Below are 59639 nucleotides of genomic sequence, written 5' to 3' on the forward strand. Positions count from 1 at the left end.
ACTGCACTATGACATTTTTGAACCACATATCATACATGACAATTTTAGGCAACATCCTATCATTTTGCGCTTTTTGAACCACATAATAATCTATGGGGTTTTTTTGCCGACACGCTACACTATGAACTACAGGCCATACTATGTTATTCTTGAGTAAAGGATACTATACTTTGACATTTTCTGAACTACATCCTATACTATGGCGTTATACACAGAGTGCTTTGGTTACATGTTGATTTATAATCTAGATTTTATTCTGTTTTGTTTTTTGACAGGATTACCACAGACCTGACCGTGAACACCGTTGACACCCACCTCTGGGAGACGCTGCCTAAGATCTCAAGGCTGCTTGGTTGTGGTCTTTCTGGACGTACTCTTCCAAGATGAGCCGGGAAGTTTAACACTGATGGAATGACACCAGGTCTAAGCCGACAAACTTCCACTTCCTCCTCAACCCATAGTCTCTGGGAAACCTACATGGAGTAAGAAAAGTAAACAGAGAAGTAAGTAAGTCTGTACACAACATATAAAAAAAGAAATCATGCTAATAAATTAAGTACAAATAACCGAATTCGCCAATATACTGGAGACCAGAGCTATTTAATTTGATAAGTATAACCTTGTTTAGTAACATTTCAATTATTTGAGAGCAGTCCTGAAGAACTGCCTGTAATCCCAATCATAAAATGGGTTTGGAGGAAGAACATAGATGGTAATCTGGATATATGAGTTAGGCTTTATAACTACTATTGGTAGTATTGGTGGTAGTAATAGTAATGCACTAAATACACTAACTACTGCTGCTGATACTGGCACTGCTACTACAAATTGTAATATTATTACAAATTCTGATACTACTTCTATGACTCTAACAGCTATTTTATACTACTACTGCCTGTACTTTTAGTATTACTACTACTGCTTGTACAACTATACTACAGCTACTATTAATCGTCTGGTATTTGGTTGTCAAGCTGCTAGCTCGCCTTAGCGTTTTGCTAGTGGCTAACTAGTTAGCTCTCATAGACTGGAAGCTCTCAACAAGATTTCATGATGAAAAAAGAGCCAAAAACTATTCTTACCTATGAAAAGTCATTCCAAGTTTCCTTGTCTCAATCGTATGACGTAGTGTGTAATTGTATGCAGCACAGTGAGCCGGCATACTTGTTTCCGTTTTCACACCGTCTACATCAACGGAATGTACTGAAACTTTGTCCCCACTAGCTTAGCCTCGCTGTAGCACGCAGCTCAAAGGGGCGTGTCCTATCTACTCATTCATATCTATGAGAACAACGATGGCTGCACATAAGGACGCCTGTCAATGACGTTGATTAGCTGCGTAAATACCATTATATACAGTCTATGGTAAATACGTATGTGAATCGCATCATTGGCTGCAGCAGCCAGTCACCGGTCACTCACTGACTCGCACTGAAAAATAGCACAATGAATTGTTACGTGTTTATTTTATTTTGAATTTAGGTTGGATTTTTTTTTGCGTGTGCGCAGCGCAGATTTTCTGTGCACGGAGAGCGTGTTAGCATTGCGCAATTGTTAACGTTTTTGTCACATTTTGGACGACATACTAAAGTATGACGTTTTTGTTAAATTTTGGACGACATACTAAACTATGACATTTTTGTCACATTTTGGACAACATACTAACCTATGACGTTTTTGTCACATTTTGGACGACATACTAAACTATGACATTTTTGTCACATTTTGGACAACATACTAACCTATGACGTTTTTGTGAAATTTTTGACGACATACTAGACTATGAAGTCTTGTTGAAATTTTGCACGACATGGTAAACTGACGTCTTGGTGACATTTTGGACGTCTTACTAAACTATGGCGTTTTGTCTGTCATTTCAACATACTGCAATATAATCTTCATAATGGTCTTCATAACCAAGAACAATCCCACAGCACTGTTAGAATAATATCTCCTTTTTCTTGTCGTTGTGGTGCAGACATGTGAAGTTAGTATGATGGTGACCATCCAGGGATCCGCTGCAGGGAATTGTCTCTTCCTTCCTTACAATAACTTGAGGTAGGTACACACACGTAAGTTATGAAATCATATTTTATTGTATTTAACAATCTGTTTGTCTTTCCCAGGTGCCGCATTGTCACCAGTAATCAGCTTAAAAGACCTTTGGTACAAACTTGTTTTCTGACAAATTAAACTGTAATATCTGGTGGTTTGGAAGCAGCTGTAACAGTGTTTGTTGTTGCTGTGCAGGTGGCACCTCTGGAAGAGCTGCTGAACAACAGAGCGTCCGACTTCCTGGAAGGTAACCAGCAGCATGATGAGCTTCCTTCTAACAGTCTGATCAAACATCTTTAACTGGTTTCTTTTGTTATGTTGGTTCAGTGACGGAGTTGAGCTTCCTCTACCTCATGGACTGATCTTCACTGATCCCTTGCTCCAGTATCAGGACGTGAGTCTCCACATCCCATCATCTAGCGCCCCCCAGTAGCCCTGTGTAGTTGTGGTCACTGACATGCTTGTTATCACGTTTTGAGTAATTTTGAGTGTAATCAAGTCATTAATGAGAATATTTTGCTATTTTGGGCCACTTTGAGTGCTCCATTACCACAGCTCCATCACAGTGTAGAACTGTCCCTTTGGTGTATGAAGAAATAGTTCTTTAGTCCTTAATGCAGATTGAAGCTCCTCAGCATACTGGGCCTGTACTGGTACCAGGAGTCCGTCCCAGTAACTGCAATGGGTCATAAACTGGTATTTGCTGTGTGCAGGGCTTCGTGGTGGTTGGAGGGAACCTGAACCTGACTCCCGCTGGGAGGCAGAGGGTGTTGAATGGAGATAATGCCGGCAGATAAGCGTTCTTCACGTCTGGAACCAGAGTTTAAACAGAAACAAAGCTTCAGAACAGTTTCATGTTTGTCTGCAATAAAAGCCTCAGCATCAGATTCTGGTCGTTTTACTCACTGATTCTATGATTCTGTAAAATCCAACTGGTCATCGTCAGGAACATCTTCATCTGCAGGAACCTCCACACTGGAGAACTCATTCACCTGGAGAACACACAGCTATGTCAGCTTTACTTCATCAGCTACGCCTTTATCAACTACACCATCATATTACAGTTTTTCTCAGTCGCTTTGGTACATTTCTCGAATCATCCTTGACATTTGCAAAACAGTAAGTGCATTTCTCAAAATAATTTGTACAAATAGCAAAACACCATGGATTACCTGCAAAAGCCAGTCTCTTGCTCAAAATCCTTAGTTCATCTCTCAAAAGTAAATATCTGTGTCAATGAACATGTCAGTGGCATCAGAATAAGTCCTTGTGTCATTGTGTGTAGATAAGAGTCAAATTGTTTAGTCATGTTGTCGTTATAACAGTGTTCTCTGGAGGGATGTTCTGATGTAAACTATGGCTAAAATTTTGATGACAATTATTGTTTGATTTATGTCAATGTAGACTGACATTGGACAGATTTCACAGATTGGATATCTGATAGTTGGACAAAAATAATAAAATTAAATTCTGACATGTCATAGCCTAACAATTACTGAGAAAAAAAACACTAATCATTAAATAACAGGTCTTAGTTTGTCACACAATATCAGAATCGGAATATCTGTTATTATCAGACCAAAATGCTGTTTATGCACATTTCCCTTCATAGAGAAAGTCAAGATTCACCTGGGAGCAATTTACCAATTCAGGGCAGATTTAGAAAAAAGTCTAATGGCAATGCATAGAAATATCCTTGACATATTATGACAACTTGTTCAACCATTTTGCATGTAAAGACTTATGCGATGAACTAATGCCTAAATGTTGTGGAGGGTGAGACTATTCAACAGAGACCCATTACAATATATTTTGATCAACATGACATAAGCAGCTGATAATGTAGGAAACAGCAGAGAATTGTACACAATCATTTGCATGGATGTACCAAAGCATTTGCAACTTGTTCAAAGAAATGAGAAACTGCTTTTTTGATGTGCACAAGTGACACAATGATGTAAAGATTGAACAAGTAGTTTTGAGAATTTTAATTCTGATCTGAGAAATGTACCAAAGCGACTGAGAGAAACTGTAATGGTGTGTATTCACCTAAATTTAAATATTAATGATTAAATCTGTAAAGATGTTCCATAAACACACCTTTAGCTGACTATAATGAATCCTGAGGCTCAGAGTGTCTGTATGTAGATTCACCATGTAATGAGACGGTGAGCTGAGGAGAGAGATTACCTGCAGGATTCCTTCAGTGTCATCAGGTAAGAGCTGATCCGAGGTCTGCTTCACCTCCACCATCACCTCCCTGTTACCTGCAGAGAGAAGTCAGTATCATCAGACAGGTGTGTCATCAGACAGATGTATCATCAGAGAGGTGCATCATCAGACAGGTGTACCGAGGAGGATGAGCAGCACTGGGGTGAAGGCCTGAACCAGAGCTTTCTCTCTGACCAACCTGTGCAGCCTACAGCGCCTCTGCAGGACAACATCTGCACCTGCAGACACAGAGATGAAGTTCACATTTCTGTTAGAAATCACAAGAACATCCAGAGGAACCAGTTAAAGATCCCTCTGACCTCCGCAGAATCATCTCATTCTTTATCTCCAGTATCCTCATCAATGATCAAAGTTTTCCCTTCATACTATGAATATTTCCAGAGTTTCAGGCCCTTGAAGTTTATAGAAGTGGGTCCAGATTTATCACTTAAAAAAACTGAAGGTCAAACTTTGGATGGCTTCATTAAATAAAGTTACTTACTGATACAGGAATTACACAAACAAACCCAGCAGAGACCCGCTGACAGTGAGCCAAGATCGGTAATAAAGTGAGAACATCATAGACAGAACAACCAGTTCAACTACAATAACTGATGATAATAAATTAACAGCCTGTACAGAGGCTGATGCTCTTTTCACCCATTAACACATTTATCTTGAAAATAAGCTACAAAATGACACCATTTATGAACTAGGAACTGTTAAAGCGCATAATAATGCCTGATTTCCAACTTTCTGACAGTCCTTGAACACATAATGTGTAACATACAGTTCTTTCAGAAACATTTACTAAATCTGAGCCTAAAATTGTGATAAAATTCATTTTATTCTACATCTCTCATGTAAATTCTCTAAAAATAAAATGTTTGCAGCAGATTCTGTAAAACCTGAACCTTCTTCCTAGTTCTGATTCTCCAGGACTGACTCAGCTGTGAAACACTCAGAGTTTTCAGGTGAACAGCAGGCAGAGTTTCCACAGAGAGGAAATCAAAGCTACTGGATCAGTAAAATAAATGCAGCATGGCTCACAAACAGTGAACAGAGGAACACATTGTTGGACTATTTTCTTGCCTGATAGTCAGCCACATTGCCAATTAATAATCAGTTAATCATTTCTCCATCTGCTGATGTAGATAACTATTATAATGAAACATTAGTTGGAGGTCATTAACCTCCACATTAGTCTTTGTCACGGTGCCCGAGGCAAGCTAGACTTCCTCAATGCTTTTTGCTTGCAAACATGAGCTGTAGTCTGAGTGATGCCTCATCTGGTCTCTACAGTATTAAATAGTAAAAGGCTCCACCTGGTGGAACAACCTGGTACTACAGCTGATCTATGATACATTCACTGACATGACCTTCATCCGCTGCATCATTTATTCATGTTTTTTAATTTGCTGAATAATTAACAGGAATTAATCAATTAATCATTAACATCTCTGCCCAGAGAACAGAAAACATCACTCCACAAGCGCAAAGACAGATTCAGCTGAAATAACAATCAGATTCCAAATATGGCAACAAAAGACATCCTGACTGATCACATATAGTGTTACCTGTGCAGGTGAAGGTGTCTTCCAGCACTGCAGCTCCCCTGCTGCTCCTCAGGTGTCGGGGGAAGCAGAGTTGTAGCAGACAGCCCATCCTCAGGCTCCTGACTCTGCCCCCTTCACCTTCACCTTCTTCTTCTTCATCTGTGAGCTCCTTCAACTGAGGACACACACACACACACACACACACACAATGAGGTCACCCGAACACACCTCAGCCAGCCAACCAACCAATCTCAGGTGTGTTTCTCACCGTGATGATCTCAGAGGTCCAGCCGTTGAATCCCAGGCAGTGATTGGCCAGTTCCAGGCAGTGGGCATGGCTTAGAGGTCTGCTGATGCCAGACATGAAGGCAGGAGTTTGTTTGGAGCTGAGCCTCACCTACACAGACACACAACACACACACACACACACACACACACACACACACACACACACACACACACACAGTGTACAGCTGCTCTCCTTACAGTTAACAGGGTTAACACACCACTGCAGCGTTCAGTGTGTAAAAGCAGCAGCTCCGTTTGGATCCTGCAGATATTAAAGTACCTCAGAGACATCAGTTCAGACCAACTTCAGCTCCTCTTAACATGCAGTAATAATACTCTGATTACTTCAGTGTAGGTGAGGATCAATAATATTCAGTTTTCATCACAGTAATGATTTATAATTGTCAACATTTAATTTTACTGCCTGACAGATTAGAAACTGTAGAGCAAAGTGAGTGAAAAAGGTGTTTTGTGTGCATGATGTTTTTGATGACTACTGGAGATGAAATGCGGAAAAATCCTTAAATGACTACACACAGCTCAAAGTTCTGCTGCTTGTTTCAGTTGATGTGATTTAATATGTGTTCGCCTCTTCTTTCCTCTTTAACCTCACCCCGACTGGTTGAAGCAGATGTCTGCCTCCCTGAAGCCACGTGTCCACTAGATGTGATTTTCCCGCACGGCAACGCACCGCATCTGAAAATTGCACGGATGGCAGGCGGTCACTAGCGGACCATAACATGGTCACGTGCCGGACTGTCCAGCTGAAAGCTCGGTCACGTGACCACATAGTGGCCCACTGTTGCTCGAGCGCTGTCATGTGACCATGGTGTGGTCCGCTAGTGACCGCCCACCATTCATGCAATTTTCAGATGTGGTGCGTTGCCGTGCGGGAAAATCGCATCTAGTGGATACGCACCTTGAGCGTGGTCTTCCACAATTGCTTTTCAAAGAAAACTTTGGTTTTGTTGTTTCTCTGTATAATTTTGTAATGTGAAATAAGATTATATATGTGATAATTTGGTGCTTAATTAATAAGACTGAACTGAAGAAGTCCATGCTGACCTTCAGCTGAGAACTCTGGAACAGCGTTTTTCCGTCAGTGAGCCGTTGAGCCTCAGCAGCCTGAACTGCAGAGTAGAACTTGATGAGAGCGTAGAACCCTGGAGGGTGGAGCGGAGCGTTGGGATTCACCTTCACCAGGTACAGAGGACCAAAGGCCGAGAACACCGACAGCAGCTGGGCCTGCCAGCAACAACAACGACAACAACTTGTAAACAATGACAACAACATGCAAACATAATCTTCAACAATAACAAAAATGGGGTAAACATCAACATCAACATGCAAACACAATCATCAACAGCAATAACAATGGCAACAACATGCAGAAAACAACGGCAACAACATGTAAACATCATCAACAACTTACAACCATGTAAATATCATCATGCAAACAAGAGCATGTAAACCTCCCCAACATGTAAACATCATCGGCAACAATAATATTTAAACAAAGAGCAAAAACATGAACAAGAACAAAATCGACAACATTTAAACATGAACAACAAGTAAACATTGGTATCAACAACACATAAACATCAAAGAAAACATGTAAACAACATACAAACATCAACAATAACATTTAACCATCTCTATCAACATGTAAACACGATCAACAATAAAATGTAAATGTAAACAAGAACATGTAAACATCAACTGGCAATAATATGTAAACAACAACATCAACAACATATAATCATGTAAATATCATCATGCAAACAACAGCATGCAAACCTCATGAACATGTGAACATCATCGACAACAATAGTGTTTAAACAAAGAACCACAACATGAACAAGAACAACATCGACAACATTTAAACATAAATACCAACAAGTAAGCATTGGTATCAACAACAAGTAAACATCAAAGACAACATGTAAACAACATAGAAACATCAAGAATAACATGTAACCATCTCTATCAACACGTAAACACAATCAACAATAATATCTAAATGTCAACAACAACAACATGTAAACATTGGTATCAACAACACATAAACATCAAAGACAACGTGAAACAACAACATGTAAATATCAACAATAACATGCAAGCATCTATATCAACATGTAAACACAATCAATAATATGTAAATGTCAACAACATAAAAACATCTACAACAGCAACAACATGTAAACCACAACATGTAAACATCATCAACAACATACAACCATGTAAATATCAACCTGCACACAAGCGCATATAAACCTCATCAACATGTAACCATAATCGACAACAATAATGTTTAAACAAAGAACCACAACATGAACAAGAACAACATCGACAACAACATTCAAACATAAAAAAACAATATGTAAACATCAACAAAAACAACTGGTATTCAGTGTTATACAAGGTATACAATGTGGGTCATTACATATCATTTCATCAAGTGGTCCCCACCTGACCCTCTCAGATTTTTCTAAATTTTTACATACTTATAGAACATTATATATGATGGAAAAATCCAAAATTGCGAGGCTTAATTGTAAAGAGTTCCAAAATTATGACCATTTCAGACCATTTGAAGTAACTTTGGAACTCTTTACAATTAAGCCTTGCAATTTTGGATTTTTCCATCATATATAATGTTCTATAAGTATGTAAAAATTTAGAAAAATCTGAGGGAGTCAGGTGGGAAATTTTCTTAAAATCTGTTGATTTCATATGGAATGACCCATGTATTTTTATGGAACCAATCAACTGTAAGTTTTTAATGTTTTTTTAAGGATTTGTTTAGTATTTTTGATGTGACTGTACAAAGAGAAACTGCACTTGAAGACCTAAGAGTGATTCTTAATGCAATATTTCACAAATGCATGGGGTGTGCAAAAGCTTTTTTCCACCACTGTACTTTTGCAAGGCACTGTAAACATCAATATCAACCACAACATATAAACAGCAACAACAGCATGTAGACATCAACAACAATAACAAGTAAACAACAGCTGTAAACACTGCTGTAATCATCTCAATCGATTATTCGGTTTGAGTAACTTTGAATGAATCTGAATATATCTGTGATTTCAGCTTCTTCTCCGTGAATATTTTCTGGTTTCTTCCCTCTATGACAGTAAACTGAAGATCTTTGGACTAAACAACACATTTGAGGAAACTCTGATCCACATTTTAAACATGGTTTAACACTGTCGTAAACAACAGCTGACAGATTCCTTCATAAAATAAAATAAAAACATGAGGTGCAGCAGGATAAACACATAGACAGACTCACATGGATCTGGGCCTCAGTGAGACTCGGTTCGATGTTCCACACAAACAGCGTCTTGTTGTTCTCCACAGGAACCACGAACTCCAGAACCTCCATCAGAAGCAGCAGGAATCAGACGGATTGCATTGAGAAAACCTCGAATTCTAACTTTGTTTGGTGTCAGCTGAGACTAACTCGAAGCAAAACCGAACCCGTTTCAGAAGAACCACTCAGGAGTTCGGCTTCACTAGCGACCCGAGCTGATTATTTCACATTCTGGAGCTGATTTACCGTACCGGAACTGCAAGAAGAGAGAATGGCGTCTACTAAAGCGAACTTCTGTGTGCTTTCTTACAGAAACTTGAGCTGCTGCTGTGCAACTACAAAACGAACTACAGCTACTGGAACCTTAACGGAAACTAAACCTGCCTCTCCACTGGTTTTCCGCTTCATCTGTTCGGTACGAGCCGGCAGTTTGTCCGGTAAGCCCGTTAAACTCAACTTTACTCACCAACCAAACAAACGACATCTGCCGCGCTTCCGCTAAGAGGGGCGGAGCCTACATTGTCATCCAATCAGAGTGCGAGTCAGGCGGGCTGCAGCCAATGAGGCTTGGAATGACGACACCTTCAATGGGCCAATCAGCGCGTCCACTCAGATACACGTTCAGTTTGTAGGATTTTATTTATTTATTTATTTATTTATTTATTTATGAATTAAACATAAATCAACGAATGATAATTAATAATCAAATAACAATAACAGATTATAAACCTTTAAACGGCTTCACAGATTTTTATTTAAGGTTGAAAATGGACAAACGGAATGGAAAATCAAGTTTATAAAGCATTTAATCTGACAGAAAACTGAAACTGTCAATAGCTTCGATTACTATGATTATCACTATTAATAAAATTATCACATATTTTCAATTAAATAATTTGAATTAAATATTTACTATTAATATCTATCTATCTATCTATCTATCTATCTATCTATCTATCTATCTATCTATCTATCTATCTATCTATCTATCTATCTATCTATCTATCTATCTATCGATCGATCGATCGATCGATCTATCATTATTATTATTATTATTATTATTATTATTATTATTATTATTATTATTATTATTATTATTATTATTATTATTATTATTATTATTATGCAGCAGGACTTTCTTTGTGTGCAATCAGAAGTGTGTTGTGTGCATATTAGATAATACTGTTTCATCTGGGTTATTTTTATTCCTCATGTTCATTAACTGAATAAATAGCGAAACACTGATTATATTTTTGATTTTCGATCAGCAGTACCATCGGTTACATCCCGCAGCCTTACATCATTGCTGAGAGTTTCCTTGAGGATCAGAAAGTGAAAATGGGGCTGACGTCACTATAAGCCATGAGCCAAAAATGTGCCTTCAAAATAAAAGCGCGCCATGTGTAACATAAGGCGGAATCTTATGCTGATTGTGTGAAGGTGTTGATTTATTCTGACAAAACCTTATGAACACAAACACAACAATCATCACATACAATACACACTCATTTTCACACACAAACACTGATTGACGAGCACAAAAGAAGAAACAAAACAGTTGCAGCAGCTGTATTTTGAAGCTCAGATTTCACTTTCTGTTGCTCGTGAAAAATGAAACTGCTGCTATTATGCTGTTCAAACTATGATACATCCTATAATATTCATATTCACAGTTAGTTATAGAAACATGTACTATAAACTAGATTTAGTATTTAGACTGTGACACCTGGACTGATGTAAAACTGATCTGGCATCAGTTTTTACCAGAACTCAAATGTGTTTTTCATCCTAAACTGTCATGTGTCAGAAATGATTCAAAAAGTCAATTAAAAAGTGTTAAATCTGGACCCCCCACTACATACCTCAGTGGCCTGAAGCTCTGGAAATATTCATAGTATGAAGGTAACACTTTGATCATTAAATAAAGTTGCTATTGATACAGAACCAGCTGGTTGAGGAGGTTCTAGAGGGAACTTTCCAGATTTGAAAAGATCTGGTTTTGCGACCCTGCAAAATACCTGAGTACTGTGGTACTTTTCTTGCCATATACCTGAGTACTGTGGTACTTTTCCTGCAATATAACTGAGCAAAAGGAAAGGGAGAATAGAAACACTGTGGGACTTTCACTCTTTCACTCTGCCCTGTTTAAAAGTCTGAATCCGACCAGCAGCATGTCGGAAGCACAGCAGCGTCGTCACTGTGAACACCTTCAACACCTTCATCATCTTCATCATCATCTTCATCATGTTCTGCCAGCTCGTCGTTTTCTGCAGCGTCCTGACCTCTGTTCTCTGCTGTGATTGGCTCACACACTACAACCTGAGGAACCAATCACTCAGGCTCGTCGAGCTCATGGTGAGTTAAGTTCTGACACCAGATTCCAGGGTCCTTGAACGTATGAAAAAAATCACTGAGAGGCTTCAGGTGACTCTTCAAGACATTCCATGTATTTACTTATCAGATATGTATGAAATACAACCTGTACATGTAAATGTGGGTCCGTCTGAGTCAGCAGCAGTGTTGCTCCACAAAGTCAGATTTATTTCAGGGTTTACTTATTAATGAATTATTTGTTTGTTTGTTTTTACAACCAAAACCTAATTTCTGCTGAAAATAAATACATTTAAAAACTTAATTAGTTAATTTTGGGAATGCCATATGTTTTCAAACCTGAAAGTTTGGTATTTTCACCCCTTAAAAAAATCAATGAAGACATTTTAATGGAAAAGTGGAACATTTTCAATCCATGCTAGTATGGTTTCCCCAGAAAGTCTTTGGTTGACATTACACCACCTTTAACATCTGTGGAAATTAGACCAGTGATACCAATATGTAGACCAGTGGGACCAGCAAGTAGACCAGTGTGACCAGCATGTCAACCAATGGGACCAGAGTGTCAACCAATGGGATCAGCATGTAGACCAGTGGGATCAGCATGTTGACCAGTGGGACCAGCATGTAGACCAGTAAAACCAGTATGTAGACCAATGGGACAACATGCAGACAAATGGGACAACATGCAGACAAATGGAATCAACATGCAGACCAGTAAAACCAGTTTGTAGCTTGTTGTAAAGTGAAATGTGTTGGTGTTTCAGGGTGGTCAGCTGGATGAACAAGACAGTCCGCGTTTCTTATCGTACAACATCTACAGGTGCATCGAGACATCAGAGGTATTCACATTTTTACACATTTACATGCAGTCATGTCAGCCAATCGGAGAGCTACAGCTCATACCTGTCTCTGTGTCCAGGTGGAGTCTCAGCTGGTTTTCATCAGAGACAGTCTGAGGTTGATTTCCCGCCTCTATCAACATGACAACGTGTCGTCAGCTGCCTGGAGCGCCGACAAGACCGAAACCTTCCGGATAAACATCCACCGACAGACCGAGGAGCTCAGCCACTGTGTGAGTACATTAAAGTACTTTTACACCAAACGTCTGCCGTCACTTCAGCCGATATTGAAGTATTTTTGCTGTAAATGTCTCACCTCAGCCAGTAATTGAAGTATTTTTGCTTGCCCCTTAACATCCAGTTGTGTTTTTTTTATAGATTCCCCATTAAAACACAGAAATGGCCGTTTCTTTATTTGGATAGATGTTTTAATTACAGGACTCAGTCTGATTTGCAGGAACTTTTTCTGTTATTCTACAGACATATTTAGTGAAAACTTCTCAGACGTCTGCTGTTGCTTCAGCTGCTTTCTCAGCTTCCACTTCTCAAACTGCTTCATCTGCTGTTTCATGTTCAGCTTCAGGTAATAAAAAAGGAAAGACAGTCTGACGAGTTTTTGTCTTTAGGTGTCGAAGCAGCAGCTGGCGAACAGCAAAGCCAGGAGGTGCTACCGGAGGCTGGAGAGAACTCTGTATCGTGCTGTGAGTACTAAAAGTACTGCTGTAGTACTGTTGTAGTACTGTTGTAGTACTGACTGTGGTTACTGGCTGTAGTACTGCCTGTGGGAGTGACTGTAGTACTCACTGTAATTGAGACTGTAGTACTGACTGTTTCGACTGACTGTAGTACTGACTGTCATACTGATTGCAGTACAGACTGTAGTACTGACTGTAGTATTGACTTTCATACTGATTGTAGTACAGACCGAAGTATTGACTGTAGTATTGACTTTCATACTGATTGTAGTACAGACTGTAGTACTGAGTGTAGTACTGACTTTCATACTGATTGTAGTACAGACTGTAGTACTGACTGTAGTATTGACTGTCATACTGATTGTAGTACAGACTGTAGTACTGACTGTAGTATTGACTTTCATACTGATTGTAGTACAGGCTGCAGTACTGACTGTAGTACTGACTTTCATACTGATTGTAGTACAGACTGTAGTACTGACTTTCATACTGATTGTAGTACAGACTGCAGTACTGACTGTAGTACTGACTTTCATACTGATTGTAGTACAGACTGTAGTACTGACTTTCATACTGATTGTAGTACAGACTGCAGTACTGACTGTACTACTGACTGTAGTATTGACTGTCATACTGATTGTAGTACAGACTGTAGTACTGACTGTAGTACTGACTTTCATACTGGTTGTAGTACAGACTGTAGTACTGACTGTAGTACTGACTTTCATACTGATTGTAGTACAGACTGTAGTACTGACTGTAGTATTGACTGTCATACTGATTGTAGTACAGACTGTAGTACTGACTGTACTACTGACTGTAGTATTGACTGTCATACTGATTGTAGTACAGACTGTAGTACTGACTGTAGTATTGACTTTCATACTGATTGTAGTACAGACTGCAGTACTGACTGTAGTACTGACTTTCATACTGATTGTAGTACAGACTGTAGTACTGGCTGTACTACTGACTGTAGTATTGACTGTCATACTGATTGTAGTACAGACTGTAGTACTGACTGTAGTATTGACTGTCATACTGATTGTAGTACAGACTGTAGTACTGACTGTAGTACTGACTTTCATACTGGTTGTAGTACAGACTGTAGTACTGACTGTAGTACTGACTTTCATACTGATTGTAGTACAGACTGTAGTACTGACTGTAGTACTGACTTTCATACTGATTGTAGTACAGACTGCAGTACTGACTGTACTACTGACTGTAGTATTGACTGTCATACTGATTGTAGTACAGACTGTAGTACTGACTGTAGTACTGACTTTCATACTGGTTGTAGTACAGACTGTAGTACTGACTGTAGTACTGACTTTCATACTGATTGTAGTACAGACTGCAGTACTGACTGTACTACTGACTGTAGTATTGACTGTCATACTGATTGTAGTACAGACTGTAGTACTGACTGTAGTACTGACTTTCATACTGGTTGTAGTACAGACTGTAGTACTGACTGTAGTACTGTGTCCACAGGTTGGCACTGCATCCTGGGAGGTGCTCAGGGCTGAAACCAAAGTTCACCTGGAGCAGGTGGAGCTGCTGGCAGCCTCCATCAACCATGCAGCCTCCACCACCAAGGGGCGCTCTACAGCCTCCACCGGCAGGGGGCGCTCTGCCGCAGCTCAACAGCAGCACTAAAACAACATGTTTCTATTTATTCATTTCCTTGTTTATTTATTTATTTATGTATTTATTTATTTAAACTCGGTGCTTGATATTTTTAATTGTAAGCTTGTAGCTGGAAATACTTTGGGAAAAGTAACTGAGAACTTTCACTGGAGCAGAGTTTTGTTTTACTGCTGGTTTACTTCAGGGTTTCACTGTAAACCTCTTGCAGCTGAAACAGAATTCTCTGTCTGGATTTGACTCATTTTACTGATGTGACTGAAACATTTGACATTTGGGACTAGCATGTAAACCAATGGGACCAACATGTAGACTAAACATTTGAGTCTCAGCGTTTTGTTAATCAGTTTCACATTTGTCAGATTCTACTTGATCGTTTATCCAGTGATTGATCAACAGAAGAACTTTTATCGAAATGATGTTGATGTGTTCTACGCTGATGATCGTTTTTGTTCTAAAGAACTTCTGTTTATTTCTGATGTTTCTTTCTGGAAGTAAATGCTCATATTGGTTGTATTTATTGACTTTATGAACTTTGTATTTATCTTTTTTAAAAAATAAAACTGCAGTAAAAACACTTATGATTGCATGATTATCAGTAGTAGAAGTATCTGTACAATTATTATTATTGAAAGTAGCAGTAGTAGAAGTATCTGTATAATTATATTAAGGAAAGTAGTAGTAGCAAAACTGTCTGTATAATTACTATTATTAAAAGTAGTAATGGTAGAAGAATCTGTATAACTGCTATTAGTAAAAGTAGCAGTAGTAAAAGTATCTGTATAATTACTATTAGTGAAAGTATCAGTAGTAGAAGTATCTGTATAATTACTATTTTTGAAAGAATCAGTAGTAGAAGTATCTGTATAATTACATTAATGAAAGTAGGAGTAGCAAAACTATCTGCATAATTACTATTATTAAAAGTAGTAATGGTAGACGAATCAGTATAATTACTAATAATGAAAGCAGTCGTAGTAGAAGCATCTGTATGTTACTATTAGTGAAAGTAGTAATGGTAGAATAATCTGTATAATTACTATTAGTGAAAATAGTAGAAGTAGAAATATCTGTATAATTCTTGCTAGTAAAAGTAGTAGTAGTAGAAGTATCTGCATAATTACTATTATTAAAAGTAGTAATGGTAGAAGAATCTGTATAATTACAATTATTGAAAGTAGTAGTAGTAGAAGTATCTACTGAAAGTAGTAGTAGAAGAAGAATCTGTATATTTACTACTATTAAAAGTTGCAGGAGAAGAATATGTATAATTACTATGATTGAAAGCAGCAGTAGTAGTAGTAAAAGTATAGAATTATTATTATTAAAAGTAATAATGGTAGAAGAATCTGTATAATTACTCATAGTGAAAGTAGTTGTAATAGAAGAATCTGTATAATTACTACAATTGAAAGTAGCAGTAGTAGAAGTATCTGCATGTTACTATTAGTGAAAGTAGTAATGGTACAAGAATCTGTATAATTACTATTATTGAAAGTAGTAGTAGTAGAAGTATCTATTGAAAGTAGTAGTAGTAAAAGTATCTGTATATTTACTATTATTAAAGGTTGCAGGAGAAGAATCTGTATAATTGCTATTAGTGAAAATAGTAGTAGTAGAAGAATTTCTACAATTACTATTATTGAAAGCAGTAGCAGTAGAAATATCTATTGAAAGTAGTAGCAGTAGAAGTATCTGTATATTTACTATTATTAAAGGTTGCATAAGAAGAATCTGTATAGTTATTAGTGAAAGTAGTAGTAGTAGACTTATCAGTATGATTACTATTATTGAAAGCAGCAGCAGTAGTCGTAGAAATATTTGTATAATTAGTATTAGTGAAAATAGCAGTAGTGGAAGTATCTGTAGATTAATTGTTATTGAGAGTAGTAGAAGTAGGAGCATCTGTATAATTATAGTACTAATAGTAGTATCTGTATAATTGTATTACTACTACTAGTAGTGTTGGTACTGTTGTGAATCTGTGCTGTGATGCTGGATCAGGATCAGGATCAGTATAAGAAACAGGATCAGGATCAGTATAAGGATCAGGATCAGGATCAGAACTATTCTACTGATCTTTGGGGTAAATTGCTTAAATTGCTGCTTTACTTGCAGATCATCAGAAGCTGCAGCGGCTGAACAATCATTTTCCTTTAAAGTGGAAACTCTCAATAACTTTCACGTTTCTCTACAAGCTGCCGCTCAGTCATTCAGGCATGAAATCCTCAAGCTTCCTTCCTGGTTTCTGTTCGAACGCTCTGTCTGGTTCTCCGTAAATGTAAACCGAAGCCTTCGAGGTTAAACCACTTCCTGACTGTGACGACGCAGACGAGGTTTATTTTGACTAAGCAAAACACTAAATGGAACCTGAAGCGCTGAGGCCAAAAGTCTGTGGACGGCCGATCCTCACTTCAGCTGGAAAAACGATAGTTCAATGTTTCCTAGCAGTTTATTTTTAAGATGATTCAGAACATGACGTCAGACAGTCAGAGATCAAAAATGAAGAGTAGAACTGAATCTTTTGCTTTCTACTGATGCGTCGTGTTACATTGTGTGTTGTGTTGTGTAGTGTTGTGTTGTGTAGTGTAGTGTAGTATTGTGCTGTGTTGTGTAGTGTTATGTTGTGTTGCGTAGTGTGTTGTGTTGTGCAATGTTGTGTGTAGTGTTGTGTAGTGTTGCGTGTTGTGCAGTGTAGTGTTGTGTAATGTTGTGTAGCTGTAATGATTACTGAACAGCATGGTCCATCCTGTTTAAGGGGTTTTTGCAGATTAAACCTTCTGTCTGTGCTCCTCAAGGACACAACCATAGTTACCACGTCCTGCTAGTCTTAGGGAGTTATTGTTTTGAGATAAGGATGATATCTCACAACCTCAGCCCACAAAGTTATGCACTAATGAACACCTGCTAGTCCTCAACCAAACCCTCCTTTACCTCAGTCCTTCTTTCATTCTTTAAAGGTTCTGTGCATTTTCGTCTCCTCATCACCTGCCTTCTGCAGACGCAGATGCTCTGTTGAACTTCCTTGAAATAAACCATTAATGGACAAACTCTGCTGTTGAAGACAATCTTTATTACTTCAGAAGTTAGCGCTCTGCTGAGCCAGGGACTAGATAATTTCCAACACATAGTGCAGTGTAATGCTGTGTAGTCTTTTTCAGTTTACTTTTATTTATATAGCGCCAATTACAATTCACACTGTCTCAAGACGCTTTAAAGAACCCATACGCCTGAACGCCACAGCAAGTCCTAAAGCAAGAAAAACCTCCTTTTTAACGGGAAAAAACATTGAGCAGAACCCGGCTCACATTCAGTGTTTTCTATTTTTCCCTACATGTCTTCAACTTTTAAAAGTGTTGTGAAGTGTGTTGAGTTGTGTAGTGTTGTGTGTTTTGCTGTGTTGTGTATTTTTGTGTAGTGTTGTGTAGTGTTGTGTTTTGTGTTTCTGTGTGGTGTAGTGTTGTGTTGTGTGTTTTTGTGTTGTGTCATGTAGTGTAATGTAATGTAGTGCTGTGTTGTGTGTTTTTGTGTAGTGTTGTGTGTTTCTGTGTAGTGCTGTGTTGTGTGTTTTTGTGTAGTGTTGTGTGTTTCTGTGTAGTGTCGTGTAGTGTTGTGCGTTTTTGTGTTGTGTAATGTAGTGTAGTGCTGTGTAGTGTGGTTTTGTGTAGTGTAGCATAGTGATGTTTTTATTGTTTTTATCTCTATGTACAGCAATTTCACTGAAAGCGTTTTATAAATAAATTTTATTATTATTATTATTATTATTATTATTATTATTATTATTATTATTATTATTACTATTACTATTATTATTATTATTATTATTATTATTATTATTATTATTATTATCATTATCATTATCATTATTATTATTATTATTATTATTATTATTATTATTATTATTATTATTATTATTATTATTATTATTATTATTATTGTGTTTTTGTGTTATGTATTGTAGTGTAGTGTTGAGGTGTGTGGTGTGTTGTTGTGAATTGCTGTGTCAGCGCTGGGGGAAGCCGGTACTATGAGGCATGAAAAGGGAAATTTCCAAACTTCATTCATTCATCTTTTTGCTTTGAAGACATCAGAGTTTCATTTTCCAGCTTCTGCAGGATGAAGCTGTATTTAAACCTCAAGATGCCCCAATGTTCATCAGAACCACAACCAGCACACAGAAGGAGCACCAGAACCTCCAGAACCAGCAGAATCTCCAGAACCAACAGAACCTCCATAGCCTCCAGAACCTCCAGAACCAGCAGAACCTCCAAACCCAGCAGAACCTCCACAACCTCCACAACCTCCTTGACTGTGAGTTTTTGCATCTTCTGTCCACTCTGTTTTTGAAGGAGCTTAGAATAAGGAGTTCTGGTGACACTTTAATATCAAATTTAAACTTTCTGCAGAAAAAAGAATTTAAATCTTTCAAATCAAAACTAACTCTGAGATTTTTGAATTTTAAACAGAAAAATAAACTTCATCCCACACTGATTGTTATCATCATTATTATTGATTCTCGATCAGTTTGAGCTTCACAGTTTCAGCTCCTATTCTAAAACCCTCACATTTAGTGATAAACTTTATTGTTCCAAAATCACGTAGAAAACTACATCTCAGACAAATTAGATGTTTTTGAAATTATTTTTAGGCTTTTAAACAGATTTTTAAAAATTTCAGCCCAGAACCAAAAAAGTTAAATTTCACATTTTAGTTCTTTAAAATTCAGATTTCACTTCTGTTTTCATCCAGAATTCATTTAACAGAAAACACCAGGTTTGAAGTTGAGTCTGTCGGGGGCTACAACCAGTTTCCACACCAGCAGAAGCAGAATCACAGAGTTTGGGTGATGTTTAAGTTTCATTTCAGCTTAAAGACTTTAATCGGTGACTCACTGACGCGTCTCATCTCAGCCGTCTACGTCTTGGTCATGAAAACCTGAACTCGGTTTTCGAACTTCAGCTAATGGCGTTCGATGAAACTGAGCGTGCTGACAAATGTTTCCATCTCCGTCACCGTGGAAACCTGATGCATGGAAAGACTGTCGCATTATTACGATGAGCGTCCGAACACGTCACCTCGCCGTAGTACAAATATTCACGCCGACCGAAGAGTCGAGAATCAGTTTGACGTCCCGACGACGACCCGCAGGTCAGAGTTCTCTTTAGTTTCATTAATAACTGGATCAATAATCATTTTTTACCTCTGATGTCACTTTCTATTTCAGGCATCTGTGTTTATTTTACTCCTGAAATGACTCGTTTAATTTCTGTCTTTTGTTCTGTTATATCATCGGGGACCAGATGCTGTTGTTCTGGTGAATTCTAACTAATATGAAGCTCAAAGCGCGTCCACATAGTTTTGAACAGATAGTGTCGAGATGGATAAAGATACACTGTATGTCCAGAAATATGTGGACAACCAGACATTGAAAATAATAGCACTAACATGGATTTGTACCCAAACTTTGTCCACATAGTTTTGGCTGCTCAGGTAATCTTAAGTGAATTCTCATAAAGCAAAAAATGTTCTTCAGCAAAAATATGTGGACAGACATCAACCCAACTCGATATTTGATCAAACAGGTGTAATTTTCACTTGTCCACATACTTCTGGACATTAAACAATACATAAACAGATTAATATACATCTATTGATACATGTTGATTTATTGAAGTTTCAGCTGAATTTTGCAGAAATCAGAATAAATTCCAGTGAATCAGATTGTCTCTGACAGCCGAAGGTGACTCACCTGGCGGCGGATTCTGCTGCTGTGGTTTGTATCAGACTCTGTCTGATGACTCACTCTCAGGTAGACGGCCTCCGATTGGCTGATTGGTCCTGACATTCAGCCAATCTGCTGCTCTGCATTCCAGGTTATCTGAGCTCACCTGAGGCTGCCGGCTCACACAGACGCACCTGAGAATCCAGGATCGGCTCACCAGTAGAACCAGAACCATGACACCATCTCCGGTCCTCCTCGTAGTCCTGCAGCTCTGCAGCCTCCAGCTGATGGCGGTCGCCATGCCGAGGTGTTGGTTGCCAGGAAAGGTGGTCCAGGGCGCCCACAACCTGCTCAGAGACATGGTAAGACCCGAACCCTCGAATGCTGCGATGCTCCGCCCACCGCAACCTCCATGTTTTAACCTTCTGTTTGTCCTCCAGGGGCCGCGGTTTCCTGTCCAATGCCTGGTCTACAATGCCAACATCTCCTTTCCAGACTCCGCCCTCCCCTCTTCCCCAGCCAATCGCACTCAGGTAAACCTCTGACCAGAAACTCTCAGCCAATCACACTGCTGCATTCTCCATGTTCAGTTTGTTTGCAAAACCCTGACTTCTGATTGGTTCCCTTCAGTGTCGCCAGGTATCGTGGGTAGTGTACGAGTCACTGCGGGAGGCGGGACTATTGTTCGAGGAGTATGACTTACCTGTGGGAGAGGGCGGAGTCAACTGGGATGAGCAGAAGTTCGACAACTTCCTGAATCTGCAGGACCGGCTGGTGGAGCAAGATGGCCGCTGTGTGAGTACCAGAACCACTCATTCATTCACTAAAACATTCATTCATTCATTCATTCATTCATTCATTCATTCATTCATTCATTCATTCATTCATTCATTCATTAAATTCTTCATTCATTCACTAAATAATTTATTCATTCATTCACTAAATCATTCATTCATTCATTCACTCTGTGTCTCTGCAGCTGTCCCGTGTGAACTCTTCAGCTGATTTGTCTTCGTACTTCAGTAATGTGACAGCCGTCATCCAGCAGCCGGTAAACAAACAAACAAACAAACAAGCAAACAAGTAAACATGTCAACAGTAACAACGTAAGCTCAATGAACAAGATGTGAACACTGATGAAACATTGTAAACACATGCCGTCTAGTGATTGGACCTGTAGTGTGTCAGTCATAGTGTGGGCTAATACGAGCTAAGGGTCTTTCTGGTTGTGTCACAGGACAGCGCAGCCTGTGGTTGGATGGCTCTGAGAAGAGATCTGCTCTGGGTCCTGAAGTCCGCGCTGCAGAGACATCACAACTGCTTCGGGTGGAGCCATGCCCACTGACACCTGGCTACTCCCACTGATGACACCGACCAAGAGACACGCCCTTTGATGAATTAGACCACGCCCAGTGACCACGCAACCTACAGTTTTTATAAATCTATTTATTTATTTAAAACATTTTTCTATTTATTTGTTACATTCCATTTTTCTATTTATTTATAAATATTTATTACTATTTATTATTATTTTTGTTGAAATGTTTTTGTCAGAATAAAGCATCATGAAAAAACTCAATCTGAACTTTATTTTAACACCTACAATGACACCTAGAACTCTAAACATTCTATGAAGGGATCATTGAAACACTTGAATCTTTGTCACTAAAAACAATCCTATATTTTAGTTCTTTCATAGATTTATTTAAGGTCTTCTGGAAATATGACAAAATATGCTGGATCAATAATATACATACAGAAATGGTAATATTTGGTTACATTTGTCCATTTCCACTTCAGTTTGGTTCTTTTGGTTTCTGTCTACAAGCTTCTGGTTTATCTTTGACTCCTCTGGACAGAATTGGTGCAGTTCAACTAACTTTGTTGTCTTTCTGAATCAGACTTGCTTCTTCAAGTTCTTGATAGGTTTAAGTCAGGACTTTGTGGAGTCTAGTCTAGAACCTTCATTCTAGCCTGATTGAACCATTTCTTTACCACTTTTGTTTGTGTTTGGCCTCATTGTCTTGTTGAAACATCCAACTGTGTCCAAGATGAACCTTCTTCTGACGATTCTAGGTTTTCCTGAAGAATATGATGGTAATCCTCCTTCTTCATTATTCCATTTAATTTGTGTAAAGATCCAGTTACGCAGACCATGATACTGCCACCACCATGCTGGATTTGGTTTGGTTAAAGGCCTCACCTTCTCTCCTCCAAACATATTTCTGCTCAGTTTTTGTTCCATCTGACCACAGAACTTTCCTCCAGAAGACCTTTTCTTTGCCCATGAGATCAGCAGCAAACTTGAGTGGAGCTTTAAGGTTCTGATTCTAGAGGAAGAACTTCCTTCTTCATGGAGCCTCTCAGCTCATGTTGATATAAAACACTGTGGACATTGACAGCTGTGTTCCAGCAGCTAATCATTCATTCAGACCTGCTTTTTGCTGATTCCTGGTTGACTCTTGACCATCATCCCGACCAATCATCTCTCAGCAGCAGGGGATAGTTTGTGTTTTCTTACTGATTTGCTCTGACAGTGAATGCTGTTAAAATTAAAATAAAAAACTGCCGAACTTGTCCTTTTTCCTTTATCCGAATCTCCTAAACAGTCAGATGTCTTTTCTGTCATCTGATGCAGAATTAAACTTGTTGTGGGAAAGTCTGACTGTAGAAATCATCTGTCCAGACATTTGTGGCAGCACTTCAACATTTAACATCAGAGAATCTCTGGTTCAGAAACAACTCTCAGATTCTCCACATCATATTTCTTCTTCTACCTTCAAATGTTTCTCATCAAAGACATTCACTCTGTAAATATCTGCAGCTGAACTCTAACTGCTTGTAATTCAAGTTTTGAATATCTACAGTTTAATTCTCACTCCTCATAATTCCAGTTCCAGGTATCTTTAATTGAGTTTAACAGATTTCCACTCTCCTCTCTAGATTGTTAAATGAAGTTTGAACTGGTCTACCTCTTTGATATCTTTGAGACTTTTTAAAAACATCTATTTTGATTTCTTTTAAGTTTTAGCTAATCTTTTTGTAATGTTTCCGGGGCATTTTATGACTCTTTTTATTCTGTCAAGCCTTGGCAAAGTTATTGGTTTGTCTGTCTGTCAGTCTGTTAGCAAGATTACTCAAAAATGGACCAGCGGATTTGGATTAAATTTTCAGGGAAGGTCAGAAATGACACAAGGACCAATTGATTAGATCTGGGCAGTGATGGGGCTTATAGTCTGGATACACACATTTTTGAAAGATTTCATCCATCGGAAATGACACAACGACTGAGCAGCCTTGGTGGAGTACTGCGCTCCCTGAGTGCTTTTCTAGTTTGTAAATTTTCCACTTAGTTTTTTTGACCAGTCGTGATTATTTTTCAGATTTTTAAAAATATGCTACTTTAAAAAAATGTTCAGTTTCATGCAGCACTTTAAAAAATTATATTAATGCAACATTTATTTATATAACATTAACAGCATTGTTGGGACATTACTGGTTATTACTGATTACTGGTAATATTATGAGGCTTTTAGGACTTTGCTCTAATGTTGTTCGGGCATTTTATGAATATTTTCTGATATATAGATAGTTGTCTTGTTTTTATTCTTAAAAACATTGGAGGGAACAACCAGGAGCCAGAAGTGTGCTGATAACCAGTACTTCAGTAAATAACACTGATAGGTTTTAGGTTAATTTACTGTGTTCTGAAATTTGGATTTGTTACTAATATTTGTACAAAATTTTATTGATGTTTTTCTGCAAATTTAGATTTCTTTTGAAACCAGATATTTCAATCACATTTGACAATGATCCTTGAAAAAATAATTCTGTGAACGCCTTTTAAATGTTGGAAGTTAATTTGGGAAAACATTAATTCTTTTGTTGTTCACAAATTAATAACTGATAATAGTCAGAGTGAACCTGCTGCCTGATTTTACTGCAGCTGCTTACAATAAAACCATGAAAGTGTTTTCACTGATGCTGCAGTTTAGTGATCAGAGACTTAAGGATGTAATAATGTAAAACATCATTTTGTGACAGTTATGTGAGTTCTGCTGTGAAACATCTTCGTTAATAAAACACTGGCAAACTGATGTGGATCGATTAATTAATCTATTAATTATTAATAAAGCATTTGATCAGCACAGAAACTGTTTTAAATCCTGATTATTAAGGTCAAACCAGATCAGAGTTTTAGTTTCACTTTGCTCCCTATTCAGACTGTAAACATTGACTCAGCTGTGATTCATGCGATGCTTTGAGTTCTTAACTTGTAGTTTTAGTGTAACAGGCAGCAATTAATGCATAATTAATCCATCAGCAGCACTGAACTAAATCTGTCCGTCATCCACTCACACATTCATCCTTTCTGCTGTGAATCAGACTGCCGCAGGACTGAACATGTCAGAGAAAACAGAAAAAACTTTACTTCAGCTTCATCCTGAAAAATGCAACAGTTTAAATTCTCCAAACTCGGCGAGGACAGTTTGAATTTACTGGAAAGTAAACTCAACTGCAAACTGTGAAGTGAAACACTGAATAACTGAACATTTAGACAGGTTTGTCTTTTGATGTCAAACAACAACACAGATGATAACCACCAAAATTCAAAGATGAAATATTAAAAACATGGGAAATAATCATTTAAGTGTGTGATTGATCCTGAAACACAGGAACAGCATACAGTTGCAATTACTCTCCATCTCAGTGCAGGAATTTTCAGTTTAATTCATTACTTCCTGCACTACTTGTAGACCCCAAGAACCTATCATCACACCTAAACTTCTCCTGACTAGATCCTTGCTTGTGTTGCATCTACTCTCAGATGTACATCGCTTTGGATAAAAATGTCTGCTAAATGTAACTGTAGAATAGTAGAAGAAAGAGACAAAACACACAATGAACAAAGACAAACTGAATTTCACTGAGAGCATTTTAAAATATTCTCCATCATGAAACCTTTAGGCTACAATAATCCGATACGATGACAGTCTAAATCTGCGATTAAGGTGTGTTTGTTCAGACTCCTGCAGTTTAAGATGAGATAAACCCTTTATAGCGAGTGCAGATTTCTGCTTCAGTCTTTCTGACTGTCGACGCATTTAATAAAGTTTTCACAAACAAGCAGACAGTAAATATTTGTTTATTATCAGACAAACACACAGTCAGTTTCTCTGTTCACACACACTAAGACTAAAGGATAAAAAACAGAACAGCACCATTGAACCCAAACACCTTAAAGTGATGATGATCAGTGTCGCAGCCAATCAGAATCCAGTATGTGACATGAAGAACTCAGTCAGAAATGGAAAATGTTTGCTTTGCTCACATGACTTCGATGTACGTAAAAACTCAAAATGCGGTTTATTGACTGACAAGCATGAGCCACATTGTGAGGGAGATTTATTGCTCCAACAGGTGGCGCTGTAGCTCTATGTTAATATGTTTTTAGAGCTTCTTCTGAGAAACGTTCTGAAAAACACTGAACAGATCAACGTGTTGGAAAACAAACAGTTCTTTAATCTTAACAAGTAAATGAAACAAGATGGCGTCTCATTTTTTATTCCGCACATCTGGAACAAACCTGATCTTGTAGCCAGTGCAGTTAGCTGATTAGCCACACTTTAATGTACACTACCAGTCACAGTTACACTACCAGTCAAAAGTTTACACACCTTCTTCAGTGGCTTTTATTTATTTATTTTCTACATTGTAGAATTCATGTATCCATACCAAAGACATCAAAACTATAAAAGAATACATATGGAATTATATTGTAAATAGAAAAGTGTGAATCTTCAGTAATAATGTACAATGTAGAAAATAATACAAATAAATAAAAAGCATTGAATGAGAAGGTGAGTCCAAACTTTTGACTCGTAGTGTAGAAGTTATGCTAAAGTTAGCTAGAGAACTAATGATTGACAGGTGATGATCCAAAACATTTTGCTAAAGGCTAGCATTAGCTAACCAGCTAGCCACACTTCATTGCTAACAAGCTAATATTTGGCAGCAAGCAAGACTGTGCTGCTAACAAGTTAGCATTGTTCGTACAAAATGGCTTCTGTTGTAGGTTTTCTCTAAAAAATGGAATGGTATTTTAAAGTTGGTGTTCTGGACTGTGATTGGCTGCTTACTGAGTGGACACGATCCTTGGTGGACGGTCATCAGACTGTAACATCATGTTGTTTTTTAAAATTTCTGTTCTTTTAACATTAACGTGTATCGAGTCTTTGAACACATCACAACAACGTTAATTGAAAATAACCATCAAACGAAAACTACCCAGAATGCAACACTGTGTAAGCCCCGCCTCCACACCTGGTGATGTGCAAGGTTCTACTCATCAGTGGGCAGAGCCTCCACAGGTTCCTGTTGGTTTGGGTCGACGTATTCCTGGTTGAAGGTAACAGAGTCGGATCCCAGTTTGAATCTGTAGACGGCCAGCAGGGACTGGATGGCCTGCAGAAACACCGACACATGTCAGAAGGAACATTAAAAGTGTTAGCATGTGAGAGAAAACATGTGAAGAGAGTTAGCATGTCAGACAGAACAAATGAGGGCCGTCAGAAAGAACATGTAAACAGAGTTAACGTATCATTGAGAACACATGGAGTGTTAACATGTCAGAAAGAACACACGAAGAGTGCAACCACATTCAGAAGGACAAATGAAGATTGTTAGCATGTGAGAGAAAGCATGTGAAGAGAGTTAGCATGCCAGACAGAACACGTAAAGAGTTAGTATGTCAGACAGAAGACATGAGGGGCCTTACCATGTCAGAAAGAACATGTAAAGAGAGTTAACGTATCATTCAGAACACATGGAGTGTAACATGTCAGAAAGAACATGTAAAGAGAGTTAACATGTCACAAAGAACGCATGGAGTGTTAACATGTCAGAAAGAACACATGAAGAGTGCGTCCACATTCAGAAGGACACATGAAAACTGCTAGTATGTCAGAGGGAACACGTGAAGAGAGTTAGCATGTCAGACAGAACATGTAAAGCGAGTTAACATATCATTCAGAACACATAGAGTGTTAACGTGTCAGAAAGAACACATGAAGAATGCATCCACTTTCAGAAGGACACATGAAGGTTGCTAGCATGTCAGACAAACAGCGTAAACTTGTCAGAAAGAACACGTAAAGAGAGTTAGCATGTGAGAGAGAAGACATGAGGGGCGCTACCATGTCAGAAACAACACGTGAAGAGAGTTAACATGTCATTCAGAACACATGGAGTGTTAACCTGTTAGAAAGAACACATGAAGAGTGCATCCACATTCAGAACTACATATGAAGATTGTTAGCATGTCAGAGAGAACATGTGGAGAGAGTCAGCCTGTCAGAGAGAACATGTAAAGCGAGTTAACATATCATTCAGAACACGTGGAGTGTGAACATGCCAGAAAGAACACATGAAGAGTGCAGCAACATTCAGAAAGAACACGTGAAGAGAGTTACCATGTCAAACAGAACATGTGAAGAGTGTTAGCCTGTCACAAACACTTGAACAGTGTTTTTTTTTTTTTTTTTACCTTCTCAGTATTTTCAAAGCTGCCACCATGTTTGCTGTATGCAGTTACCGTGGTTACAGTTGTTTACTTGTTGACAATGACCATGTGATTCTGCTGTAAAATGAAAGACTGACTATGTGTGGCTCTGCTCACCTAGCATTAGCATTAGCTGAGGGGCTAGAATCCTTTCATGTGTGTGTTTATGGGGAAGCTGAACTGTAGGAAATCATGAAAACGGGGGTTAACATGTTTATGTAACATGACACATACATGTTGCATAGGCATGATGAGTGCAGGGACATCAGAGAGCCAGCAGAGGGCAGCTCTCCAGGAATTCTTTAAGCACCACACACCTCAACTGCTTACACATTTAATCTTCATGTTACATCATTACATTCACACGATGACATCATGTCAGATGTCATAGCATCACTGCAACAGGAACACACATCACATAGTTCATGAATCTGCAGAGGAAAACAGCATCATTCTGTTACCATGGTCATAGAAAAGCACTTTGGATGACAGGCAGTCTAGGCGGCCAATCAGAGTCCAAACTAAGCTGATGAAGAAACCGGAAGAACAAAAACACTGGTCTCTGATTGGCTGAAGGAGACAGGTGAAGTTAGGTATGTTTGTTTCAGGCGAGAGGAGGGATGAAGAGTTTGTTGTATTCTTCTTCAAAGGAGACTCTCTTCAGACGCTCCAACGACAGCAAAGTGAGGCCTCCCTGCATGCAACATATCACAACACATACATGATCACAACATATCACAATATACCACAACATACCACAATATACCACAATATATCAAAGTATATCACAACATATTATAATATATCACAATATGTCATAATATACCACAATATACCACAACATATCACAATTATCACAACACATACCTGATCACATATAACAATCTATAACAATATACCACAATATATCACAATAAATCAGAACATATCATAATACACCACAATGTACTACAATGTATCACAGTATACCACAACATATTACAAAATACCATATCTCACAATTTACTATAACGTATCACAATATTATACAATATACAACAATATACCACAATATATCACAATATATCACAACATATCATAATATACCACAATATATCATGACATATCACAACATGTCATACACACATCCAACATATCCAAACATATCGCACAACATAACACAACATATCCCAACATATCCCAACATCTCACAATATATCCCAACTTATCACACAACATATAACATTGCAACACATGAACACTATATCACACAACACATAACATATCACTCAACATATCACAACACATCACACAACACATCATACACATACACAATATAACACAACATTGATAACATACCACAATATAGCTTAACATGTAACACTACATTTCACACAGCACATCGCAAAAAATCACACACACACACACATACAACATACCCATGCACACCTCATTGTGTTATGTGTGACATGTCAAATTTAACATGTCAAATATAATATGTGACATGCATCATGATATATGTGACATGTTTTATTATGACCTGTAAGATATAAGACGCCCTTTGTGGTATTCTGTTAGTTAGACTCGCACCTCAATTAAAGCTCCCATGAGACATCCACACCTGAATCACCAACATGAGTGATTCATAGGGCAGCAGGTGAAGCAGAGCGTCAGGCTGCAGGTGAGCAGGTACGTACCCAGGTAAAGATGGAGAAGAAGGAGAAGACGATGGCGGCCCTGGCAGCATCCGCTCCTTCCTTCAGAGGGTTGTCTTCTTCTTTGGAAACCTGCCACTGATTGGCCAGAAAGCAGAAGCCCACGAACCAGACGAGAGACCACAGAGCTGCAGAGAACAGAGGGGACCCGTGTGGTGACCTGTGTGGTTATTAACACACAAGCAGGTAAATGACATCACAGCAGAGGGGGCGGAGTCTGACCTGACACCCCGATGTCGGCCATGACGGCTTTCTTGCGGTCCTTCACGCCACTGATCTGGGGGAAATAAACGTCCAGCGCCAAGAAAGCGGCGCTGCAGAGGAAGCACAGTGTTCCCATGGCGACACCGTAGTTGCAGGCATTCTGGTTGCGGTTGAAGATGCAATACTCCTCGACCTCCTCAGGTCGGTTAACGTAGCCCTCGTTAGCAATGCAGCCCAGGATCACGATGGAGAAAAGCTGGAGGAGACAGGTAGCTCAATGCTAATGGACGCAGCATCTAGCATTTGGTACTGAGAATGAATCACTGCTAGAACATTTAAAGTATGTCTTCTAGATTTTTCATTTGGTGGAGCAGTTTGTATAAACACATTAACATGGTGCTAGTTATTGTGACACTGCAACACTTGCCCCTCTATAAACAACATAAATATTCTGTTAAGTCACAAATAAAGTTATTAAATCTGTCAGTGGAGGAAACAAAACTAACGAAAATCTGTCAGAACAGAACCAATCTGACTTGAAAATCAGTAAAAACTCCATATTTCCGTCTTCTAAAGCCTCTAAACCAGTGTCAAACTCGTTTTAGTTCAGGGGCCACATTCAACCCAATATGATCTCAAGTGGGCTGCACCAGTAAAATCATAGCATAGTAGAGAAACAAAATGACCAAAAAATGAGACAAACGACACGAAACCAAACAAAAAAGTTAAAAAAATGGACAAAAAAGACAAAAAATCACACAAATGATGCAAACGAGGCAAAAATGACAAAAAGGAAACAAAACAACAAAAACATGAGAGAAAAACAAAAAACACAAAAAGAAGACAAAACATTACAAAAATAAGGCACAAAACAACATCAAGAAAGAAAATCACAAAAAATGAGAAAAATGACAGATAAAAACAAAAAAGAGACAAAAAATTTCATTAAAAACTTGGAAAGCAACAAAAAAGTGAACAACAACAAGACAAAAAATGACAGGAACGAGACAAAAATGACAAATAAAGAAAAAAAATGACAAAAAATAGTCAAACTACACAAGCAAGACAAAAAACACCAAACTTCAAGAATGACACAAAACAACAAAATAAAGCAAAACACAAAATGAAAAAAAAACAACAAAAAACACAAGCGAGACAAAAAGAAAACGCAAAACAACAAAACAAGAATCAAAACGACAAAAACCTGAGACAAACGACAAAAGTCAGACTAAAAAAGAATAAAAAAACAAGACAAAATATTACAAAAATGAGACAAAAGAACAATGAACAATCAGGTATTTTACTTTATGATCAAAACAACTTGTCATGGACGAGAAATTATTTTAAATTTACAATTTTCCATATTTAGACATTGCAGTGAATGTCTTCTCTGTAATTTTTACGCTTTACAAAGTCGTCCCGCGGGCCGGATTGGATCCTCTGGCAGGCCGCTTTTGGCCCGCGGGCCGCCTGTTTCACACCCCTGCTCTAAACCTTTGTCTCTCTACTCTGCACATGAGCTCTCTAAAGATGCTTCACCATGCTGAATGTATCTTCAAACAACTTCCTCTGTGCAGCGTCCAATCAGAGCAGCAGCAGTGTGGAACAGTGAGGTTTTGTTCCTGAGTCTTGTGTTGAACCTCAGGAATGTTAACTCCAGTCCCATGACTGAGTCACAAGACTGAACCATCTGTAACTGAACTGAACCAGAAACTGACCCAAATCCAGAGTAACCAGAACAACACCGAAACCAGAAAACTTAACTAACCTGGAAGCAGGACAAACAGATTAATTTCAACTTGATTTTATTCTGTGTGGATGCTGATGCCTACAGAACCAGAGTTCATGTAAAATATGTTCACTTTTCGATTTGATGTTCAGTTCTCGTTTAACTGCTTGTGATAAAATCTCATCTGTAAACAACATAATAATGTGCAAATCAAACATGCGTTCAGCACTAAAATACAAACATTTGATGTGACAGGTTGGTGGTTCTGTTCTAGGTTCGACCCAATGACAGGAATGTTTTACTGAACAAATAAACAGAAACTGATGTTGACTAATAATGCAGTTAGCACATTAGCACCTATTTTGCTATGTTAGCATGTCGACACTTATTTTGTTGTATTTACCTGATAGTAGTTGTTGGAATGCTAACTGTTATTTTGTTATGTCAGCATGGTGGTAGTTATTTTTGCTATGTTAGAATGTCAGCAGTTATTAATGTGTGTTAACGGGCTAAGCAGGAGTTATGTGTTTTCAGTTGTTATGTTATGTTAGCATATTAGCAGTTATTAGTCTATGTTAACATATTAGTGGTTGCTAGATAGTGTTAGTATGTGAGTAATTATTAGTTTATGTTAGCATGTTAGCAATTATTAGTCTATGTTACCATATTAGCAGTTGTTAGGTAGTTAGTATGTTAGTAGTTATTAGTTTATGTTACCATGTTAGCAATTAATAGTTTATGTTAGCATATTAGCAGTTATTTTGCTATTTTGGCATGTTAGCAGTTACTAGTTTAGGTTAATATGTTAGCAGTTATTAGCTTATTTTAGCATAATAGCAGTTATTTTACTATGTTTGCGTGTTAGCAGTTACTAGTTTAGGTTAGTATGTTAGCAATTATTATATTAGTTTATTTTAACATATTAGCAGGTATTAAGTGGTGTTAGCATGTTAGCAGTCAGTCATAAGGGTTAATGTCACTGACTCACCTGAGAGGTCAACCCTGTGTGACCTCTCAGGTGATTCCAGGATCATCTCACCTGGTGTGTTTAGTTTGAATGCTGAAATATGTCACCAGTAAACTGTGACATCATCGCTACATCATCAGACTCACCCAGCAGAGGATCCTGACCACCGTCTGCGGCTGCCTGATGAAGGTCAGAGGGTCGAAAGCTCCGCCTGCCTTCCCCGCCCCGTACGCCTGGAAACCATCCATCCAGACCGCGTCCTGTCCCCAGACCAATTCGGACCGGTTCAGTCCACTTTAACCTTCCTCCACTACCAGAACCACCAACACCACCAGTGGTACCGCCCAGCTCTGTCCAGGTAGACCCTATCAGACAAACGGGGCCCAGTTCACTGCATCTGGCCCAATTTAGTGCAGGTAGGTCCAGTTAGTCCAGTTTGGTCCAGTTGGTCCAGTTTGATCCAGTTAGTCCAGTTTGGTCTAGTTTGTCCAGTTTGGTCCAGTTAGTCCAGTTAGTGTGTGTGTCTGTGTGTGTGTGTGCTCTCTTCTTCTTGTCTGCTGCTATAAACTGCTCTAATCTGCTTTAATCCTTTTGACACTACTGCAAGGTTTCACTCCCTGAGCTCCGTCTCGCAGGCTTTGGACCGCCCCCAGCCATCTCCACCAATCACATGCTGACATTCACCTTGGCAGAAGTTAGTCAGCCATTCAAAGCGAAGGAGGCGGGGTTTCACAGGCTGAGGGAAGGCCCTGCCTGAGAGGCGACACTCTGGGTTAAAACATCACCAGTTTCTCAGCTGACTAAAACCAATCACTTATATCAGTTGTGTTTGTTTGTTTGTTTGTTTGTCTCTGAGTTCTTAGTTGTGTCTGTCAGGCTGTGTTTGTTTGTTTGTTTGTGTGATAATCGGATTACTGTGAGTTCCGTCTGTCGGTTTCACATCCTCTGTTTTCTGTTTATTTACCCTTGTTTTTTATTTTTATTTGTTTCAGTTTGATTTGTTTGTTACTCCTTTTTACCTTTAGTTTTATTTACTCTCTTTTACTTTTACTTTTGCACTTAAGTTTTCTTTGGTTACTTTAGATTTGTTCCATTTTGTTTGTTTACTTTTTGTTTCTGTTGTTTTGTTTGTATCTCTTCTTTACCTTTACTTCTTTAAACTTTTTGTTTGTTTACTTTTTGATTTCTTTGCCTGCTTTTGTTTAATTAATATGCTTTGTTTGTTTTGTTTGCCTACTCTAGCTTTTTTTGTCCTGCTTACTTAGTTTTTTGGTTAAGCTTTGTTTGTTTGTTTTTCTGTTTATGTTTGTCCTCCCTGGTAAAGGAGAGGGGTTTTTTTGGTTCTTTGCTGCTTTTAAAGGGAATCTGAAGGAAACTTTGGATTGTTGTCTTCGTTGTTTATAATTTGTAAAGTCTTTACAATGTGAAGTTATGAGATGACGTGAACTGGTGCTAAATAAATAAAACTGAATTAAATTTTTTTTTGCTGTTCATCATCATCACCATCAGTAGTGAAGGGGCGAGTTCGCCTGAAGAAACCCACCTAAACACACACGCACGCACACACACACACACGCACGCACACACACACACACACACACACACACACACACACACACACACACACACACACACACACACACACACACACACACACACACACACACAGAAATCTTCCAATAAATTGTCACCTGTGTGTTTTTACCTGTGTGTTGTCACCTGTGTGTGTTTTTGACTGTGTTGTCACCTGTGTGTTGTCACCCGTGTGTGTTTTTGACTGTGTTGTCACCTGTGTGTTGTCACCCGTGTGTGTTTTTGACTGTGTGTTTTTACCTGTGTGTTGTCACCTGTGTGTGTTTTTGACTGTGTGTTTTTACCTGTGTGTTGTCACCCGTGTGTGTTTTTATCTGTGTGTGTTGTCTAGGGTTGCCACCCGTTCCTTAAAATACGGAATCGTCCTTTATTTGACAATTAATTGTTGCGTCCTGTATTGAATCAATACGGGACGCAGATTGTTCCGTATTTTCATAAACGCCCCGTACACGTCTGTCAGACACCCATCAAAACTGCATAAGGAACAAATAAAACACAGGAAATACTAAGGGCAGCCAATTTAAACTTCGTAGGACCCACGCAGCGAGGACCCGATGCGAGGTTCAGCAGATCACGCTGCAGCCGCGTGTTTAAAAATGTTTACACCCGAAACTCCACCACGTCCACTGAAGCAAAGACGTTTGCAAATGTACAGACGTGAGTGGGAAGAGAGAAACCCCTGGCAGCGGGTTAAAGACAAACTGTGTTCTGTGTTGCTCATGGAATGGCTGAAGTAAAGCAGCATCAGGAGACCAACATGTAAGAAACACGGGAACAGAGAGAATCCAACCAGTAGGTCACAGTTTATCATCATCTAATCATCTCCTGAAGCTGATATGGTGAGAGACATCAGTATATGGTTGTTAATTTACCAGAGGATGCTTAGAATCATGCTGATGTGGTCATAGACTCTACAGTATTTTAGTGACTCAATAAATGCTTAAGTTGTTTAGTATTTTAATGCCTTTTAGTTTTTAATAAACATTTATATAATAGCCAATATGTAATCAATAAATGGCCTTTGCCTATCTAAAGAAAAACTCAGAACTCTGATATGCTAACAACACTAAAATCAATAAATACATGCATACACATAAATAAGTTAATACATTAACTGTGTTAAGATAAGATTTAGATGGGAAAAAATGTCTGTAGAGAATTTCTTTGTCCAGTTCTCTGCATTCAGTTGTTTATGTTTTTGCAGAATCCAGTATTGCTCACTGGTTGCTCATTACATTTTATTAGTTTGATTTCACTGTTTAAAATGATGCCACCTCTTTTCAGACAGAACCTGTGATAATAAAACAATACAAAATTCTTAGTTCCGTGTTAATAAAGCACTTAAAGCTTTAAGTATGGCTAAATGCTTTTTTCAAAATTAAATATATCACTCCTTGGGTGGTAGTGGCCCCAAGTTCAGTAAAGTTGGAAAGATATTCACAGATTCAGACTTCCAGCATCAATAACTCATTAGATATAGGTTGTCAAAACATAAACGGTGCCTCTTTCCCATCGTTGTAAGGCAGACAATGTGCTACAAGCCCAGTTTTATCAAAAGTAGCTGTCTTTCAAGCTGCAGAAATAACATTGATTTCTATGTGCAGCCGGCTGTGTGACGAATGCACAGGAACTGTCTGCAAAACTGCTGCAACAGCAAAGAGAGACACAAATAATCAATAACTTCAATCTTGTACTCTGTAGGTACACAATGTGCTACAAGCCCAGTTTTATCAAGTAGCACATTGTGTACCTTATAATGATGGAAAAGAGGCATCATTTATGTTTTCACAACATATATCTAATGAGTTATTGATGCTGGAAGTCTGAATCTGTGAATATCTTTCCAACTTTACTGAACTGTGGCCCCAAGGAGCCGTGGTGGGTGTCCTTTATTTTCATTTCTGAAAGGTGGCAACCCTGGTGTTGTCATATGTGTGTGTCACCTCTGTGTGTTTTAACCTGTGTGTGTTTTTTAACCTGTGTGTGTTTTTAACCTGTGTGTGTTTTTAACCTGTGTGTGCGTTTACCTGTGTGTGCCATGACATCATACACAAACCTGAGGCACCTCATGTTACTGCTGCTGCAGTTCTACACACATCCACGTATAAATGACTGATTAGTGATATCGAGCTAATACTGATCAGGTGACACGTGTGTAACTGCAGTAAATCAAGTTTTACCACATGGACAGTTTGTCTACGTGAGTTTGTCTCCTCCTGGTGGACTAACGGAGAAACTGCAGCCACACTGGAGGAGTCACTGAGCAGCAGCAGACTGACAGAGACACACTGGACTGGTTTCTATATTCTATACTGGTCCCACTGGATCTCATTGGTTTCCAAATTTGTTCTACTGGATCTCACTGGCTTCTAGACTTGTGCTACTGGATCTGACTGGTTCCTGTACTGATCCTGATGGATCTCGCTGGTTTCTATACTGGTCCTGATGGATCTCATGGTTTCTATACTGGTCCTGATGGATCTCATGGTTTCTATACTGGTCCTGATGGATCTCACTGGTTTCTATACTGGTCCTGATGGATCTCGCTGGTTTCTATACTGGTCCTGATGGATCTCGCTGGTTTCTATACTGGTCCTGATGGATCTCATGGTTTCTATACTGGTACCACTGGTTCTCAGTGCCATATTTGATACAGTTAATTCCAGCATCTTGTTACAGAGACTGGAACATGTCATTGAGACTAAAAGAACTAAACTGGTTTAAATCATATTTATTAAACAGATTCCAGTTTGTTCAAGTTAATGATGTTCCACAGGGTTCTGTGTTGGCCTCCAGTTCTACTGTGAAGAACCTTGGAGTTATTTTTGATCAGGATATGTCATTCAACATACATATAAAGCACGTTTGAAGGACAGCTTTCTTTCATCTATATAATATTGTAAAAATCAGGAACATCCTGTCTCAGAGTGACGCTGAGAAACTATTCCATGCATTTAGAACTTTTAGGCTGGACTATTGTAATTGTTTATTATCAGGATGTCCCAATAGTTCTCTTAAAAACCTCCAGCTAATACAAAATGCTGCAGCCAGAGTTCTGACAGGAACCAGTAACAGAGATCATATTTCTCCCTGAATGACTGTGAGGCTGAAGCAGCATCAGTTATAAAGTGTGTGTGTGTGTGTGTGTGTGCGTGTGTGTGTGTGCGTGTGCGTGCGTGTGTCATTGTGTGTGTGCTAACAGAACCACTGAGCTGCTGTTTCCTGTGAACAGGAAGTAAAGCTGATGTCTGTTGTTTGTGGTGAGTTCAGGGACTCAGTCTTATACTGTTTACTGTTACTAAAGTTCTACCACACAGAACACTGTGCATTTTTACCCAACGTTAATGTTTAAAGCATTGCTCATATAATACAGGAATGACTGTACGAATTATACAACTTACAAAACTCATGTAACAGTCCACATAAAGCTAACAATGACATGTGAGTGTAAAAAGAGAGAAAAATATGATGTTGTGTTGTACAAACCAATAAAACCATCTAGTTGAATTAAATAATAATGTGCTGACTGAGCTCCAGTTTCAGCATCTTAAACCTTTTAACTGTTTATTCTGGCAACAGCTTATCAGAGCTGCGACTCTTTAAGAACTTTCTGGATCAATCAATCAGCTGTTTGGCTTCTAAAATGTCAGAAAATGTTAAAACTGTGGATCAGAGTTTCCTCAAATGCCTTGTTTAGTCCAAAGATCTTGAGTTTACTGTCATAGAGGAAAGAAATATTTAGACTGAAGAAGGTGAAATCACAGAACTTAGACAGTTCATATAAAGAATTACTCAGACTGATTCATGGATTATCAGAGTAGTTGGATATTAATTTATTAGTTGACAATCAGTTAATTAAATGTCTGCAGCTACTGTTGTTATTAATATTGATGATTACATGTTGTTGTTGACAGGACGGACTGTTCTCTACCTGCTGAGGCCACAACTATACCATCATTTCAGAAAACATTTTCAAGGTCCAGTAAATAAAAATGTGTCCTCTGCTGGATCTATTCAGTCATTCTGATCTGATGAAACTATCCTGTCTGTTGTCACCACATTTCATGGTTGTTTTATTTTCGCAGGAAGCCTGAACATTGTTTCATAGATTTTTATTTTAACGGAGAAAATACAAAAATTCTCAGGTTTTAAACGGGTTGTAGTGTTGAGCCCCAAGTAAGTAAACAGTGAAGAGAATCTGAGATGGATGAATTAAATATTTACAGAAACATGAGCAGGAGAGAAACTACTGACAAAGCGTCTAAATGTGGAGAACGAACATGAAAATGATCTTGTGACAGATGTTCTCTTTCAACACTAATCTGATCAGTTTTAGATCTCCATCACTGAAGCGAAACTGCAGATACACAAACACACAAAGCAACTCTACACACAGACACACAAACTGTGCAATCTGCTGTTTGACACAAACTGAGAGTTTTGTGTGTGAAGTTCAGTCGGTTCAGAAGGTCTGAGCTGCTTAAAAGATGATGAAATTAAAAACAGAAGCCCGCATTTAGAATTTCTGTGAATGTAAACTCAATAAATGATCAGAAAAAGCTCCGTATAGACGTTTATGATGATAGGGTACAATGAGTCTTTACAAAAATATAGCAGGCCAGAGCCCTCACCGAGACGTTCCAGTCAGAACCAAAGGAACATCAACAGAACAAACAAACAACACAACTATTTTAAACCAGTTTGATGAACTGAGCTTCATTTTGCTCACAAAAACAGACATATTTGTGCTTCAGTTGTTCAGAAATAACAGAAAAATGCAGAGAAACTATAATAATAATAATTCAAAAATATAATAAGGCCTTACAGTTGTGTCACAGAGACATGTGAGTGTGAATGTGTGTGTCTGTTGTGTGTGTTATTGCAGGTGTGACAGCGCCACCTGCTGCTGCTTCTCACTGAGCACGTGCAGCCGTTTCAGCTCCGCCCACCAGTCTCCGGGGCGATGCCATCGCGGCCGCAGCAGCAGGTCGTTCAGCAGAGCGGCGAGACACGCCCCCAAGCCAGGCCCCGCCCAGAACACCTGGTGAGAAGCAGCCAATCAGAGCTCAGTGTGTTGCCGTGGGTTACAGTTTGTGCGTGTTGTGTGTCAGTGTGTGTTCTGACCCAGTGGTCGGTGAAGTCCAGTGCGATCACGGCCGGACCGAAGGATCGAGCTGGATTCATCCCACAACCTGTCGAGCTCACCTGAGACACAAAGTCTGAGTCACATGATGCAGGTTTGAACACACAGATCTGTTCATCAGAAGTTAAATAGCTGCTGTGTGATTAAAAGTTTTGAAGTTCAAAAATGTGGAAAAAATATATTTTCACAGTGAAACTTCTGATGTCCACATTTTCAACATTTTTGGGAAATTTTTGAAAATTTTTGGGTGGAAAAAAAGAAATGTTAAAAAAGTGTTTCTTAAGAACATTCACAAAAAAATCAACCAAAATCCAGCGAATTTCGCTTCGATTTTTTTTGGTGAATGTTCTTACAGAAAATATTAGAAGTTTTACTGATGTGTATGTAATCACTTTAGATATATTTAGGATTTGGAAGATTTTTATTTATTTTTTGAAAATATTTACAAGAATTTTCTTGCCAAATTTGGAGGATTTTTTTTAAATAAAACTTTTAAGGGACAATTTTAAGGAATTACTGGAATTTTCTTCCTGAAGGTTTTGCAAATTTTCAGAAATTTGGGGAATTTTTTGCAGAAGTTTTGGATTTTTTTTTCACAAAAGGAAACAATATTTTTTGTTGCCCGTAAATTAAAACAACAGGTTGTTGAATGTAGAGCTGTTAATCATGTAAAGATATTTATTTTACTGATCGATGCCGCTGATTATTTCTACTTAATATGATCAATGTCATAATCAGCTGCAGAACCAGCAGGGAAAATAGACAAAAACATAAAAACAGATTCATGTGATTTCTAAGCTGCTAATGTGACTTCGTAGTTCAGCGTTCTGCTTTCTGAGTTACATTCGTCGTGTTAAACACGGAACAACACAACAACTACAACAAAAGCAACAACAACAGCTACTAGTACTACAACTACAGCAGCTATAACAAGTATAAAAACAGCTACTACAACTACAAACACAAGAATAACAACAAAAAACAACAGCAAATACACCTACAATTACAATGACAACAATTACAACAACTAAAAATGGCAACTGTAGCTGCAACAGTAGCACCAGCAGCAGTACTTTTATTAGTAGTAGTAGTAGTACTAGCAGTAGTTGGACAGGTACAAACATTAGGGTTTTAAAGCACAGGTGGTGGGCGGGACTTACAGCCACCAGGTGACCCAGACTGACAGCCAGACCGACCAACAGAGGAGGCACCACAGCTGGCAGGGGGACGTCGGTGGTCGCCATGACAACCAGGACTAGCTGGAGGGTCACCAGCATTTCCACAACGACCGCCTGGTGGAGCCAGACACCGGCAGACACCTGAACACAAACACGTGAGTCATGGAAAATCCTGCTCTCTGATTGGCTGCCAGGGCTCCAAGGCGGAGCTAAACTCACCTGGTTGAGAGCAGGTGTCACGTCTCCAGTCAGAACCAGCATCAGCGCCGCAGAGGCGACGCCCCCCAGCAGCTGACCAATCACATACAGGACTGCTCTCCACAGGTGGAGCCTAAGGGTCAGGGCCATCGCTATGGTAACTGCTGGGTTCAGGTGAACGCCCCCGCCCACACAGACTGCTGCCATGGCAACTGACAGACCGAAGACCAGCACCACCTGCAGGGGGCACTCAGGTAAGACGGGTACTAGTCCAGACTGAGCTGCAAACGGGGCGCTCTGATTGGTCGGTTGATCCAGCCCAGCAGCCGGCAGCATCAGGACACCTGATAGGCTGGCCGACAGGAAGAGGGCGGTGCCTAAGAACTCCAGCAGGAGGTGATGTAAGCAGGATGGGGTGATGATGTCAGTCAGGATGAGATGCAGGCAGCGAGAGATGAGCATCATGGGAGCCGGAGTCCAAAACCTGCAGCAGACGCGGGTGTGACAGGTGAGTTCAGGTGTTCATGTTCAAAACCAGTGTCAAATAATTAAACTCAACTGGACCGTGTCTGATGATTTTGTTAATATTTTTAAACACTTGAACACACCTGAATACACCAAATACAGTCAACTACAAACAGCACTTTGACCAGCAGGACTTACCTGGTCTGGGTCACAGGTGAGCTGATCAGGATTGATGATGAAGAGACATCCAGGTGTGTCTACCTGCCTGCCTCTGCCAGTGTGAGTCGTGTCTCTTATAAAGCTCAGGTGTGTCCAGGTGGGTGGTCTCAGCACACAGGCTCTCTCTGTGCAGGTGAAGTCCACGTGAAACTGGATCTTTGAATGTTTCAGGAGTGAAGTAGGAAAAGAGGTTGGAGAAGTGATGAAGCTCTGAGAGGAGAAGAAGCTGAACCATTCTCATTAAACACACTGAGTTTAGTTCAGTTTTCTTCAGTTCAGACTGCCAGTGTCACATCTGTTGGTTCTTAAAAAGAACCCTTCATATGTTCTTAGCCCACCTGAAGATTGAGCATGAAATGTTCCCTACAACTTCTAATAATGTTTTAGAGAAAATATTTTAATCTGTTTGTATTTTTGATGGTATTTCTCATTTTCAAGGTGTTTGGTTATTGCTAGGGTTCTCAAGCTAACATTCTAAAAATGTTTTCCAAATGTTATCAGAGTTGTAGTCCAGTACTGGGATCTATTGTTTTAGAAACACCTTATAGAATGCTCTTCTATAAAATGTGTTACATGATTATTTGTGGTACATTTCTGTCACCTTTTGTTCTTTTTAATCATATTTTTGTTGTTTTATTTCTTTCTGTGGTTCTTTCATTTAATTCTGATACTTTTGTGTTAATTTTTTTTTTTTGTTTTGTGTCACATTTTGGTGTTTCACATCTGTCTGTGTTTGGTTTGTTTGCAGGTGCGTTGTTGTGACAGTATGTCTTTGTGTAGTTTTCCAGAGGCACAGCGTGAATGTTTCATGAAACAGACGCGTGCAGAGTTCCATCCATCCATCCATCCATCCATCCATCCATCCATCCATCCATCCATCCATCCAACGTCTATACACCACTTAATCCTCAATAGGGTCGAGTCTATCCCAGCAGACTTAGAGTGAAGGCAGGGGACACACTGGACCAATGTTCCCTGTAATTTTTCCTGAGTTTGAGCAAACACACAAACTCCCTGAGCGTCCCTTGGACCACTGTGAGCAACATCAGACGTGTGCACTGTGGTCACACCAGCATCACATCCATTCAAGTTACATGGTTCATTAAAAGAATCAAATTACAGCATTTACATTTCTGTTAAAACACTTTGTCAACAGGAGCCAGTTGAAGGCTGCAGTGATTTTAGTGACACTACAATGTATAAGAGTGAAGTTATTGAATATTTGTCTCTCTTTACTGTTGCAGTGGTTTTGCAAATTGCAGACGGACCCTGTTCACTCCATAGACACTAATGTTATTCCTGTAGCTTGAAAGACAGCTACTTTTGATAAAACTGGGCTTGTAGCACATTGTCTGCCTTGCAACAATGGGAAAGAGGCACCGTTTATGTTTTGACAACCTATATCTAATGAGTTATTGATGCTGGAAGTCCGAATCTGTGAATATCTTTCCAACTTTACTGAACTTGGGGCCACTACCACCTAAGGAGTGATATATTTAATTTTGAAAAAAGCATTTAGCCATACTTAAAGCTTTAAGTGCTTTATTAACACGGAACTAAAAATTTTGTATTGTTTTATTATCACAGGTTCTGTCTGAAAAGAGGTGGCATCATTTTAAACAGTGAAATCAAACTAACAAAATGTAATGACCAACCAGTGAGCAATACTGGGTTCTGAAACAACATAAACAACTTTTTAAAATCTAAATCTTATCTTAACACAGTTAATGTATTAACTTATTTTTGTGTGTATGCATGTATTTATTGATTTATTTAGTACTGTTAACATAGAGTTCTGAGTGAATTTTTCTTAAGATAGACAAAGGCCATTTATTGATTACATATAGGCTATTAAATGTTTATTAAAAACTAAAAAGCATTTTAAAAAAACAACTTAGGCATTTATTGAGTCACTAAAATACTGTAGAGTACAGACCACATCAGCATGATTATAAGCATCCTCTGGTAAATGAACAACCAGATACTGATGTCTCTCACCATATGGACTTCAGGAGATGACTGGGGGATGATAAACTGTGACCTACTGGTTGGGTTCTCTCTGTTCTCATGTTTCTTACATGTTTGTCCCCTGACAGCCGGGTCCTAATGTTTTTTGAGCAAAACACCATACTATGACGTTTTTACAATGATGGTTCTACTATGGAACCAGTTTGACATGTTCAGGTGTTCTTTGTGTGAAAACTCAGAGATTTCAGGTATCAGAAGGTGGTTTTCAACTTTGTTAACTTTCTGCCTCAACTTTAAACTAAATTTCCTTCTCTAAGCCAGCCCTCTGGACTTCCAGGAAGCTGTGTTCCTATTGGCTGTCCAGGTGGCTGCTTGGTGTTATCAGGAACACCTGAGCAGCTCAGTGTCTTCCTGCTTTATTTAGCTGCAGACAAACATTTCCTCTGCTTCTCTTCACCACTGAACTGGGTTTGGCTCCGTTCCTTTAGATTGTTCTTTAGGCGTTGGCTTGCAGCTTCCAGCAGTAAAATCGTCTTTAATGTGTTTCTTGGTGTGTTTTAGGGCTTTGTACTGGATAGTTGTCTTGGTAAATGTGGTTCTTTAGCCACAGTTAGCATATGGTGCTAATGTGTGCAGTGATTAGTAGATTTGCTGCAGCTGAGTTGTGTCTTTATCTTGGCTGTAGTGAGTCTTCAGAGGTTTTTGGTCAGACACATTCTGTGTTCTTGTTTGAGAACCAACATTGATTGTCCAGAAGGTAAGAGTTCCTGTCCTGATTCTCTGTTCTCAGAGGTTCTCTGGTAGGCTGCAGGAGACTTTAGCGTTTGGGTTGTGCTAGTTTGGTTTTTGTATGGTTTCATTTGGACAACTATCTTGAGGCCCCTCCATGTGGTTTAGTGAGGTTTTCTGGAACAGTTCTACAAAGCAACCTGCAGCAGAAGAGACTTTGAGAGTTTTTAGGAAGTTCTGGAGACCAGACTTTAGAGCAGCAGAAACATTTTTCAGCAGTTTGAGCAGGAGAAGGTGAGCTTCAGAGTAGAAATGAGACAGAAACCTTCTTGACCCGTGTGGTGAGGTCCTGTACCAAGAGTTTGAGCAGGTTGTGAAGAGTCTGTAGTTCTTTGGTCTGAAAGCACAAGAAGAGTCGACTCATTAAAGGAGAAAACAGGAGATATTGTTGGTTCTTCTGTCACTCTGCAGTTTCCTTAGACTGAATATCAAGTTTATATTTTAAATGATTTCCCTTGTGAGCCCAAGAAGACTTCAATAAACTCCCTCCATCCCCTGGACACAACATATTTTATTACCATGTTAAATCTTTTTTTTGTTTGTTTTTGAGTTTTAATCATAGTTTTAGCTTAGTTTTTTCTCTTTGCTTGTTTAGTTTTGTAATCTGTGTGAAAGGTGCTAAACAAATAAAGTTGAATTGATAAACTGAATAATTGACTCACTCATGATTGTGACAAAAGAAGTATTTTCATTTTGATTTTAGGGTTTGTTTCATTTTTAAGGTTGGGGTTAAAATCTTGACAGAAAAAAAGATTAAATAAACTACAGTAAAAAAGTAATTAAAGCAAAAAAACATTTAATATAATAAAACTTTTAAAAAGAAAATTAAACATTAAATACAATTAAATTATATTAGACAAAATATTTAATTAGATAATTAAACAGAAGATACAACGCATGTAATTATGAAATTAAACAAACATTTTTAAACAAAAATATTAAACATTAAAGATGAAATATTTTCGATAATTAAACATTTAAAAAATACAATTAAACAAGAATATTACACATTTAGAAAAATATAAAACATTTAATTAGATGATTAAACCTTTAAAAGTCAAAACATTTAATTAAAAAATTAAATGTTTAATTAGAAAATTAAATCTTAAAGACAATAAAACTTCAGGAATTAAACAGAAAATACAATGAAGCATTAAAAAAGAAAATTAAACATTAAGAGGTGGTTAAACATTTAAAAAGATAAACCTTAACAAAGATCTAATCAAAAAATTAAACATTGGGAAAGAAAAGGAAATTTTTCAAACAAGCCGATAAAACATTTCAAAAAACAATTAAACATTAAAAAGACAAAACATTTGGAAATCAAATCAGACATTAGAACAGAATAAAAGGTGAGAAAAGAGCAAAACTAAACGCTTAAGAAGAATCAAATGAAAGACAAAACATTTGAAAAGACACCAGTTAGACTTTAGAAGATCAAATTAAACAGAAGAGACAATAAAACGATCAAAAAGAGCAAAAACAGATAAAGTTCTTAAAGCGTTTTCTAGTCTGAAATGAAAACATCAAGTTGTTTCTTCAAACATTTCCTCTTTCTATGTTCTTGGTTTGATTGTGGACAGATTTACTAAGAACTCATTTCAGAAAACTGCTTTCCAGATAAAGTCTACTAGTAGTTGAAGGCATTTATCAAACTGTTACCTTCTGATCTCCACAAACTTTACTGTTCAGTGAAGAGAATCAAAGTTTGTTCAGGATTTCTAAAAAACCCACAGGTGAAAGTCTGAGAAGAACTCAGATGGATGGTCTAAATGTGAAATCAAGACTCATGGTCACAAGTTTTAAGGCTTCTGTTAACCACAAAGTTCAAACTAACAGAGAAATACTGAGAAACTTTTAAGATTTCAGTCCTCAGACTGTCTAAAGGTTCAAACTAACAGAGAAGTACTGAGAAACTTTTAAAACTTCAGTCCTCAGACTGTCTGAAGGTTCAAACTAACAGAGAAGTACTGAGAAACTTTTAAAACTTCAGCCCTCAGACTGTCTGAAGGTTCAAACTAACAGAACTACTCAGGAACTTAGAAGATATCAGCCCTCAGACTGTCTGAAAGTTCAGGTCCTGAGGACTCGGGAGGTGTGGAGGCTTGGAAAGTCTTGGAACTGAGGGTTCAACCCTCCAGCACAAAGGCTGAAGTCCAACCTCCTGAGAAAAACGGTCGAGTCGAGACTCAAGTAAAAAAAAAACTCGAAAACGACAAAAAATAGATGATAAATGCGCAAAAAAAAGAAGAATTAGTATCTGAGCGAATAGCTCAGGGGATAAGAAGAGTGACTACCAACTGGAAGGTCGCAGGTTCAAGACCCACCACTGGCAATTTTCTTTCTTTGTCTTTGTCAGGATTTTGATAAAATTTAAGAAGGGTCTGGTCTCGAACCAGCGACCTGCAGCTCCACAGGCAAATCCTTAACTCACTGAGCTACAGATCAGATAAAAAGAAATAAATTCGTCGTCCCTTTGACATCGTAGTTTCCAAGTGACCACATGGGCAGAGCCAAGGCGGAGTCTGGGTGGAGTCAGGGCGGAGAGTAGGCGGAGAGGTGGGTGGCGGCCTCCCCCCTCTACTCCCCCACCTCCCCCCCACCACCCACCACACCTTCCCCCGCCCGACGAGTTCTTCGAGTCTCCACGAGTTCCTCAAGTCTCGACAGGTTTTCCCGAGTTTCTGGAGTTTCCACGAGGTCAGAGGCAGAACAAGTTGTCATGAAGAGATGTTGAAGTCAGCCAGGATGGACTGACTTTTTACAGAGACTAGAAGGAAGACCACTAGAAGAGCAGGTCTTTAACCACCATCCATGAAATCCATGGAGTCGCTCCAGAGAAATGAAGGGAGGTCAACTTTTATCAACCTCCATCCAGATGTTCAACTTGATATCTTTACTTGGAGATTTTTAGCACCACAAACCTTTAGTATCACACTTTATTATCATTTATTAGGACTTTAATGGAATCCACCAGCACATTTTGTTTTTGTTGACAAACTTTATTCTTGTTGTCGTGGGACTGCAGTATTTAAAACTGTTCCTTCTATTTGACCTCATGTTTATTAGTTTTAGTGGAGAAAGTTTTGTCAATTAGTCTCTTAAAAAGTAAATAATAAATTGGATTAGTCAAGAGGTTTAAATTTCTTACTTTGTCATATTTTAAATATGACAAAAAATATAAAAATAAAGCATCTTGAGACAATTTGACCTGTAATTGGCGTTATATAAATAAAACTGAATTAAAATTGTATGTATCTTGTAATGTTGGAGTAATTCAGACATATATGTTGGAAAACACATTTTCTTTGTCCATTAATCTGTTGATCGTTTTCTCCAGTAATTCATTTCTTGTTTTGGTTTATAAAATGTCAAACCCAAATATATTCAGTTTACTGTCATAACAACCAAAAAGATTTACATTCATGATGCAGGAATCAGGCAGTTTTTCACTTTTTATCTTAGTTTAGTCAGAAAGATAGTTGATAATGTGTGAATTGTTGCAGCTTGTGAGCCGTAGAAGGTTTTAATCTTTGGGGCCGAGTGTCAAAAAACATTTAGAAACCAACATCAACAAAACACTCAACAAAGATTTGAACATCATTAAAGGGAAATCCAACTTTTGCATGAAAATGTCAAATTAAAGGACATTTATTTCCAACGTAAATGTGTGATATTCATCCTCTGGAGCTTTCTCTTCACATCGTCTTCCACCTGGACTGGTTTGTTCGGGAGCATGTGCAACAAACATTTGAAAAACTGCACTTTAACATCAATGAATGACACTGAAGTTTAATCTCTACATAAATGAGACGGAGTCTGGATGTGCTGCTCTGTCATTAACTCCTAAGTTTAGGGAAAGTTCAAACAAAAGAGGACAGTTCAGATAAGACGTGAGAATGAGCTTATTTTGAACAAACATCTCAGACTTTCTGAGCTTCAGCACCTCTAGCAAGATATTTTAACAACAAGCAACTCAAGAGATCCAGAAGTTGGAGAGAGTAAGCTTTAGCTGAGCCAAAGAACATGTGGGACGCTAACCTAGCAAACATTTCAGACTTTTCTCTGTGAATTCTGAGAAATAATTTACTATTTAATGACAGAGCTACACATCTTAAATCAGTCTCATTAAAACAGACTCTAATTCAGTGTCATACATCCATATTAAAGTGCAGTTACCCAAAATGTTTGTTGCATGAGCTCCAACAAAACCTGTCCAGGTAGAAGGCCACTTTGACAAACAGGAAGTGGAAGATTCCAAGCAGATTTATAGAAGGGGGAACTGGACTGTACTAAGTGTGGTCGAGTATAGAGGGGTGTTTTGTGGGTTTTTAAGGCTGATAATGATTATTAGTGAGACATTTGGAGTAGATATTCATTTGCAGTAAATGAAAGTATTTAAAATCTTGGAGTTAAACTTAGAAGAACACAAACTCTAACAGAAAACTTTGTTGATACGTTTTTCTTTTGTTTACAGATGTTAAAGGAGTTTTATTTGTGATGTATAACCAATCAAATCACTCCAGAAGACAGAGTGATCACAGGTAGATTAAGGTTCAGAGCCAAAGTAGCGTCATTTTTAAATGTATTTATTACCGTAAGTCAGTAAAAAATAAAATACTGATAATCAGTAAATCAGCCAGCCCACAATTACTACAACTCTACAATGTATGTCTCTTTCCTTTGACTTGTTATTTGTACAATATATGATGAATATTATGCCATTTTTTCATACCAAAGGCTATACTATGATGTTTTCTAAGAGACATACTCTGCTTGTTCTGGCTCTGGTCCGCTGCACTCCTCCTCTGTTGTTTTCTGGATTGTACTCAGCTGCATGCCTTCGTCCATCCGGCCTCCGTTGACTCGTCCCGCCTGCCGTCTCTGGAGCTGAAGCTGGATTGGAACAGACCAAAGTACAGTCCAATCACGATGCCAGCTGCCTCTCAAAAGGCTCCTTCATCTGGCAGGTGGTGGAACTTCTTCTGAGGGGAAGCTGAGCTGGCCCGGCAGAACTTTGGAGATGTGTTCCAGTGGTTGGTGGATGTGTGGGGAGATAGAGAGAGACCTTTGAATTGTTCAGAAAGGAAAACAGGAAACCCATTGGTAGTTTTAGTTTAGGGTGCTACTGCGGTGTGTTTTTGGGTTTTAAGAGGTGAACAGGAAGAGTTTTTTTTCATATTGATTATCTTTTACTTTGTTCCTGGTTGGAATGCCCATCAATGTCAACATGAAGTTCACGTTTAGTTCTGTTTATTTATTTTTATTTTACTAACACCCATTTGTTTTTAAACCCCCTCACATGTTGTGTTGTTGTAAACTTCCTCTTTCAAATAAATTCTCATCTAACCCTCTGGAAACCAGCGTTTGGACTGTTTTTGTGTTGCTCCTCCCCTACTGACAGCTGTGGACTAAAGGCTATACTGTGACGTTTTTAGAGCGACATGCTATACTATGATGTTTGTTGGGCGACACACTATACTATAGGCTTTTTTAATTGACATATTACTGACCTTTTTTTGTTTTAGTTTTTTTTTTTGTTTTTAGCAACATATAACTTACTGGACTTTTACTTGTGCAATGAAATATTATTCTATGGCATTTTTTAGACGACATATTATACTCTGATGTTTTCTTGAATTACATACTATTTTGACAATATACTGCACTATGACATTTTTGAACCACATATCATACATGACAATTTTAGGCAACATCCTATCATTTTGCGCTTTTTGAACCACATAATAATCTATGGGGTTTTTTTGCCGACATGCTGTACTATGAACTACAGGCCATACTATGTTATTCTTGAGTAAAGTATACTATACTTTGACATTTTCTGAACTACATCCTATACTATGGCGTTATACACAGAGTGCTTTGGTTACATGTTGATTTATAATCTAGATTTTATTCTGTTTTGTTTTTTGACAGGATTACCACAGACCTGACCGTGAACACCGTTGACACCCACCTCTGGGAGACGCTGCCTAAGATCTCAAGGCTGCTTGGTTGTGGTCTTTCTGGCACGTACTCTTCCAAGATGAGCCGGGAAGTTTAACACTGATGGAATGACACCAGGTCTAAGCCGACAAACTTCCAATTCCTCCTCAACCCACAGTCTCTGGGAAACCTATATGGAGTAAGAAAGTAGAGAGATAAGTAAATAACTCTGTACACAACATCCATCCATTATCTATACACCGCTTAATCCTCACTAGGGTCGCGGGGGGGGCTGGAGTCTATCCCAGCTGACTCGGGCGAAGGCAGGGGACACCCTCGACAGGTCGCCAGTCTGTCGCAGGGCCACATACAAAGACGAACAAGCACTCTCACATTCACACCTACGGGCAATTTAGAATAATCAATTAACCTCAGCATATTTTTGGACTGTGGGAGGAAGCCGGAGTACCCGGAGAAAACCCACGCATGCACAGGGAGAACATGCAAACTCCATGCAGAAAGATCCCGGGAAAGCCAGGACGCGAACCAGGGACCTTCTTGCTGCAAGGCGAAAGTGCTAACCACTACGCCACTGTGCAGCCCTATCTGTACACAACATATTAAAAAGAAATCATGCTAATAAATTAAGTACAAAGAACCGAATTCGCCAATATACTGGAGACCAGAGCTATTTAATTTGATAAGTATAACCTTGTTTAGTAACATTTCAATTATTTGAGAGCAGTCCTAAAGAACTGCCTGTAATCCCAATCATAAAATGGGTTTGGAGGAAGAACATAGATGGTAATCTGGATATACATGAGTTAGGCTTTATAACTACTATTGGTAGTATTGGTGGTAGTAATAGCAATGTGACTACTACTCGTAGTAGCTGATACTACTTCTATGACTCTAACGGCTATTTATACTACTACTGCTGCTTGTACTTTTAGTATTACTACTACTGCTTGTACAACTATACTACAGCTACTATTAATCGTCTGGTATTTGGTTGTCAAGCTGCTAGCTCGCCTTAGCGTTTTGCTAGTGGCTAACTAGTTAGCTCTCATAGACTGGAAGCTCTCAACAAGATTTCATAATGAAAAAAGAGCCAAAAACTATTCTTACCTATGAAAAGTCATTCCAAGTTTCCTTGTCTCAATCGTATGACGTAGTGTGTAATTGTATGCAGCACAGTGAGCCCGCATACTTGTTTCCGTTTTCACACCGTCTACATCAACGGGAATGACTGAAGACTTGTCCCCCACTAGCTTAGCCTCGCTGTAGCACGCAGCTCAAGAGGGGCGTGTCCTATCTACTACTCATTCATATCTATGAGAACAACGATGGCTGCACATAAGGACGCCTGTCAATGACGTTGATTAGCTGCGTAAATACCATTATATACAGTCTATGGTAAATACTTATGTGAATCGCATCATTGGCTGCAGCATCCAGTCACCGGTCACTCACTGACTCACACTGAAAAATAGCACAGAATGAATTGTTACATGTTTATTTTATTTACAATTTAGGTTGTTTTTTTGTGCGCAGCGCAGATTTTCTGTGCGCGGAGACCGTGTCAGCAGTGCGCACGTGCGCAGCTTAGAGGGAACAGTGCACTGGACAGGTCACCAGTCTATCACAGGGCTGCATATAGAGACAAACACATTCACATTCACACCTACGGACAATTTAGATTCACAAATTAACCTGAATATGTCTTTGGACTGCGGGAGGAAGTTAGTGAACCTTGAGGAAACTCCACACAAAAAGATCCCGGGCCCAGGTCAGGACCAGACTGAGGATCTTCTAACTAACTGTGAGGTGACAGTGCTAACCCTTGTCCACAGCAGATCCTGTGTACTTGTTCTGTTTCTCCGCTGAAGCTGCCCACAGGTGTATTGTCCAGGTGTGTGTGAGTGTTAACCTACATACAGAACTGCGGACGTCCTTTAAACGGGTCAATGACAGTCAGTGTCCTTCAGCCTGAAACTTTAGAGCGAGCTGACAGATGCAGTGCTCTGATTGGCTGACACTGAGCCGCGCTGACATTTAAGGACGAGCAGCAACAGTGTGAGGAAGTGGCCTCAGCGGCGCCGTTTATCCGTCCATTAGCGTGTACTCACGTTTCTGGACCGCACACGGTTCCTTCGTGCTCAATGACCTTCAGACTGAAAACAGGGACACAAAGTCACATGATACCGTGAGGACTGAAGCATGATGGGATACCTCAGACCAGCAGAGAGAGTCCTCAGACTCTGGAACCGACCCAAACCTCAAGTTCTGTTTACTACCAGTCATTGTTGTGTTGGTGCACTGCTGTGTTTAATAGAGGTTTAAAGAACAACCACACAGAACTCTGAAGAACCACAGCCTCCGAGTTCTCTGGAACCACACTGAGAATCAAATCCACAACCAGAACAACCACATGAACGTGTTTGGAACAGTTTTGGAGCAGTTTTACACTGATTTTGGAGCAGTTTTACACTGGTTTTGGACCAATTTTACACTGGTTTTACACCTGTTTTGGACCGGTTTTACACTGGTTTTGGACCAATTTGACACAAGTTTTAGATCAGTTTTGGACCAGTTTTCACACTGGATGTAGATCAGTTTGGGACCAGTTTTACGCCGGTTTTGGACCAATTTTATACTAGTTTCGGGCCAATTTTGGACCAGTTTTACACTGGTTTTGGACCAGTTTTACACTAGTTTTGGATCAGTTTTGGACCAGTTTTACATTGGTTTTGAACCAGTTTTGCACGGGCTAACCCTAACCCTAGACTGAAAGCAGGTTGATGAACTGTTCTCTTTCAAACATCTGGAACAGTTGTGTTGTTGTGGCAGCAGTTTGTGTCGCTGGTTTCTTAATGTCACAACATGACTCGGGGATACACAGTTATGTATTTGTGTTGGTCTGTCAGTGTGTAACAGAAGACAAGTGTGTGTGATGCGCTGTCACAGCAGTCATCTCCATTACTGACACTCAGTCTGTCGACCTTCAGATTGTCTTTATGGACCTGTAGCACACAGTCAGGTTCAGTGTTCTTCAAACCTATATGGAAGACAACAAATTGGACAAATTTTTTTTACTGCATTCTGGAGTCCTGCACCTCTATGGAAACAGCGCAACATGAAGTTATGTATTTAGCTATATATTTAACGTTATTTAATTATACAGTTATATATCACTATTACATTCACTAACTCTGTGTTTGTTCTCTGGATCTGGATCTTCACGTCTCTGATCTGCAGTTTCTGTTCTCACCAACCTCCAAAACGTTCATTGTTCTGCTATCCTGCTATCCTCCTTCCCCGTCATCCCCACTCTCACCCATCTAGTCCAGGCAGATGGCTGCCTTCCTTGAGCCTGGTTCTGTCGGAGGATTTTTTTCCCCTCTCCCTATTTTAGGGGTTTGTTTTTTTGTGTGTCTTCCCACCGTCACTCCTAGGGAATCCAAAGGAAAGCATGGATCGTTGGGTTCTGCTATCTGTGTTTATAATTCGCAAAGTCTGAATGTTACTATGCTAAGCGCTGTGAGATGACATATATTGTGAATTTGTGCTATATAAATAAAACTGATTTGAATTGAAGAAGGAGAGAATTCAGAAACGTCTTCTGTCACTATGACAGTTAGAATGACATGAATCGGAAAAAAAGTGAATTCTTTTGCAAATCTGTAAAATCATGGAACCTACATGTCCAAAATGTTTTCACAGATGTTAAAATACTTGAACTAATGTCTCCTCAAACTGTAGATATTTTTCTATCTCCATGTTTCCTCTCCAGACTTTTCCTCTCGATTCTGCTCATGAGCTGTAGAAAGATGTTTCACCATGCTGATTGTATCTTCCAACAACTTGCTCCATAAATCCTAAAATGACCAAAATAAGACACATAGAATACAGTTGTTCTGATTAAATATCATGATTTTAGGCTTAGATTTGGTTAATTTTTCAGATGGAACATCAGACATGAGACATTCATGGTTGTAAAGCTGAAACAGTTTAGATCAGGACTGAAGTCAGGAGTGATACAGTCTGATGAAGTCAAACATCTATGAGCAGAGAAACTGAAAGAAACATTGTAAATATGAAACCTTTACATTTTTATGGACATAAATATTCATTCATTCATTCATTCATTCATTCATTCATTCATTCATTCATTCATTCATTCATTCATTCATTCATTCATTCATTCATTCATGTTGTCTTTCTTCCTGAGGAGTCACACTGTTGTAGTTAAAATTGTGTCCAGCAGAGAGCAGCAGTAACACTGGATCGTTCAAACTGAAGAACCAGTGATGGTTCTGGACAAATTTTACTTTACTTGCAAAGTGGGGCCAGAGTTTAATCACAGGGGCACATTAAAAAGCGACAACAATGATATTTAAGCACTAGAAACTTTCATTTTACTTTATATTAAAATCAAACAAATGGTTCTTTTTTTTTTTTTTTTTTTTTTTTATAAAACAAAAAATGCGTCAACTGAAACCATGAGGTTGTCAGGGCCAGTGCTGAAATGTATAACATAAGCAACATTTGAAATCAATCACATGTAACAAAAGTGGTTTGGTTTCCTGATGTTCAAAATCCACATTTGCTACAGCAACAGGATACAGCGGTTGTGTTGTCTGGCAAACTGGTCCTCAAATACATTAAGATCCAAGGCCTGTCTGGATTCCATACTCAGGAGTTGTACATCATTCCTGCACTGGCTAATATCTGTGGAAGATGCACAGTCAACATAGTTTACAACTACAATTATATATATTTATTTACTTAATGCATCATGTACCATATGCTTGTATTTTAAAATGCAGGCTATGAATTTGTTTATTTTTTTGAAAACACAAGATTCATGTATCAACGACACAAAAAAACTTACAGCTGAAAGCAACATTTTACGGACACAGTGCTATAAATTGTAATCACACTGATTTGCAGATTTCAAATATAAAAACACTTTCTACATCACAAACCTGATGGTGCAGTATTTGATCCACACTGATCCCCTTACTGTCCCTGCATGTTAAGGTCCCTCTCTTTCACTTGCATTGCCTCCTCTCCAGCCTTCTCCAACTCCTCTGGCTCTCCCTCTTCCTGCTCCTCAGCTCTCAACACCTTGATAATGACCTCGCTGCTTCCACTTTTTTATTTGGGGCAAAAAAGGACACAATGTCTCTTTCTGGCCTCATGCCGACAAGCCTACAATAAGAGGAAAACCTACAGTCACGGAAAAAAATTATTAGACCACCCTTGTTTTGTTGTTCATTTTGTTCATTTTAATGCCTGGTACCACTAAAGGTACATTTGTTTGGACAAATATAATAATAAAAACAAAAATAGCTCATAAGAGTTTAATTTAAGATGTGATATCTAGCCATTTTCCATAGTTTTCTTGATAATAACCAAAATCACTTGAGGTCATACATCAATAGCTATGGCACTGTACTGCCACAAACAGTGCTTTTAGTCATCCCACGTTTTCTTCTCTGTCTGTTTTAGTCGCATGATACACACGAGTTAGTACTTGATTGCATAACCACTGTTTTTGATGACAAGGGTGGTAAGTAATTTTTTTCCATGACTGTAGATGTATGCATACATCTCGTTTAACAGGTAACATTAACCATCCATTCTTAGCACAGTTGGATACTGTTCACTACTTTACTTAAAATGCAACAGCCAAGACTGAGGTTAGGTGGTTAACATCATCACACCATAGTGACATTTGATCGATATTTGCTTTGGTGAGTTTGCTTAGCATTTCCAAACATGAGACAAGACATTTACTAACTTGATTTCATTGTCGGAGTGAGGAACAACAGGAACACAGTCATATTTGCAACAAATCATTTTACGAGGTGAAATCATTCCGCTTACCTTGTGCGTGTCTCTTGCAACAAGAAAACTAACTCTTTCTTTCTCCAAAATTTGTTGCAAGCCTGAATCCCATCAAACGTAGGCAGACTATATGTCCACCAGGCAGACAGCACCACGAGTAAAGTCGTGCTTCGCTCTAATTCATCCGCATGGAATGTAGAATCACTTTAGTTTCGGCACTAGCGTGTATCATCGTTATAAAGTGATCAGTTTATTAATCAGTCAGCCAGTCCCTCCCGGAATTTGCGATGTTGCGATCACACCAATTCACGCGAATTCAACCAATCTCCGCGAATTCTACGTGACCTTGCAATTTTGTCCAATCACCGCAACTTTTCTACAACTTTGGCCAGCCTCCCTCAGTTCCACCAATCATAGCAGTCCCCAGTGCAAACGTAATGCACGTACGTCCCCGAATTCACTTCCTTGTTTTTGGTTTGAAGATGCAGACATGTCCCATTATAATGTTTCTCATTTACCAACAAAAATTACTGCTGAAGACTGTGCAAAACACTTAATTCCCTGATGTTTTTCACCAAAGCGAAAGTAAACTGTTTTACACCCATTCAATATTGTGGTGGAATACAAAAAAAAAAATAAATCATCGATTGATAAACACTTTTCTACCATGAAACATATCAGGAGAATGGCTGAAACTAGCGGACCAAAGACCCGACAAATCACCGTGATGGAAACTGTTGCATCCAGATCTGTTGGAGCACTGAAAGAATGAAGGTAAGTTAGACTAATTATTCCGCCAAGGAACACGGCGGAGTTATGTGACAATCGGCATATGTGAATCATTCCTCTGTTAGCAACATTACTCAAAAATGGACTAAGGGATTTGGATGAAATTTGCAGGGAAGTTCAGAAATGACACAAGGACCAAGTGATTCGATTTTGGCAGTGATGCAGCATAAAGTCTGGATCCACGGATTTGTTAAGGATTTCCCAATGAGATAGCAGCACGGCGTCTGATAGTGGCACGGTAACCATGGCAACAAGTGAACGCTACCTTAAAATGCAACTTTTTTAGTAATCGTCACTGTCTCCCGCAATTTCATTGCAACAAATAAGCTTAAAACAGCGCAACTTAGATCGCAATTTTTTAGAAAAGCTGCTGTTTGTGTTCTGCAATACTGGAATACTAAAATACTGCAGTACTGAAACACTAAAATACTGCATCACTGCTGTGTGTGTGTGTGTGTGTGTGTGTGTGTGTGTGTTCTCTGCAGCTGAAAGACAATCAGGACATTGACAACTGAACACTGCAGAAGCAGCACAACACGACCTGACTGTGTGTGTGTCCAGTACAGATGCAGGCTGAGCTAAATGAGTGTGGAGCATTTACCATTGGACACACACACACACACACACACACACACACACACACACACACACACACACGCACACACACACAGACACACACACACACACACACACACACACACACACACACACACACACACACACGTTGACCTGGTCAGCAGGTGAGGCCTTGGTGTGTCACACATTTGTTGACACACGTTTACCCAGAATGCACTGCAGCAGAATGTGGGTCGACAGCCAGAGGATAGAAACGTGAAGTTCACAGTTCTACAACCTGTGGTGGGAAGTAGCTCCATACTTTTATTCAAGTGCTCCAAGTACACATTGGAGAACTTGTGCTACACAGCAAAAAAGCACAAAATGACCAAAATGAGAAACAAAGTGACAACAAATGAAATACAAATGACAAAAAGCCGTAAAATGATCAAAAGGAGAGACAGAACAACCACAACATAAAATGACCAAAACTAGACTGAAAGTTCAACATTATTCTTCTTCTGACTTCTACTACTGTACTGTGGCTGATTGTGCCAACTTCTGATCGCACTGAAGGAAAACTGGAAGACGAATGTGCAGACTGACACCTGAAGCTCCCGAAGCTGCAGCAGTATAATAACCTGATGGTACCAAAAATACACCCTCAATCAATAATGCAAGAAAATAAAAGAGCTGCGAGGTCGATTGAACAAAAAGATCAAACACAGCCAATAATACCAGAGCAAAGAGTTCCATTAACACACAAATCAAACCCACTAGAAATGAAACACAACCAGTGAGGGACTGGACTGTTCTATGAGGGAGGTTCTTATCTGTAAAAACAGGAACGTCGGAAAATATGAGGCAGAAAAAAGCACAGAAGACATCAGTGATCGTACCCAGGTGAGCAAAAGCTGCACCAAAAAAAGGAGACACTGTTGTTGGTTCTGCACGAAACTCCAGTTCTATGTAGGAAACAGAACGTTCTGTTAGAATGTCAGGAGAACTTCATGTTGTTGATGGTGCTGTCATAGAAGAGAAGAAGCTCTTCATGAAAGAGGTTCTACACTAGTTTCTTTAGGGACGGCTCCTGAAAAAAGGTTCTACAAGCATGGTTCCTCAAAAAGGTTCTTCAGGGATGGTTACTGCAAAAGGTTCCACAGACACAGATCCTGAAAGACGTCAGACAGTGATGGTTCTTTCAGTTGGAACACACTCAAAGGTTCGGTTGCCCTAAAAAAACCTAAAAGTTCCTGCAGTGGAATATGGATTCTTAAAACTTGTGTCTTTGGGCAGTTCAGCTGTGACTCATGGGCTCTGGGTATTTCCTGGAGACCCACCATTTGCTTATTAACACAGCTGTCTAACATTGGTCTATTTACTGAAGCACTGGCTCCTTCTTGAACCCACCTGGGCTCTGTGTATTTGTTGGAGATTGTGAAATATTATCTGGCTGTGTGTATTTGCTGGGTTTGCTCTTCGAAGCGCTCCGTCCTTCGTGTTGCATTAACTGCATCAGACAGCAACGAGACGGTTTATTTGCTGGAGGAAGATGAGGCCTCAGAAGAAAACCTGCAGCTCAGACTCTGGATCAGGATGAACCAGAGGAAAGAAAACAGAAAACAACATCAGCAGCAGCATCTCATCTGTCAGACTCATCGTTGTTCTCCTGTATCAGTTCTTAACCTGATTCTGGTTCTGGTTCTGGTATGACGTCACCATCGACCAATAGGAGCTCAGAGGCGTGATCACATGGTTAACCAAACGTATGGAACTTCGTCACATGGTCAGACCGAGATCATCTGCTCTGACCACCGATAAACAGAAACTAACTCCGATAACTTTATGTGAAAAGTTAAAAACCTCTGCCAGAGTAGTCGCCATGGAAACAAACAGTATGGAGTTTTAAACCTTCAGGTGTATTTAAACCCAAACTGTGTCCTTCTGAACTTAACCTGCTGTTTGCGTTCAAGGTCTGACTCACACATGATACAGCAGCCGGTTGGACTGGAGATCCGTGTTCATGTTCCAGAGCACAAGACATCTGGAGAACTTAGAACCTCTCTCTGTGTTTGGGCTCTGTTGATGGAAACAAATCAAAGTTCCTCCAAAGTTCTGC

The 59639-nt window shown here is 39.0% G+C and overlaps 5 protein-coding genes and 2 long non-coding RNA genes across 10 annotated transcripts; 4 read left to right on the top strand and 3 right to left on the bottom strand.

The window, feature by feature from the left end:
* Positions 1-1929: 1929 nt before the first annotated feature.
* LOC129347515 (uncharacterized) lies at positions 1930-2942 on the top strand. The gene is made up of 4 exons (XR_008599647.1): positions 1930-2058; positions 2127-2166; positions 2251-2449; positions 2769-2942. It is a non-coding gene; the product is annotated as an uncharacterized LOC129347515 (long non-coding RNA).
* rdm1 (RAD52 motif containing 1) lies at positions 2074-9914 on the bottom strand. Its single transcript, XM_023290061.3, has 8 exons — positions 9409-9914; positions 7176-7355; positions 6091-6219; positions 5844-5997; positions 4407-4505; positions 4246-4322; positions 2962-3047; positions 2074-2865 (listed from the first exon to the last, which is right to left on the bottom strand). The coding sequence occupies exons 1-7, from the start codon at positions 9499-9501 to the stop codon at positions 2967-2969; spliced, it is 813 nt and encodes a 270-aa protein (XP_023145829.2). The 5' UTR covers positions 9502-9914; the 3' UTR covers positions 2074-2865; positions 2962-2966.
* On the top strand, positions 9701-15301 carry LOC129347591 (uncharacterized). The gene is made up of 6 exons (XM_055005300.1): positions 9701-9866; positions 11600-11784; positions 12528-12602; positions 12683-12835; positions 13229-13303; positions 14795-15301. Exons 1-6 carry the CDS (start codon positions 9701-9703, stop codon positions 14957-14959), a joined length of 819 nt encoding a protein of 272 aa, XP_054861275.1. The 3' UTR covers positions 14960-15301.
* Positions 15302-20884: 5583 nt separating this feature from the next.
* ifnphi3 (interferon phi 3) lies at positions 20885-22014 on the top strand. The gene is made up of 5 exons (XM_035957165.2): positions 20885-21031; positions 21110-21202; positions 21300-21464; positions 21649-21720; positions 21907-22014. The coding sequence occupies exons 1-5, from the start codon at positions 20903-20905 to the stop codon at positions 22012-22014; spliced, it is 567 nt and encodes a 188-aa protein (XP_035813058.2). The 5' UTR covers positions 20885-20902.
* Positions 22015-25799: 3785 nt separating this feature from the next.
* Positions 25800-33408, bottom strand: syngr1a (synaptogyrin 1a). 3 transcript variants are annotated; one of them, XR_004848948.2, is made up of 5 exons: positions 32971-33406; positions 30147-30384; positions 29907-30052; positions 28692-28924; positions 25800-27134 (listed from the first exon to the last, which is right to left on the bottom strand). XR_004848948.2 is itself a non-coding variant. In XM_023290059.3 (4 exons), the coding sequence occupies exons 1-4, from the start codon at positions 33070-33072 to the stop codon at positions 27012-27014; spliced, it is 609 nt and encodes a 202-aa protein (XP_023145827.1). In that variant the 5' UTR covers positions 33073-33408; the 3' UTR covers positions 25800-27011. The 3 variants fall into 3 exon arrangements, 2 of the variants coding, with proteins under 2 accessions (XP_023145827.1, XP_023145828.1); XM_023290059.3 differs by lacking the exon at positions 28692-28924 and having other exon boundaries at positions 32971-33408; XM_023290060.3 differs by lacking the exon at positions 25800-27134 and having other exon boundaries at positions 28551-28924.
* Positions 33409-34988: 1580 nt separating this feature from the next.
* Positions 34989-43629, top strand: LOC129347523 (uncharacterized). The gene is made up of 2 exons (XR_008599659.1): positions 34989-35256; positions 39303-43629. It is a non-coding gene; the product is annotated as an uncharacterized LOC129347523 (long non-coding RNA).
* LOC111581754 (aquaporin-1) lies at positions 38015-41401 on the bottom strand. 2 transcript variants are annotated; one of them, XM_023290058.3, is made up of 4 exons: positions 40958-41401; positions 40721-40879; positions 39542-39622; positions 38015-39458 (listed from the first exon to the last, which is right to left on the bottom strand). In XM_023290058.3, exons 1-4 carry the CDS (start codon positions 41399-41401, stop codon positions 39294-39296), a joined length of 849 nt encoding a protein of 282 aa, XP_023145826.1. In that variant the 3' UTR covers positions 38015-39293. The 2 variants fall into 2 exon arrangements, with proteins under 2 accessions (XP_023145826.1, XP_035813057.1); XM_035957164.2 differs by having other exon boundaries at positions 40721-41401.
* Positions 43630-59639: the final 16010 nt, after the last annotated feature.

This window comes from Amphiprion ocellaris, chromosome 19, assembly GCF_022539595.1.
Source record: "Amphiprion ocellaris isolate individual 3 ecotype Okinawa chromosome 19, ASM2253959v1, whole genome shotgun sequence".
Taxonomy (NCBI): domain Eukaryota; kingdom Metazoa; phylum Chordata; class Actinopteri; family Pomacentridae; genus Amphiprion; species Amphiprion ocellaris.

Bases quoted from the DNA above. Each gene is read 5' to 3' on its own strand.
- ifnphi3 (XM_035957165.2), top strand. From the start codon at position 20,903: ATGACACCATCTCCGGTCCTCCTCGTAGTCCTGCAGCTCTGCAGCCTC. The intron at 21,203-21,299 runs GTAAACCTCTGA...GGTTCCCTTCAG, and splicing joins CCCCAGCCAATCGCACTCAG to TGTCGCCAGGTATCGTGGGT. The intron at 21,465-21,648 runs GTGAGTACCAGA...GTGTCTCTGCAG, and splicing joins TGGAGCAAGATGGCCGCTGT to CTGTCCCGTGTGAACTCTTC.
- LOC129347591 (XM_055005300.1), top strand. From the start codon at position 9,701: ATGGCGTCTACTAAAGCGAACTTCTGTGTGCTTTCTTACAGAAACTTG. The intron at 12,603-12,682 runs GTATTCACATTT...CTCTGTGTCCAG, and splicing joins GGTGCATCGAGACATCAGAG to GTGGAGTCTCAGCTGGTTTT. The intron at 13,304-14,794 runs GTGAGTACTAAA...CTGTGTCCACAG, and splicing joins AGAGAACTCTGTATCGTGCT to GTTGGCACTGCATCCTGGGA.
- rdm1 (XM_023290061.3), bottom strand. From the start codon at position 9,501: ATGGAGGTTCTGGAGTTCGTGGTTCCTGTGGAGAACAACAAGACGCTG. The intron at 4,506-5,843 runs GTAACACTATAT...CTGTGTCTGCAG, and splicing joins AGACACCTTCACCTGCACAG to GTGCAGATGTTGTCCTGCAG. The intron at 3,048-4,245 runs GTAATCTCTCTC...TGTGTTCTCCAG, and splicing joins ACACTGAAGGAATCCTGCAG to GTGAATGAGTTCTCCAGTGT.
- LOC111581754 (XM_035957164.2), bottom strand. From the start codon at position 41,401: ATGATGCTCATCTCTCGCTGCCTGCATCTCATCCTGACTGACATCATC. The intron at 39,623-40,720 runs GTAAGTCCCGCC...TTTGTGTCTCAG, and splicing joins GTCTGGGTCACCTGGTGGCT to GTGAGCTCGACAGGTTGTGG. The intron at 39,459-39,541 runs GTCAGAACACAC...GCTTCTCACCAG, and splicing joins TGGACTTCACCGACCACTGG to GTGTTCTGGGCGGGGCCTGG.
- syngr1a (XM_023290059.3), bottom strand. From the start codon at position 33,072: ATGGATGGTTTCCAGGCGTACGGGGCGGGGAAGGCAGGCGGAGCTTTC. The intron at 30,385-32,970 runs GTGAGTCTGATG...TGTCTCCTCCAG, and splicing joins TGGTCAGGATCCTCTGCTGG to CTTTTCTCCATCGTGATCCT. The intron at 30,053-30,146 runs GTCAGACTCCGC...TGTTCTCTGCAG, and splicing joins GGCCGACATCGGGGTGTCAG to CTCTGTGGTCTCTCGTCTGG.